Source organism: Macrobrachium rosenbergii, chromosome 34 (genome assembly GCF_040412425.1).
Source record: "Macrobrachium rosenbergii isolate ZJJX-2024 chromosome 34, ASM4041242v1, whole genome shotgun sequence".
NCBI lineage: Eukaryota > Metazoa > Arthropoda > Malacostraca > Decapoda > Palaemonidae > Macrobrachium > Macrobrachium rosenbergii.
In genome coordinates this window covers 5,399,008-5,471,096 of record NC_089774.1, presented here as the reverse complement: position 1 = coordinate 5,471,096, position 72,089 = coordinate 5,399,008, and the positions used below count along the sequence as shown (strand labels likewise).

Here is a 72,089-nt window from a genome sequence, read left to right as displayed (position 1 = left end):
CACATATATATATATATATATATATATATATATATATATATATATATATATATATATATATAGAGAGAGAGAGAGAGAGAGAGAGAGAGAGAGAGAGAGAGAGAGAGAGAGAGAGAGAGAGAGAGAGAGAGAGAGAGAGAGAGAGCAGAGAGCACTGCACAATTCTCTGTGAAAGATTCAAGATATCGAAACATGAAAAGAGAGAGAGAGAGAGAGAGAGAGAGAGAGAGAGAGAGAGAGAGAGAGAGAGAGACAGAGAGAGACAGAGAGAGAGAGAGACAGAGAGAGAGAGAGAGAGAGAGAGAGAGAGAGAGAGAGAGAGAGAGAGAGCACTGCACAATTCTCTGTGAAAGATTCAAGATATCGAAACATGAAGAGAGAGAGAGAGAGAGAGAGAGAGAGAGAGAGAGAGAGAGAGAGAGAGAGAGAGAGAGAGAACTATGCACTTCTTAGAGAAAGATTCAAGATACTAAAACATGCAGAGAGAGAGAGAGAGAGAGAGAGAGAGAGAGAGAGAGAGAGAGAGAGAGAGAGAAGCTCCTAACTTAAATGTCATGTTTTCGAGACACACAACCCGTTCCAGGTATTCCGCGTCACTCAAACACAGAATAAGCACTGCATAAACACAGCGGCTTAGCCTAATCGTTCAGAAAGCCCGGGGGGCTTACACGCCCAAATGCCCCGAAAGGGCACGCAAAAGGTCTGAAAGCCCCATTTGTTAAGAGGGGCTAAAGGAACAAGGCTTCTGGATTTCAATGTCACGCTAAAATGACCAATTACTCGTGAATTACTTATTAAATTCTGTGAATTAACTTGCAAATTCGTCCAAACATCTGTTCTGGATGCACAGTGCCTTGTTTAAAATTACTTAAACGTTACTGAAAATTACTGTCAGTCCTTCAAACTCCATTACATACCTAAATGCAGATCAAATTACTAATAAGTTGCTTCCGAAAGTGACTAAAATATTGATGGGGTCTCTTCAAGCGAATTTGCAGTAAACAGTGGGGTACTACAAGGTCGTTTCTTCACCCACACTGTTTCTTTCACATAGATTTTATAATGAAGAAAACTGCTTGAATATGGAAGAGTAATGATTTGATCTAATTAAGAATAGAAACTGAAAGACTTTTAGTATGCAGATGATGCTACTTAATCAGAAAAACACAAAAGATTTGAAAAGCTTGTAACAAAATGCATCATATATATATATATATATATATATATATATATATATATATATATATATATATATATAGATAGAGAGAGAGAGAGAGAGAGAGAGAGAGAGAGAGAGACTCAAATAAATCTGAGAAAAACAGACCAATAAATCTGAGGAAAACAGTAACAATAGATACAAAAGATACAAAATTAGATAGTATTAATGTAGTTGAATCTTTAGAATATTTAGGGAAAATTATATTCGGTACAGTTTCTCAAATCCAGGCAGACTGGACATGATTAGGAAATCAAATAGACTGACACTGTATAACGAATATCAGATTATACTCAAGTCTAGCGAGATCTTTATTACTATACGGATATGAATTCTAACGGAGATGGTTTGGACATGTCCTTCGCCCAACACCGGGGAGAATATAGTACTCGAGAGTATCAGATGGGCTCCTGCGGGCACCAGTGGACTCTGAAAGACCCAGACCTGGTTGGAGGGTGCAGATGAGTGGAGATTCTTGGAAGATAAGGCACAAGAACGACATGAGTGGAGGAATTTCACAGAGGTCCAACGTTTAGGTCAAATTATATAAATTTTTTCGAAGTTAAAGAATAACTTTCCATATTTTTTCTAAAGGAATGAAAAAAAGGCTATTGAAGTTCATTCGAACAATTCAGAAACCTAGAACATAAAAAAAAAAAAAAAAATACTAGTAAAAAAGAGCCGAAGTTTCTTCGGCGCAATCGAGTTTTCTGTACAGCCGCTACAGTGTATGATAATCAAGGCCACCCAAAATAGATCTATCTTTCGGTGGTCTCGGTATAATGCTGTATGAGCCGCGGCCCATGAAACCTTAACCACGGCCCGGTGGTGGCCTATCCTATATCGTTGCCAGAAGCACGATTATGGCTAACTTTAACCCTAAATAAAATAAAAACTACCGAGGCTAGAGGGCTGCAATTTGGTGTGTTTGATGATTGGAGGGTGGATGATCAAAATGCCAATTTGCAGCCCTCTAGCCTCAGTAGTTTTTAAGATCTGAGGGTGGACAGCAGAAGTGCGGACGGACAGACAAATAGCCATCTCAATAGTTTTCCTTTAACAGAAAACCAAAAATACGAAAGGTCATAAATAACTATGACACAATGACCCAGGTCATAATTCGCTGTGTCGATATGACCTTCTTTGGCTGTTAGGCTGAACAAATAACAAACGCTGCTCTCCATTATTTTCGGGAACAGGGTGGAGGTCCTTCATTAAACTCCAAGTTGCGTGTGAGAGCAATCTTTGTCATTTGGGCTGTGCTAGCATATGTCATCAAGTGCAATGGAATACCATAATCATTCTGATATATATCTCGACACCTCTGACCTACTTTCCAGGCAGTGACTGCATTTTACTGATCTCTGGAACTGGCTCGAATATGTTTCTAGGCCTAAGTGTGAGAGTAGTCCCGCTTTTTTTAAAAATAAGTATTAATATCCTGGAAACGGGAGAGTGCAGGGTTAGAGGTGAGTGGTGCAGTGTGTGTGGCGGGTTCAATATGCTACTGGTGATCCTTTTCGTATGAAGAGCTTTAATGTTTGGGTAGTTTTTTTGAAAGAGGCTTAAGTCATGATTCAGCAGCTGAAAGTATGAAAGTGGCCCAGTGTTTATATATATATATATATATATATATATATATATATATATATATATATATATATATATATATATATATATATATATAAACAGATACATATATAATACATATACTTACATACATTACATGCATATGTATATAAAAACAAATATATATATATACATACATATATAATATACATAAATCTCATTATACTTGGTACAGCAAAACTATAATCAATATATAATGACCCACAATCAGATGAGAAAATGTTTACAGCAAATACAAATATATATTTGAAAAAAATCAGTTGCCAGGAACATCAAAACGGCGCAGAGAGAGAGAGAGAGAGAGAGAGAGAGAGAGAGAGAGAGAGAGAGAGAGAGAGAGAGAGAGAGAGAATTATGCACAAGAAACCAAAACGCTAGACTAAATTCCAAACACAAACTCTCCCACAACAAAAAAAAAATAAAAAAATAAATCGGACATGCCTATTGCCTTTGCTGTCTAAATGAACAGGGCCTGACCCGTTATTGGGGGAAAAAAAATTTCAGGGAGAAATTGGACATTCTGCAAGAGTCAAAATCTAACTAAAATTGAAAATGGAATACTCTCCGTAAATAGATATAGGACCCGACGAACATGATTGCTTTGAGATTTTGGGTTGCAGGAATAATGAAAAAATTAGAATACTCTATAAATATATAAATGAGAACGACGTGGCATAAAATATAAATGAAAAAGTAAAGGAGTTTGTGTGTGCGTGTGTGTGTAGGCTTCAATGTAAGCGATCTCTCTCTCTCTCTCTCTCCACAAATCGTAATAGTAAGTCTACTAACAATATGATTAATAAAAAATGTTATTGTTTTTCCTAATAAAGGGTTCCATATCTCTCTCTCTCTCTCTCTCTCTCTCTCTCTCTCTCTCTCTCTCTCTCTCTCTCCAGGGCCGAACAGGTGATATATTACCAGGATCAACCAGCGTGACCCAAGATGCAACCACATTATGATGGTCACGTGACCTCCACTTCCTTACAAATGTCACTGTTTACTTATATACAGATTCACATTATACACGCAAATAACAACTAATAATTGATTCAGCACCCAACCCCTACCCCCTTTCCCAAAAAAGGGGAGGGTGATTAAGACCAATGTGATAAGAAATTAAGATAAAATGTGGATAGTGACAACCAAAATGATGTTCAGAAACAGACCTTTGTCAAATTAATTTCTGCCATCATATTTGAAATATATATATCTTTAATTATTATATATATAATGTTGAAACAGCTAATATATATATATATATATATATATATATATATATATATATATATATATATATATATATATATATATATATATATATATATATATAATCGATTCTAAACCTCCACTTAACAAGCATATGTACAACAGAATCGATATAATTTTACAGCTCTCTTGATAGCCGAGTGGTCAAAGTCACTGCTTATCAAAGTTTCTTAAACCCAGGCCACGATTCGAATCCACGCCGGTGCAGAAGCACTTATCAATTTAATTCCCCTTGTTTAAACTATTCCCAAGGTATAGTGAATTTGATAAAACCATATTTGTGATTTGATATTTATTTTAGTATAAAAAGTCACGCATGTATAAGGGACAAAAATCATATATATATATATATATATATATATATATATATATATATATATATATATATATATATATATATATATATATATATATATATATATATATATATATATAATTTTCTGACTCACATCAGGACCAGAACCCAGGTCTTTCAATTGAAAGGCAAGGGCGCTGCCCACTAGGCCACGCAAGTCATAAGAGAAGTTGGAACCTGGGTGCCACTGCACACACAAGGAATTACCTGGGCAAGCTAACTGCTTGCATACCAGCGTGTTTTCCCCAACTTCCCGACTCAGCAAGCAAGCAAGCAGTTAGCTTGCTCAGGTAATTCCTTGTGTGCAGTGGCACCCAGGTTCCAATTTCTTTTATGACTTGTATTGCCTAGTGGGCAGCGCCATTGCCTTTCAATTGAAAGACGTGGGTTCGATCCTGATGTGAGTCAGAAATGTATTTCTGTTCCACACGTGATTGTGTGTTGATTATTTCTATATATATATATATATATATATATATATATATATATATATATATATATATATATATATATATATATATATAATATACTCTCATACATATAAACCATAATTACTTAAAAATTCCCAAATCAATTCCAGCACCATACAAACGCATTCCACTGAATATTACCTAACAATCCCTTCGCCACAATCACTAATTACCCAAACGACACAATACCAAAACGACCAACTAAGAACTGAGAACTGTGAAAAGAGAGAGAAAAAAAAAAGGGTTCTCCCGAAGACAGCAAAAGGTCGTAGCTTCTTAAAACTGCTTCTGAAGGACCGCCGCTAAGCCTTATTGCACACAGAAGCCCCGAGATAAAAGCCCTGGATTTAAAATCCAGGGACAACACGGCGATACAGAAGGGGCTTAGTTAGGGCTCCCACGGAAAAGGGATTCATTTATGCTGGCGTCGTGCTGGACTGGACTTGGTGTCTTTGTCGCGAGGTCTGTGTGTGTGTGCGAGTGTATTTGTGTACGTGTATCAACACACACACATATATATATACATATATATATAATATAAATACAATTTTTCTTTTTTAAAACTACTCACAATACAAAACAACTGATCCACATACACACACACTCCTTGTCAAAAATCAATACCCTCATGAAGTATTCAATACCACCTAAAATATCCAGTACCTCTTTGCTAGATCCTTTCTAATTACACAAAGGGACTATTATTAATAATAAACCTTGCCACTTTATGAAAGCCGAGCTCAAATGCTGTTCAGTCGAATCAGAGCAAGAAATAAAAGGACGGTACTTGATTCTACCTACCAATACTAAGTCGAACACTAACTTTTACCCCAAACCAGTCACTCACTTTTACCCAAAGCGTGAAAAAGGTGCCTAATCAAGTAAGTGGCTTTCTGCCGTTTCACTCTGAGAATAGGATCCCCGGTCCTCGAAGAATCATTAACGAGAATCATTAACTAACTCCGGGGGATTCTTGTTATTATGTCAATAACGAGATTTTTTGCTCTCGAGCGGAAAAAATATGAATTTGAGTCGGTGGTTGATATTTGCCAACTGGGGCCAGAGGAAATTAAAACATTGGGTTGTTAAGAAAACGCTTCGGAGAGAGAGAGAGAGAGAGAGAGAGAGAGAGAGAGAGAGAGAGAGGCCTTTCAAAGAGAGAGAAGCAAGAAAGTTGAACTCTCGAAGTGAGAAAAACTCATTAATGGCCTTTCAAAGTCTCCCCTCCAAAGCAAGCAAGAGTGAAAGTTGAACTCTCGAAGTGACCAAGAAAAAACTTCTGTAGCGTCGAGGAGAAGATGCCCAGAGGGTGCTCCTTTCCCATAAACTTTCTTTTTCTGTAGCGAGGGGAAAGGGAGACGGAATCAGCTAGGAGAAAGTTTTTGGGCATCTTGAAATCAAATGTCTAAAAGTGTTAGTGTTTGGGGGAATTTCTGCTTCAGAAGTCATCTCCAACTCCTACGAAGAATGGTAGGGCAGATATCTCTCGGTATCTAAATTCCTGCCTCCTAATTCTTCGTCACTTCGCTCTACTCCCTGCTCACTTAACTGTCCGACTTCTCAAACTTTAAACCTTTCCTTTTCAATTCTAATTATGGAACGAATGCTTCCGTTTAGCCTTAATATTTTAACTTTCAAATAAGGTGGTTTTTGTAGATTTCTGGTTCAGGTACTTTTTCGAGTAAAGATATAAAAAAAGCTCGACAGTTCAGGGCTTTTTTTCAATAGGGCCTGTGGGCAAGTCTCAGGATTTGACGTGGTTTAATACAATGCCTCCATAGTTGTCCAACCATATATTCCCTAGTTCTGAGTGACCATCATGTATTCCCTAGTTCTAAGTAGTATCCATTTGCATGAACATTTTGCAGTTCCCTGTAATTTTAAGTAGTTGTTATAAATCGACAGTCATGAATTGCTGATAACTCGAGTTGACCTTTGCTGAAGCTCGACAGTTCATGGGCTGTGGGCACCTATTTCAAGTAATTTATTGAACGGTTCCTTAAACTCAAAAAAACCAGTTCATCTCTCCATTTGCTCTCGACAGTTCATGGGCTGTGGGCTCCATTTCTCTCTCTCTCTCTCCATTTGCTGAAACTCTTCTCCATTTGCTCTCTCTTCATGTGTGGGTATAAAACAGTCATCAAAAATATATAGCCTGACACTTTAGTGACATTCATGTGCTGTGGGCAATTTGCTGAGGGTTCAGTTTCAACTGCTGGGCTGAATTTGCCCATGGCAGTTCATGTGCTGTGGTTTTATATTCATGTGCTGTGGGCATCCATTTGCTGATATATATATATATATATATATTTGCTGATATATATATATAACACAGCTATATATATTTGCTGAACACAGCTCGACAGTTCATATATATATATATATATATATATATATATATATCCATTTATATACATATGCTGGCATATATTTGCTGAACATATATATTCATATTTATATATATATATTTATATATATATTTATATATTTGCTGAACACAGCTATTCATTTATATATTTGCTATATATATTTATATATATCCATTTGCTGATATATATATATATATATATAACCATTTGCTGAACACACAAACGTGAACACAGCTCGACATTACAAGCAATGTATTTTGCATTCATGTAAACACAACAGTCCATGAATTTTATGTTAGTAATATCTGCCCCATTTGCCAAATCACATTCCATTTGCTGAAGCAGGTCGATTTCTGGGATGAAGCTGTTGGCCCATTTGCTGACCTGGCAATATCAGGCATTTAGAAAGCTCGACAGTTCTTGTTAATGATGTCAACTGCTGTAGGATTTTATTTTTGAAAATCTGAAGTTATATTTTGAACACGAATCATTATCCTGAGCATATCTGAACATTATTATATTGAACACGGCTCGACACAGCACGGGTCGACAGTTCATCTGCCGACAGTTCATCTACTGTGGGCATCCATTTGCTGAACACATCTCGACAGTTCATGTGCTGTGGGCATCCACTGGCTGAACACAGCTCGACAGTTCATGCGCTGTGGGGATCCATTTGCTGAACACATCTCGACAGTTCATGTGCTGTGGGCATCCATTGGCTGAACACAGCTCGACAGTTCATCCATTTGCACAGCTCGACAGCTGTGGGGATCCATTTGCTGAACACATCTCGACAGTTCATGTGCTGTGGGCATCCATTGGCTGAACACAGCTCGACAGTTCATGCGCTGTGGGCATCCATTTGCTGAACACATCTCGACAGTTCATGCGCTGTGGGGATCCATTTGCTGAACACATCTCGACAGTTCATGCGCTGTGGGCATCCATTTGCTGAACACATCTCGACAGTTCATGCGCTGTGGGGATTCATTTGCTCCATTTGAACACATCTCGACAGTTCATGTGCTGTGGGCATCCATTTGCTGAACACATCTCGACAGTTCATGTGCTGTGGGGATCCATTTGCTGAACACATCTCGACAGTTCATGGGCTGTGGGCATCCATTTGCTGAACACAGCTCGACAGTTCATGTGCTGTGGGCTGCTGAACACAGCTCGACAGTTCATGGGGATCCATTTGCTGAACACATTCATGTACTCATCCATTTGCTGACAGTTCATGCGCATCCATTGCTGAACACAGCTCGGGGGCATCCATTTGCTGAACATTTGCAACACATCTCGACAGTTCATGCGCTGTGGGCCATCCATTTCATGTGCTGAAACACATCTCGACAGTTCATTTGCGAACTGTGTGGGCATCCATTTGCTGAACACATCTCGACATGTGCTGTTCATCGCTGTGGGCATCCATTTGCTGAACACATCTCGACAGTTCATGTGCTGTGGGCATCCATTTGCTGAACACAGCTCGACAGTTCATGTGCGCTGCTGGGCATCCATTTGCTGAACACAGCTCGACAGTTCATGCGCTGTGGGGGCATCCATTTGCTGAACACAGCTCGACAGTTCATGCGCTGTGGGCATCCATTTGCTGAACACAGCATGTGCCGACAGTTCATCGACAGTTCATGCTGTGGGCATCCATTTGCTGAACACAGCTCGACAGTTCATGTGCTGTGGGCATCCATTTGCTGAACACAGCTCGACAGTTCATGTGCTGTGGGCATCCATTTGCTGAACACAGCTCGACAGTTCATGTGCTGTGGGCATCCATTTGCTGAACACAGCTCGACAGTTCATGTGCTGTGGGCATCCATTTGCTGAATACATCTCGTCAGTTCATGTGCTGTGGGCATCCATTTGCTGAACACATCTCGACAGTTCATGTGCTGTGGGCATCCATTTGCTGAACACATCTCGACAGTTCATGTGCTGTGGGCATCCATTTGCTGAACACAGCTCGACAGTTCATGTGCTGTGGACATCCATTTGCTGAACACAGCACCACAGAAACCACAGGTCGTCATTTCATAAGCTGAACAGAACAATATTCCTATTCTGTCCAGTGGACGACTTCAATACCCCGAAGAAAGAATGACTTTCACAAAGATCGAGAATGGCTTGCAACACCGACAGGTTAATTTCCTGTTGCGACTTCCAGGCTGCAATGTGATTCAAGTTTTTGTTTTCCTTGCAATTTTCTTTGCAATTTTCTTTACAATTTTCTTTGCAATTTTCCTGACAGAGCATCGCTTGAAGTTCGAGTTATTGTAGAAGGGAATAGTCGAATTCCTTTGGATTCAAAGATCGAATATTATCTGATATTAATCTTTTTTTTTAGATCTTAGTAGATACAAGTACCCAACCTATGACATATGATACTGCAAAAGCGACTATTATTACGCATATTACAGCAGTGATACAATGACTGGTAGTGTTATCATTATATTTTGATGATCATCTAATTTGTTTTTCGAGCCACTAAAAGCAAAAATAGAATCCGTGACTGATGCTTTTTGCGTCTTGTCAGTTATGACTCTTAATATATTCTGGCAAAAATTAAAGAAATTTAAGCTCGCTGTGTTTCACACCATTCCTGTCACTAATGGACCTTATAAATGTGACGTTACAGAAGAAATTTACAAGAAATAGGTGAGGGGTTATAATATTAGTAACAGGTATAGCACTGCTTGTACATCTCTTTACCAACTATTTAGACTTGTATAACAGAATCCTCGCCCCCAGAAGACAGGATAATATAACGCAAAAACTCAAAATTCCACGCAAAACTTTATTGCGTAAACTTGCGAACAAAATATCACACAAATAATTAACACGAATACAAAATATAACCAATACTATATAAGAAGTCTTGCCAATATTATATAAGAAGTCTTCTAAACAATACCCGAGTTCTGGAAGCATTAGAATTACGAACTGCGAAAATAGATAACTTCATGCAATCTTATTCATGCGAGATAGAGCAATGCAAGATAGGCTAAACAAATAAGTTTTTAAGGTTCTGGATGAGTTCTAGAACTGTGTTAGACCTGGTAGTAGATTCTACATACTGCACTGTGTTGTTTTCTAGAATCTAGAATCAAGAACCATCACCCATTTCGCCAAGGAAAGTTATTACTACCTAGACATATATATCCTTTACTTTTCACCCCTCCAGAGTCCTGCCTACTTATGAGTTCATTTCAGTTTCCTATTTACTCCTATTTTCACTACATGTCCAGATCATCTGGTTATGTGATGTGAGCAGTCTTCAGACTTTCCCTTTTAAAGAGGTTGGTTTTACAATCTCATTTTCCTCCCCACTTAATTTTTTTTATACCCACTATAAATCCCCAAAGAGTATTTCGTATCACTAATCCCCTCATATAATCCTGCCTCTGATTTCCTAGTTCGCTTCTAGACCTCTGTGAACTACTCTCGAGTACTGTCAATAGTAAAGCAACTTCAATTACTCCCCTAACGAACCGTTTGCATCTCACTCTAAGAGAAAAGCAATTTTATTTTCCAGTGTCTAAACACGACTTCTCAATCTACCTCCTCATTTGCGATTGATGTCCCGCCCAAGTTCACCCAGCCATGAATCTCGACAATTTAAAAATGTTCCTTTGTTTCATTTCAAGATCTCGACGTCGAGTGAAACTTCCACGATGTCAGTAGAATCTGTTTCTAAACATTCACAAGGTTCGTGATTTTCTTCATTCTTTTAGGCAGTCTTTGCAATATATTGCATGATTAACGCCAGATTCTGTATCATAAATGATAGCGCAGCACCCGACAGTCCACACTCTTTTAGACCAACTTTGCAGAATGCAAGATTGTTCAGAACAAAAATATTCATCGTGTGGCGTATCTGTAAAGCAAAACCGACAATAAATCTCGATATATATCACAGCAGTTTAACTGATCTACGTGTCGATGGCGCGTATGTACTGAATTCTGCCAGAGATTGGCTATGTGCCAAGTAAGTCCCCCATATGCCATAGCTTACAGGTCCGGCACCAATGAGCAGCACCGCTTTAAAGCGTCATGCAATATTGCCCAGTTTTCCCGGCTTAAGCTGTTGCTTACGTTATGTATGTAATCTTTGTTCACTGGACTACATTACGTTTCATTGTTTTGCCATCAAATTACTTCAGATATAGGCATTCTTTCCTGTGGGAATCTGCTGGTAGTTCGTTCAAACCTTCTGCTGAAGTAGTTTCAGCGTTGGATGTCGTCACTTCTTGGTTGTTACTGTTATGTAATTTATAAAGCTCTTCCTTGTGGCTTCTGGAGCTACCATTGCTTCATTTCCTGAAGATTGTTGGGATTTATCATTACTTTCTTCAAGCTGCCAGACTTTATTACCACTTAGATTTATCATAACTTTCTTAAGGCTGATAGACTTTATCATAACTTTTAAGGTTACAGAAAATCAAGCAGCCTCTGTAAGGTACCAATACAATGCAGACAGAAATATTAACGTCAATAATCTAATTTAGCGTCTCCTCAAATCCTGGAGGCCACGAATCTAATAAGGTCACCCCTGCAAGTCAAAGGATCTAACATGACCTCCCCTGGGGGTCAGGCATATAGTGCAAAATTGGTCACGCCTCTAATAAGGGCTTCTCTGAAGGTCGAACTTCTAAAATGACTCACCCTGAGGTTCACAATCTTCTTCCAAGGTCAGGCATTTAATGTGACACCCCTTGAAGATCACTGACCTTGCATGACCCTCCTTGGAGGTCAGAAATTTAATATAGCTGTTCCGGAAAGTCCAAGACTTAGTATAGCTTTTCCTGGAGGTAGTGGATCTAGTATAGCTTTCCCATAAAAAGGTTATGGATCTAATTTAGCTTTAGCTTTCCATAAAGGCTATGGATCTAAAGTAGCTTTCCATAAAGGTTATGGATCTAATACAGCTTTTCCAAAAAAGTTATGGATCTAATATAGCTTTCCATAAAGGTTATGGATCAAATATAGCTTTCCAATCTAATATAGCTTTCAATAAAGGTTATGGATCTAATATAGCTTTCCATAAAGGTTATGGATCTAATATAGCTTTCCATAGAGGTTATGGATCTAATATAGCTTTCCATAGAGGTTATGGATCTAATATAGCTTTCCACAAAGGTTACGGATCTAATATAGCTTTCTATAAAGGTTATGGATCTAATATAGCTTTCCATAAAGGTTATGGATCTAATATAGCTTTCCATAAATGTTATGGATCTAATATAGCTTTCCATAAAGGTTATGGATCTAATTTAGCTTTCCATACAGGTTATGGATCTAATATAGCTTTCCATAAAGGTTATGGATCTAATACAGCTTTCCATAAAGGATATGGATCTATTATAGCTTTCCACAAAGGTTATGAGTCTGAAGGTTATGCACGTTCCTGACTATATTTCAAACTGAAAAATAATTACTTCTTGCCCAAGTATAGCTAAAATTTAATGACAATCCTTCCCTTTATTAACAATCACAGATCTTACAATCACTTTCCTCAAGAAGGACAACTAAGACATCAAATTATTAGAACTTTGAGTCGTGTCTTCCATATCTTGCGGGTTTGACATGAATCTATTTGACCTTTTTCAAAGAAAAAAAGATTAAGACAAAATTGATTGTCAATCGTATTTTGGAGGTTAAAAGGCAGGGCAAACTTAAGAAGCTCTCAATAATATCTTAGTTATTTATAAAGTACATTCTTTTGAATGCCCAAAATTCAGATATTTCCAATAAGCTAAAGATATCTGGACGCTGGGCTCTTTAAAAATCTATCTTGAACGTAATAGTCTGCTTAATAGTTTACTAAGATAGTTCATCTGTGTGTCATAAAAGTAACATGTACGTTTCTGTTTTAGGAAATGTATAAAAACCTAATTTTTATTCAGTCCTGTGTAGGCCTATCTAGATCTTACAACCCGGAACGGTTATAAAACATGTAAATTACCTATACGGTTAAGAACTAGGCCTATCCTTCATAAGTTATAAACTAGGGCTATCCAAGATATATTTATGTATCTTAAAGGGTTGTCAAAACCTGTTAAAACCATCCGTATTTTAACAAATGCTCTAACACCTTCCCTGTGACTTACAGGTTACAAGAATTGCCAAATTCTGTCAGAACAGGACCCAGAGGAACCCACACGATTACAAATTAGTCTCTCTCTCTCTCTCTCTCTCTCTCTCTCTCTCTCTCACACACATACACATACATAATTCAAAGAGCCATTAAGTCAATATCGAACTACAGTTATAATAACAACCACAAGTTTCACAACAATTCACAAAATCACAACAATTATCTAGAATGTTTGTTAATTATACACCAAACCTACAACCTATACTATAGACAGCTAAGCTATACAACAATAATTAATTTCCTTAAAATTAAATAATAGGCCATTGATCAATAGGCCTATACGCAACCTCCGGAAACAGGACACTCGTGAGAGAGAGAGAGAGAGAGAGAGAGAGAGAGAGAGAGAGAGAGAGAGTATACGTCAAACTTCTCACTTACCTTTAAATACTATAGTAGGAATGGCTAGTTGGAATCAGGAATGTAATTAATAACTCTGCCACGTCGACCGACTAATGAGTAATTTCATTAATTTTAAATTTTATTTTTCAATTTTTCTCCATCTTAAAAAAATCACTAAATACCGACATTTATTGATAGGCCTATATTTAAATAAGTCGATAATGATGGTTATCTAATGCCAATATATTTTTTTAATTATATTATTTAGAATATCACAGAAACCTAATAATAATCGCGATATTAAATATAAATACCGTTTAACACTTAAGACCGACGCTGCAATAACCGGCAGACATATTTACAAAAATAATAAAATTACGAGAACAAAAAATCAAATTAAACCAATTTCATTACAACAATCATAACAAATATGCAAAAATATAAAATTTAAATCCCTCATTAAACGTCTGACCAACATATCACTCTCACAACCATTTTTTAATTATAGTTTTCACACAAAAAACAAATTATTTCAATTCCGAAGACCAGCTTGCGGCGGGAGCCAACGCGCGGGACAACCGTACCCTACGGGAGCCCGTCGGCGAATGACACTCTCTCTCACGGTCCTCCACCCGGTCACCCCTCGACAAGCCCCTCCCCCTTACCCCACAGTCCCCTACACCCCCTATACTCCCTATATGAAGCCCCCACCGTACCTCTACCCCTACCCCTGTCCGCCCTTCCGCCCACGCAGCGACCCACCCCACCCAACCCACCGGCCTTTCCACCCACGCCCACACCTTTCCCGGAGGAGCTCGCTTGCTTGCGCCTTTCATTCCTTCGATCCTGGGAATTTGAGGCTCCGTAAAAATGCTTTCGTAAACATTTGTACGTGTAGTACTAATGTTACGTTGGGTTACGATACAAGGCCGTTTGAACGTAACGTAAAACCTTTGTCGTAACCGTTAACAACCCACGATATTAATGCTACGTTACGTTAGGTTACGATACTTTCCATGAAACGTAACGTCAGAGCTCTGTTACAACCGTTAGCAAACCACTATGGCACTAATGTTACGTTAGGCTACGATACGTGCCATTAGACGTTACGTCAGAGCTCTGTTGTAACCGTTAACAACCTATGGTACTAATGTTACGTTCGGTTACGATACAATGCCTTTAAACGTAACGTTAGAGCTTCGTTATAACCGTTAACAACCCACAATGGTACTAAGGTTACGTTACGATACTTGTCATTAAACGTAACGTTAGAGCTTCGTTATAACCGTTAACAACCCACAATGGTACTAAGGTTACGACGCAAGATTACTGAACGTATCGTAACGTACCGTGACAATAGTACCATCGTGGGTTGTAGCGGCTTATAACAAAGCTCTGACGTCACGTTTAAATGGCCTTGTAACGTAAACTAACGTTACATTAGTACAATTTTTTATAAAGCAAAAGTAAGGGACTCATAACTGACCCAAAATTACATTCCGATGTAATTACCAGCTTCCCTATTAGTACTAGTAACATGCTGACACTTATAATTAACCAATATAATTAACTAATATAATTAACCAACCACGATTAGCGCACTTTATAAGTTAATGATACGAACACGTAGTCTCATTAGGGTATATAAAATCATTAACGATCTTTGCTTACTAAATATAACGTGAAATAATTCCAGCTAATTAAGCCTTTTTTTCTGCATTGCATTTGAAAAATAGTTCCTTGCAATCAATACGTGCTTTGAATAATGCTTCTGTGCAATCAATGCAGGCTTTCAATGGAGCGATTACACTGAGCAATGCAATTCATCTATTGAATTGCAGACTTAGCGAGCTTAAAATAATTCAATCATGGCTTCGTCTACATTACAGTGTGTTTCTAATGCTTTTTGTTTTTGTTGTGTCTTTTCACTAAATCTCTCTCTCTCTCTCTCTCTCTCTCTCTCAGTATTGGCAAAACTTGGTATGCTAGGTCTATTGACTCTCTCTCCCATCTCTCTCTCTCTCTCTCTCTCATATGCAGTATTGCTTATTATGATAGGTTTATTGACAATATCTCTCTCTCTCTAAGCAGTATTGGCAAAACTTAGTATACTAGGTCTATTGACACTCCCTCTCTCTCTCTCTCTCTCTCTCTCTCTCTCTCTCTCTCTCTCTCTCTCATATGCAGTATTGCTTATTATGATAGGTTTATTGACAATCTCTCTCTATCTCTCTCTCTCTCTCTCTATGCAGTATTGCTCTCTCTCTCTCTCTCTCTCTCTCTCTCCAGTATACAGTACTGACAATCTTATTATGCTAGGCCTATTGACTCTCCCTCTCTCTCTAATAAGCTGTACTTACAATGCTTATTATGCTAAATCTCTCTCTCTCTCTCTCTCTCTCTCTCTCTCTCTCTCTCTCTCTCTCTCTCTCTCTCTCTCTCTCTCTCTCTCTCTCTCAACGAAAATGTACTTATTCAGGAAAAAATAAAACATGAGAAAAAATTCATTCCAAAAAGAACAAGCCAGAAATGACACGTTGCCAAGCAAGCTTCCACAGAACAGTAGGCCTATTTGAGATAATGGAAAATAACAAACAGTAAAGAGGTTCTGAGTCTGAATTTTTTAAAAATTGAAATTTTCATAAGGTTTTTTACCAAAACAATCATTTTCAGTCTTTGTAAATAATGAAGGATGAACAGTAATTAGTCCGGAAAGTAGAAGATAGGTCTAGTACCTGGAAAAAACAGCAAAAATATTAAAAAGGATCACGTCTACTCACCCAGAGAGAGAGAGAGAGAGAGAGAGAGAGAGAGAGTCCTCACCTAATTTACTAACACCTGCGTTATTTATTACTCCTCTCTACGGTGTAAAACATAAAAAAAAAAAAACGTTAAACTTTTCTGTCAATGTTTTAAACTCCACTGTTTATCGAGATAAAACTTTCCCCTTGACGTAAGAACGCTCACTGAGTCTTTCCAAAAGTGTGTGTGTGTGTGTGTGTGTGTGTGTGTGTGTGTGTGTGTGTGTGTGTGTGTGTGTGTGTGTGTGTGTGTGTAAACTCTCGGCACAAAAATATGGAAGTTCGAACGAAAAATATCGGCCTAGCCCTTAGCCGGCACATCCGGATTTACTGAGAGGAATAACGTGATCTACGAGGCAAAACATCATATACGATTACATTCACCTAAGTAACCCTAATGAACCATTCCTTAGGTAACAGGAACCTTTAACAAAAAAAATACCCCCTTAAAAATACATAGGAAAAAGTGTCTCACTTAAAATATGTCAGGAGAAAATCTTTTAAAAAAAAAAGGTGCACGGTCTTCACACGCCTTGAAATTCTCTCTCCAAGTGAGCTAGCTTTATTTTTCTCTGTCTTCATTTTTCTGGTGCTTCAAAACGTCCCAATAAAAATGAATTTTGTTTACTCAAGAGTTTTGACAAGGGTGGGTTTTGGCTGACTGATTGATTTCCCGTTTGAAATGCGTCTTGGCGTCGCAGTTATTCGGGGTACTGATGCTGAATTTACCAGTATCAAAGGGAATAAGGAAATTATGGGGAATATTGTTGATATATGTGAATATGTTGCAGAAGGTCCTATGCATTGAAATGAGAGGCTTGATTAGACTAAAAATGAATTTTGTCAACAAAAAATTATAATTTTGCTTTCAAATTAATCGTGACAAATAGTATCATTCAGTGAAAACTATAAAAATTGAGCACTAATTATACAATATACATAATACATGTATATAAAAGTATGAAATAATAAAATATGTGAATTAAATTTGTATAATATTCTGACTGCCTAATAGTACCTTTGTAGCTAAAATTAATTCATACCACTCTTCAAGTTTACATTGAAATATAAATTTCTAAGTTATTACAATAGTTTTATAAAGTTATTACAATGGCTTTACCTGCAAGTTCCCCTTTAGCTTAAATTTTCTAGTAAAAAAAACCAGAAAGTTACAAAACCCTAATAATAAGTAATTTTTTGGTCTGTGAGTTAGTTTAAACTAAGTTTTGACTACAGTAATCCATAGTAATTGACACTGTAAGCCATCATTACAGACTAATACAGTACTGTAGCCTCAGGCTCTGAATCTGTAAGCATTGTTCTTGAAATTAATGTCCCAGTGTGAACCAGTATAGACCATCCTTACAACCAGTCACAACATACAAGCCTCTGTCAGCAGAAGGCTTCCATAATCATTATATTCTGGGGGAAAACATATTTTGCAATTACTTTCATCAGTGCACCCCAACCCGTTAAATCTCTCGTCACTGCGGAAAGGCGAATCGCTTGAGAAAGTAGGCGAAAAGTTAACAATAACATATTTTTCTACAAAGCTGACATGTTTTCTTTCATGGGGCACTGAACCCTTCCTAGGTTCTCAGAAACCTGGGGTCTTATCCTTTGCTTATTTGGCATAACAAACTAAAATACATCATTAGTATACATACAAGTGTAGGCACATTATTAAAGTTTTAATAAGCAAAAATGGTTTATGAAGGATTTTTCCACAGCAATTCTTTCAGGTTTTTAATTATATCTTCATGTTGGTTCCTTTTAATACAAATGGTGTGACTGCATATAAAACACCACAATATAATTTACTTGAAAAAAGTAACAAATTAAACAAGAAATCAAATTTAATATCAGAAACCACTGCAAGATGATTGGGAAAACAAATAAATAACATCAAATAAAAAATATAAAAATAAAAATATAAATTATACTTGATATAATTTTTCACGACAAACTGAAGTACTTTAAAACTGACAGGTGACAGATACCATTAAAATAAAAGTTCAAAGGCATTCAATAAATGTAAAATCATAACAGGTCAAATGTTAATCAGCATTCCTTTATCGAAGGTCCAACGCAAGCCTCGTGAATTCAAAATGAACTTCACAAATTACTAATCCTAATTAAAACCAAGATTAATTACAAGCAAATAAACTATCTAGTATATTATTGATTACCTGATCCCAATAAATCCCTTTCAGCTATGGAAAAACAAGTTAATAGGCACTGTTATACCCATCCTTTATCGTGGATTTAGGGATTAACCCCAAAGGCAAAAATCCTCCATGACATATATAATACCATCCTTGTACATCACTCTACGATGACCACCATTCTAGGTCAGGTTAGGTTAGGGGTCCTGCGTTCCAAAGCCTTTTCCTGCATGGTAGGACCCGACACCCTAGGACTGGTCAATTAGGGAAGGTTGGGTTAAAGTTTATCCCTGTATCTGTAATTTGAATGCCTTAGGTCAAGTTAGGTCAAGGTTCCTTGCCCTTCAATCCTCATTAGTCAAGACCCTGCACCCTAAGTTAGGTTAGATTAGGTTGCATCAAGTTATTACTGGTGGGGGAGGGGGTTCCAGGGGAATGAACCCCCCAAAAAGTAAATTAGGACCTACTGCCTTAGCTAAAATTAATTAAGGTTGTATTTCGCTATACCATAGAGCTTTAAATTATATTTTTTATATGGTAACTTACTAATTATATATTTTCAATGGCTTCTCTCAGCATTTATCCATTTTTTCCAATTTATCTTTATGAAAGTCTCTCGTTATTTAGTTTAATCTTGCCCAATAACCACTGTTGCCCACTAGTGGTCCCCACAATTGTATGTAGGGTAAGCCTTGATGTTAGTTAAGAGAAAACCGATTATTTTCAAACGATAATCGTCAAAAATGCATGAAAATCATTATAAAACAAAGTCAAAATATAAGATTCATAGTTCTGTGATAAATTAATCAACATAATCCAGCATAAATTAGTCAAAAGACTCAAAATAAAGAACCATCGTAGGCTGGTGAATGGAGTATGGAAAATTGAGCCAATAATTTAAAACATTTGTGTTTCTTGACTCATAAGGGCCGAACCACACAAATGAATTCACCATGAATTTATTTTCCACTGATCGTCCAAGAAAGAACGTTAGACACATTATAAAAACACACAAAATATATTCGTTCACTTTCTTCACTGAACGTATTACTCGGGTAAACTTAAGGTACTGTTCAGTAAGGGTTGAACTGGCAATGATATTACTATTTGGCTTCTTTAGATCTTTTTTATATATATAAAGCGTTTGATTAAATTACTAATGCATGATAAAACAACTATGGTCAAATAAAATTCCTTCTTAATACCGTAATTAAGGTCATTTGAGAGAAACAACACTCAGATTGTAATCCCCGATTAAAAGTGAAATTATCAGCAGTCGGGGATTAACTGTAAAATAAAATTAATCCCACGGATTAACTAATACGAATTAAAAGAGGAAAAATAACCGGACCCACTAAAATAATGAATATATTCTTATAGTTTATGCATAAGTTTACCATTTCGTATATACCGAAGGTTGAGGCAAATAGGGGTGTTTGTTTTCCCAAGAATTGTAACCAAACTTGAAGATATTCACTAAGCATGTTGCTTAAAAAAGTTATATATAGAAATCAGATATTCAAGAACACTATAAACTAAGCTAGATAAAGGCTGTGTGCTGTCATCCTAACTACCTTTTCAATAACAAAAATCCTCTGAAATGCTAACTGAAGTCTTTGCACGTGTGAAGACATCTTCAAACACAATTGTCAACGTTATATCTGTTCTATAAGCATAAAAATCAGGACACTTTATAATTCAGTGACAAAATACACATCCCGTGGACGTGGAATCTACCATATACTTCCAAAGAGAATTTTCTTTATATATTCCCTATGTAAACATCAGTTTCTCACATAGAGAACGCGTCCACTATGGGCGTCAAATCATTGCATATTCTGCTAGACCTATGCTGTTTTTACTTACTGCCTCATGCAATTCAGAAATGCTGCAAGATTAAAAATAATGTTTCGATACTGAAAGATTATTCAATTAACATGAGACCTGGACAGACTAACTAATGATTTTTAATATCATGGCTCAAAATATGTAAGCCTAAAGATTCATGTGGAACGCGAATAAAAATGCCTTCAGTTTCACGGTAAGCTTCCACGAAATAGAATGCCCATACGTGAAAAACGTAAAATGCAATGAAAATGCAATTGAATCTGGGTTCAGTAAATCAAGTCCATTATGTAGCTCTGAGATAGTTGACCGTGGATAAACATCGCGTTTTATATAGTAGGATTATTTTTCATTTGTTTTTGACACTTTTCTCAGTTTCTTTGCCAAGTCTGATTCTGTTTTTGACTTACCTGCATTTATTTGCTCTTTTTTTGTCCATTTCTCTGTATTTTTTATGCATTATTGTTTTGTTCTGAGTTTGCATAACAAATTACATTTTTTAAGTTTTTTTCATATGAATGCTTACTCACTCTAAGAAATATCAATAACTAGTCTACTACCATTCTGCATTGAAACTGCATAATGCAGTTGCAACTCACTACAGTATAACTGTTGCAAGACATGACTACAAAAACTTTTTTATATAAAAATAGTAACAGAGCTTTGTAGGTGGCAGGGGACAAATGATTTGTAGAAATAACCTTTCCTATAAAAGCAGCTGTTTAGCCTGCAGAACTTGAATATTATAATATTATAAGTCCTGGAAAGGATTTTGAATACCAGGACTTCTAGCCATCACAGTTCCTGGAGATCTAAGGAAAAAATACTATAAACTTGGACTTGAAAATAATCTGTAACCTTTAAAAATATGTCAAGGTCAAAAATATCAAGGGTGAAATAATAAACTTTCAAATTGCAGGAGCTAATCTTCACCTGCCATCTTGACTGTAATTGCATCTAGCAAATACAATGCATGATTCCCTTAAGGCCCATAGTACATTGGGGCTTCCTGATTTAATGCGGTGCATTTAGGGGGAAGGGTATCGAGCCACTCTATCGATGCATCCACACGTGCCCTGAGCTCTCAGTTTTGTAGTCGTCTTGGGTGGTTCTCTAGCTTGCTCCTCGTGAACAACTGGTCTAGGTTCCCCTCGTCTTCCGGCCAATCTTCAATTTCCTCTTCTGTCAAAATTTCACCTTCTTTTTAGATGGTGGTATGGAAATCACTGTATTTGAAGCCACCAAAGTCCTGAACATCTTCGGATCGCCCAGAGCTTTTTAACGTTCAGCACAATCTTGACGGTATCCGAGCCTTCCGTGTCGCAGCCCAGTTGAAAATGGCAGACTGCTAGTTGTATTTATTAATATTCCCCAGCATCTTCCTTCCTCCGATATCTCTTCAACTTCAGAATCCTCATCTTCAGGGATCACCATCACTTCAGTCAAAAACATCATTCAGCACAGCCTCTTGGTGGTACAAATCATCCCCTGGTCCACAGACTGTTTCAAGGAAGTTGTTTGGGGTGAAAATGCACTTATCTACCCATCCCACCATTATCTCTTCCTCAGATGGGTGTGCAACACAGTTATTCATCAGGTTGATGGCCCTGACATGGTCCAGGTGGATCTAAATGCACTTTCCTCGTGGTGCCCTAATGTCCTTCAATGCTGAATGCATGGTTGAATAGATAGTGCATGATAATGAACCGGCGAAAAAAGTGCATCATGTCCTTTATGTGTCAGCAACACAGTTTGAGACGGTTCAAGCCATCACTATATTGTACACTTTGGCAAACGGTTTTAACACACGAGAAATAACCACACATACTTGACTAACAAAAACAAAAACACAATAGAAAACATTGACAACTGAGCCAAGATTCTTTGTGGGCAGACAACCAACATCAAATGACCAACTGAAGCATAAAAATAATGGGGCATGCTGGGTTACTTATCCTGGAAACAAATGACCCACTCTCACAACTCAAATAGGAGAGTGGCAATCACAAGTCTGCATGCAATCGTTCTCCACCCACCTTCACAAGCACAATCAGGAAAGCGTGTTGTGCGCATGCTTTCGTTCATTCACCATCCACCCTCACAAGCACAAAGAGAAAAGCATCATTCACGTGAATGCATGTTCGCTTTCCACCCTAGCACTAACAGGAAAGCAACAGTCACTGACATACATTTGTTCATCAGGCAATATCTCTAGTGAACTTAGATGGTAATTCTAAAAATAAAATAGGTCACCCACTTGGGTGCATTCAGTCTACTGTTGGTTACTTAGCAGATTTCTCTGACAAGTAGACAATATTTTATTTATCGAACTTGGGCATCTCACATCTTTTTCATTCATTGATGATTTCAAAGTTTTTCTACGTCACCCGGGCTCTATTTTTTTAAATATTTACTGTCACACTTAGTTACTATATGCTGGTTACTTACCATATTGTCAGTTTTATCAAACCTTCAGGATATTGTGGACTTCCACAGTTTGGAGTTTAAGTACCCTCATTTGATGATACACTCACAAACAACTTTCTTTACCTTATAATTATTTCATTTTTGCTTTTTCAGTTTTTGTTATTATTCATAAATTTTTGTTTTATTCAATTCCATTTACTTTACAAACACTTCCATTTCTACTCTTTTCTTCTTTGCTCTTATATTCTCTTAATGATATTCTTTTATGTGGACGCCCACTCCGAAACTTCATAACCTCCTGGTTTGTTCCAAAAGCATATATACTACTTATAAAAAATAATAATACAGTAATAAACATGATAATACTAGTCTCTATATACTTCCATTTTATCAACTTTCTCCTCAGTTTATCTTTTCCACGTGAAGACATTTCGTCAAACCTGCAAGTAGTTTCAATGTTCCCTCATTTATTGCATCGGTTGTGTTGTATCCATCATTTGCATACTGTATTAACAAAGGTAATCAATAACACTCTTTACATATAAACTTCTTTTTACTGACCATACAACGTTTGTGATTCACCAAAAAAAAAAAACCTGTTTGCGTTGTCACAAATTATTTTGTAATAATATCAAATCTAATAATACAAATCAATGAATAATTTTGGAATCTAAGAGAAGTATTACAACGACAAATAAAACACTAACTTTCAACTCATTTTGTGACAGTTTAAATAACTCTCTAAAAATATTGTGTCACTCTCTCAACTGTTCTCTCAGGCTACCGAATCGAATTCACGACACTAAAAGATCTCGAAATTAAAAGTGCAAGAAGGAGCCAACTTCCACCAACACGACATTACCTGAAACAATGTACAATAATGTTCTGCACTCGATAAAAATAGATTAAATTTCTAAAACTATCATACAGACACACTGTCATATGTACAAAACACAGTGTCACTGACTTCCACTCAATGACTAGCAAGCACCTGTATAAAATTGTAACCGAACTAACTAGCCTCTCTATTCATTCAACAGTGTAAGTTATAAGTACAGTAAAATTCTTTGTGCCTTGCTCGTCAGTTCTAACCAGCTGCACGCGCTCGGGATGAAGCTGAGTCGATTGGGGGTGTCGCCGTCCTCTTTGGCTTACGGTTTCAAACTAAGCTGCCACAAAATCTTGCTCTCATAAAATCAAGAACGTTCTGTAAAATCAATTTAAAAATCTGTCAATTCAGTGCTTGGCTGATTCCTCAACAACGAATGCACATTATAAACAATAATAGTGTAATAATAATTTTACTTATATAAATACAATTTGTAATCATGTACAGTATTTCCCGTCTATGCGTAACGTCGATGCAGAATGAGGGTGCCTTGGTCCAACTTCAGGGATAATTTGTAACATTCCTAGGGTCTGCATTTGCCATTGTCCAGCTGTGGACCGGCCTTCCAAGTCACTGGTCCCTATGGAAGAGGGCAGAATGAAGGTGCTCTGGTGAGAGCTTCAGGACAGTGTAATGTCCAAAAACTGGGACTTGCCACTGGCCAGCCTCTTTCACTGCTGGTGTCTCCAAAAGTACGCAAAATGCTGTTCCTTGGCCTAAGCTTCGGTAAAGTACGTAACACTTCTGGGGTGGGAACTTGGCTCCTTGAGCTTTTTGTAAAATGCTTTCATTTTTTAGGGTATGGGAACACTGGTAAAATTAACAACGTGCAATAACTACCACAACTAAGTTACCATTATTCTGTGGGTACATGAGCAACGAGTCTATTTGTACACTAATTACTGAAAGGCTTCTCAAGTGGACTAAAATGGCAAGCCACTCTTGCACAGGTCATAACTATGAATTTTCAAAAACTCTCCAAGGAATCATTCAAGGGACGAAAATAGGTCATCTCTGTTTCTGCCAAATAAGAAACTCATACCACAAAACTATACAGTCGACCACCAGTATTTGCGGGGGATGCGTACCACTAACCCCCCACGAATAGCTCAAATCTGCAAATACTTAAAATCCCTCTAAAAACGTTTATAACTGCCTATTTTGATAGTTCAAAACACTAAACAAAAAACTCTACAAATGCTTATACCTGAATAGTTTAATAGTTTTATCATAAAATGTGCATTTAGTCACAAAAAAAGATGAAAATACAGTAAATAATGAATATTTCTCAGAAAGCTGTAGCTTCTTGCTTTCTGCAAAACCTAACACTTTGACTGAAGAATATGTTCAAGATGGCCCTTCTTATCCATTTTGAAGATGGCTAAATGAAAGCCATTTCGAATCAAATGAATTTGCAGCATAATAAGCAAATAAAAACCAAAATAATTAAACTGGAAAATAAATTCCATCATTCCTTAGCTTTTGCCTAAACTACTAGTAGGGAAAGAATGATTTTGACAGAGCCTCAACCCTGGACACAGATAACGTGCCTTAGTACGACAAAGAGGAGTTGGGAGGATTGGAACCAGAACCTTCACACAGCCGATGAAAAAGATAAAAAAAAAAATTTCAAAATAGCAAAGTTGCTGAGAAAGATGGGACTGATGCCAAATGGGCAAAGTATATTAAGGAAAATCTTCTTAATGAAGAAAATGTACATAAAGTGGAGGAAACTGGCATAACAGAGACTCCACTAGAGAACATAATGACTGAAGGGTTAGCCCCTGGCAAGATGATAAATGGGAAACCCCCATGACCATGCACAATACCAAAGCAACTCAATATAAGCTGCAAGAGAGCAGTCATCAATGAGCTTGCTGGGACATACGAGACAAAAGGGGACATGACTAAAAATTGCAGTTTCCTGCATATTTTATTTATATAAAAACCTGAGGTCCTTAATTTCCATATACCCTCAGCATATGCTGGTCCAGTCACTGAAGCTTGTTAACAAGGTAGTTGACTTGTGAGGCAGTGAGTGCACTGAGTGGTATGTATTGTCTGAAGAACAATGCCAGCTTCCTGGTCACATGCACAAGCACAGGAAAAACAGCCCTGCAGCAAACTGTGTAGCCTGGTACATGAGACACCAGGGCAAAAAAGTTCCTGTGCCAGAGTTCACCTTTTTTTTTTTAGCCTTACTCTACAAAAGTTGGGAAGAACCAGTTTCCTGTTAGTGACCAAACCAAAAGATAATAATGCTCTAATAACTGCCATTCAATCCTACATCTGCAAGAAGACCAACAGAGAGAGAGAGAGAGAGAGAGAGAGAGAGAGAGAGAGAGAGAGAGAGAGAGAGAGAGAGAGAGAGAGAGAGAGAGGCCTGTCGTCCTTTATTCACCCAGCCTTATGTCTAACCATGAACCTATGCAAGATATGTTTCCTTTCCATAGTGCTTTGTAAGAATACTATCAAGCATCAACATTTTTATCACAATTACAAAGACAAAAATATCAGAGGAGAAAATCTACCATATCAACAAAAACAGTCAAGATACAGTTAAGACAACATACAGCAGTGAAGACAAAAAGAGTGACGCCAACAGATGAGTGGGTGATTGGGTGCCCAACCCGCTTGTTGCCACTTAACTAGTTTGTTTTCAAAATTCAATGTCCAGACCACCTTTTGACAAAGACTAGTTTTGGAGCCTCTTGCAAATCTCAGAGGATTAAAAACCTATTTTGCCTCTGCTGACCTAATCAGCAAATTGGGTAACTTGTTATTAAACAGCATGGGGCCTGCAACTTCACACAAAAGATTTGCTGAGAATTGGAACATTAACACATTCTAGTGCCAATTCTGTTCAGGGAAAAATAATATAAAGAAAAGCATCCATGCAGTGTACTCAAGCATCCGTTAGAGAGTCCACACTGATACCAAATTCATCTGATGAGTGAAGACTACAACTAGAAGCACGTGAAACTTATTTACCAACAACAAATGGTCGTGAAAACAGAGTCAACTCAAATACTGTAATGCCCGTTCATGGCTCCTGCCTACGAAAGTGTGATGACTCTCAAGAGTCAAGGTCATAAGGATGAAAAGTGTGTGCTCCCTAGTTTCCAGACATTGTACGCTCATCATCAACTAGCAACAGATGATTTCACCATTAAAACAAACATTTTCATTCTTTGGGAGCATGTTCAATGAACATCCATAAGTATATGCCAATGTACAACAAAGGTTTGAATTCCTGTATCTCATGTTCATACGTAATCAATGTCCTTCATAAATAATAAAAACGTCATACTATACCTTTGTCTTTTCGCCGCTGATGTGCTTAGAACTGCCTGTAATGAAAATAACCAAAACATATTTAATATCATGAAATCTAACATTTTAATGATTGTTTATGATTCTTAGAAAAACATCAACATCCTGACAAGATCTATTTTGCCAGCTGGAACAGACAGAGCAAAGTCCAGAGTCACTCATAAAGCTAGCAGTGTTAAAAATTTTGAGACTCTGGGAGGTTTCAAAATTCAGCTGTGGCAAATCCAACTCTGAGCAGTTTTTCTTTTAAGGACAACTATGAATTCATTTTTCACGATATAATTTGGTTATGTCGTCTTTTACAACTAAACTCAAAGGGTTCAGTAAGGGAGTGAGGGATTCTTGTCAATCAAACAGATGAACTCTGTCATTCATCAAACAGCGCTATTTCATTAACTCTCAGTCATCGCATGGTTCAGACACTAACTGCAACCAATCATGTTGCCAAACACTACTGGTTTGGTATTTATTAAAAATATTGTAAAAACAAAATCTTTTCACACAGGCCATTATTCATAAACTGCACACAACTGTGATCTGTGAATGTTCCAGAAACTATTCTTATTTAAAAGAACAGCACACTAGCTGCAAGTAATGGTTAGAAAGTCAGAAAATAAAATATACAGTACTGTATTTGCTGGCATATGAGGGGTGCCAACATATGAGATAGACCCAAATTTTATGTGACATACTCAGAAAAAGTATAAATACATAAATACCCTTCTTTTTCTCCTGATCTTTCCAGTCCTTCCCTCTACACATTATTCCAAAGATTATTGCCTCTGGTATTCAAATATTACTATAAAGGAGAGCACAGTAAAACTTGTATATTTTGGCATGGTGAGGACTGCATCTGCCACTCCAAAAATACAGATTTTTTTAATTATAGAAATGGCCTTTGCCTTACTAAGTATCTAGCATAGGCCTAGCCTACCATCCTCTACAATCACTGAACAATTTGCAAATCTAAATTGAATTCTTTATGATTAAAGAGCAAGACAGGATCAAGTAACCTGCAAACCTAAATGCATACTTTAAAGTACTGAAAATTGTTAAGCATGCATGAAACCGTACCAAAAGGTTCTCCTATAAGTCAGTACACTTCTACCCACTCAAAAAGGGGTACATGGACAGCAATACACAATATACTTATAACAAGCTCGTGTTACTAACGGATCGAACTGTTCTTTTCCTGATTTTTCATCTTCTGATGAAAAATATTAGTAATGACTATCTAGTTTAGTTAACATTCTTGATAAGAGAACCTGAATCTAAAGACAGTATTTTTTGTCTCAGGGAGCAGCTCTTCAACCAAATGACTAAGTGAAAACCATGCTCTTTCTAGAGCTGAATGTTACACGGGGTCGGTCACAGTTTTGGCCTTTTGTTCTGAGCAGATTTTACACGGACACAGGTAACTGATTTTAATACAATACTCAGATAATTCCTTCTCGGTCACAAGATTCATCACCCATTTCAAGACAAATGTTAGAAAGACCATGTTCCTAAGTTCAGTCGAGCTGTGAGTATCTGTACTAGGATGATATATACTTTAGATAAAAAGGGTCCTCAATGGACTTATCCAGTGGCAATTTCTTAATAGACTTCAGTATTATTATTAACCTTTGGTTCAAAAAATATAGTACATGACCTTATAGCAGTGTTCCTTTACATGAGAATATCCTAATTATACATTACAGGTCAAAAAGTTACTTCAATCTCTCTGACTTTTAGCAGTTTTGAATAAAACTTATTGTAATTTAAAAGCTACCTCTACAGACCCTATCCCTCTTGACAACTCATGCATTCTGAACCATAAATTAATATCTTTTCATTTGGCCCTGTTGGATCAAAAGGCTGGGGGTTAATGTATATATCATCCCCATCTATGTCCAAGTAAAACAGTACACCCAAAACCCTGCAAACAAGATTGCAGCCCAATTCTTGACCCTGTGTTTGTCCTCAAAACTTCAAGGTACCTTACAATATTTCTCCAAAAGCGCTTTGGCTCTACAAGGTCTTACCTCTATTTGTCTAGCCTATAGTGCAGTAGCCAAGGAAGCATTCCCACCTACACAGTTATGCAAGCAATTGTAGTGATGAGTTTGTTATGAAATCTAATTTTTTAAAAACAAAATTAAAATTTCATATACAAACCATTACTTTACAGGAATTGGTCCCCTCCAAACATCTGCACCACACAGCTTGTCCAGACAAAAAAACAGTGACTGTTTGCCACTAGATGGCTGATGGAGTCTGGACGAATGGACTGTCAACTAGAACAAAAGGTCCTCCCTTCTTTATAAGTTAAAATCCACACAGTCTTTGTGTGTTGGATGACTGTGACATTCATTAGGCTACTTCTGTATTTTGATAAACAATGTAAGTAAATGTAACATACGGTTATAATATACATTCAACGAGGGGGTTCCAGCTTATCACTCCCCCACCAGGCCAGGTAGGACTTAGTGCTCTAGGGCAGGGTAATTACATTAGTATAGGATGCATCCCCCTCAATTTCACTGCCATGAGAGAGAGAGAGAGAGAGAGAGAGAGAGAGAGAGAGAGAGAGAGAGAGAGAGAGAGAGAGAGAGAGAGATCAAACAGTTTTCCTGCTGCCATACTAAGTTTTCAAGTGATTTTTCAGCTATAACATAGTAAGACTTCTCAATAAAACTGAATAAAAAATACACTAAAATAAACTTGTTCCTGAATATTCCCTAACAAAGAGGCAGGAGGACCTTCAATGCCTTCAAATTTGACATCTTTACATAAATCAACTTTATCCTTTCCAAACTTCATATCCAGTCCCACGATTCACCCATTCAACAACTGACTAGAGACTCGATTTACAAAATGGACAACATACATATGAGTTACTTTTTATGGATGAAATTTTGTCATTCTCCGTAATGCTCCATGCAGCGGCAATGTAAAAAATGGTTTGGTGGTGAAGCTTTAGTGTTTTTCTTCATAATTCATCCTATCTTTATGCAAATATATCTTTTTCCAACTCCCTCTCTGTTTATGCTTTGTACTGTATATGCAAAATAAATGTTCACATTTATCCTTACTACTTTTCAACAGGTGATGGACTGTCAATGAACATGGGGAGTTTGCTTAGCCCAAAATGACAGAAACACTGCTTTCTGAAACGAAACACTGCATTCAGTAACTCCACAAAGTCTGGGAACTTCAAAAAAAGACATGCATCTAATTCCCTCATTTCTTTTGTCAAAAATGTATTAACTGCGCAACCTTGCAAAAATAAAAATGGTTTGACGCTTCAGAAAGTATGCAGCATAAGCGTGAATGCTGTTAGACAAGGCATCTTAAGAACACTTAATATGGCAAAGGTACTACGTCTTGAAGACGGCAAACAACAAATACATACCATTCGTTAGAGGATAGTGTCTGGTGTCGTTCTCGTCGTTTTCTTCGCCCAAGACTAAGTGACTTTCCTTCTCGTTCTTGACCACAACTACGCCGTCTAGATCTAAAGTGTCATCACTTTCACTGTTTTCCTGTAATTTTAAAAGCTTATTAATACAATAAAAATCTATGTAATAAAAACAAAGCAGGAAAAAATGCACCTGTATCATAAGACTTAATTCGTTCCATGATAATGGTCCAAGGTTATGCATTTTTCTCAGACATCTATTTCATACCTCTTAGCTGATATTAAAATCTAAAAAAGTTAAAACATTACTGACTTATGGAATGGGATGGTATGGAATGGAATGGAATATAAAATTTAGGCCAAAGGCCAAGCACTGGGACCTAAAAGGTCATTCCGAAAAAGTCAAAGTCGTAACAGGGAAAAACCTAAAAGGTCATTCCAAGTGAGGGTGAAAAGTCAGATCAAAGAAAGAGAATATGAATGGAGGTACAGTAAAAGGAATGAAAAGGGTGTAGCTAGGGGCTGAAGGGCAAAGAACTTTATCACAGTAATGCAAACAGTGTACCGTGTGAGGTGCCCTGATGGCACTACCCACCCTACTTGGATTACTGACGTGAAAAATGCAATTCTATATAATCAAAAACCAAACACACAAAATATGCAATTATAAATCATTCTTACCTGACTTTCACTGAAGTTATTCGGAGACAAATCCGACTGCAAGAAATCTGAAAATATAAAATATTGTTAAAGCATTTATAATTTCCACACATAAAAACATTAATTTATAGAAATCTTAACTGCCAATCTAAACAGGAACTAAAACTTGGTTTTAGCAGTTGTTACATATATTTAATTATCTTGAAACAATCTCTGCACAGATTTTTCAAAGGTTCTAATGTCTCTCTTCAAAATCTTTTCCTGAACTGAACATCTTAATCGTACCTCAGATTCTCAGGCACCAACATCAAGTCCTTTCTTCATTTAATTTTAACTGTTCCATTTCCAACCAATGAATATTTGTAAAATCACATTTTATTTTGTACCCACTCAGAATCAATGTCCAGCTGTTTCTAATTCTCTGTCTTTTCATATATGTTTTAAAACACATCTCACTGATTGCATGGCTCACTTCAGAATTATGAAATTGCATGCAATTTATGCATCACTTAACCATAGAGCTACAATTCCTTGTACCATAGTTCACAGCGCATTCTCTTTAGCAGCACATTTCTGGTCTATGTGACCACACCTTTGACAACAGAAACACATAACGGCATGCTATATGATTCTTACGTTATCCAGCTTTACCTTATCAAGATTCTTGTGAATTAAGTCTCTGAAAACTGGATCATACTTCATTATGTTATACATAGTCTTCCCAGCAGGTGGTTTACCGTAAACACCAGGAGACATTCTTCAAATATTCATTTTGGGTAATCAAGCTGCTCATGAAATCCTCCAATGATTGTTCACGACACATTTCAAAATTTTAGGTGAAAGCTCCTTCACATTTTCTAGTTATGTTGTCCACATTACCAGTCTTGAACACAGCATCGTCTATCTCGCCCTCAGTTTCAAAATTCATAACTGTTTCCTTCTCTGGAACCTGCTGTCAGCAACCTGAATTCCTCCCAAAGCCTCAACTATGTCTCTTTATCTGCAAACTCAACAATTACCACTCTTCTTCCTCTTCTTGACTGCCTCAGCATAAGAAGAATTTAATGCCTCAGCAATGACTACTTCTCTTATCTTACCAATGACCTCATCTTTCACTTAACCCATCTTTAAAGAAAAATAATCAGCTATCTGTCATGGTGTCAGCCCAAATTTATCTTTCAAAGTTTTGCTGATAATGCTGGAACACTAACGGGTATCTGGTTGATTTTTCATGGAAGGTAAAAATTGTAGTTGGATAAGAATGAAGAACTGACTTGGGTACAAATTTGACAGAAATATGAAGGGACACAATACAATGGCACAACCTGGGTGGACTTCCTGACTACTACTAAATAGAGTAACCTAATTACTAACGCCATTGTTTCTATTTGGGAGTCAGTATTTTGTCTCTGCTTAGACTGACAATAAAGAAATTTGTCATGAAAAGTTTATTTCCTATTGTCATGAAAAGTTCATTTCCTATAAGTACACATCTAGTACTAAGAAGACTTGAAAAAGCTCATGGTAAGCATGGCATCAATATTATGTTTAAAGTCAAAATAATGATATGCATAAACTTAAAATTTTCAGTCATACAATATTGACAATTTTTATATTTCTCTTATTGGCAGCAAATGCCTTACCAAAACTATATGAAAAGAATCACAAAAGCAACACTCTGTTAACTGGACATCAAGTGAAAAATCTATCAGGACAGTGACAAAACATCCTCATATAATCTGTAATGATGCAAGACTGATACCCTCTTCTTATTTCCCTGTCTTAACTGACATACCAATATCAATCTTACACTTACGAGGTTCCACGGATAAAGACGAGACCAAGCCATCTTGTTCGTTCAAGTCCGTAGAAAAAAGGGCTTCGGTGAGGCTACTATCAGTGAGCTGCTCAAGCTTACATAATCTGTTCTCGCATTCTGCATCAAGCAAGTGGCCATTCTGCCTGCTCCTTGCTGTGCTTTCATCTGCCTGCAAATCAAGGTGATGCATATAAATGCCGCTTTCTCATTACAGACATGGTATACAGTATTTGCCGAGTTTAAAACTTGAATTTGTTTGTTTCATGCTTACAAACCGTTGTTTCAAACATTTTGCACAAAAAACTGTTGGAGAAGGGATGGAAAACCTAAGAGATCATGTGTGTTATGAACCCCACTCCCTAGAGAGAGCACATAACCACCTAACTGATTAAAAAGTATTACTAAAATAAAAAAAAGGCAATAGATATGAGAGCCACAAGTACCTACTGCTGTTGGAATGCAAAGTCAAATAATCAATCTCACATTAACATTGGAACTATAAATATAAGAGATGGGAGATAGTAGCGTGACTTCAGGTTGTAGAACAACAAAACAGTCTGTCTCACTGATCACTTATGGGCTACCCAAAGGACTCAGAAAAGATGAAAGTGATGTCCCTGCAGTTGTCAATGGAAAATCTTTCTCAGTTAAAAGACTTTCTCAGCTAAAAGACTGCATTTCAATTACATGTTAAATAGTGTACCAGCAAAAGGAATAAGGTTGAGGCTGCTGAGATCAACTATTTGCAATGCAAAAGCAGTATGAGAAGAAATGAAACACTGAGCCATGTTGAGATATTTAGCAAGAGAAAGGTTAGCATAGGTGTAAAGAATGATCATATTGCTTTGAGACAGTCTGATCACACAGAAAGAATGACGAATGGCAGTTTGGTGAAAAGGATGTATGAGTATTATTCAGAAGTGATTCAAGGGAGGTGAAGTACACACTATCAAACATGAGAAGAGGTATATTGTAGAGGGATGCCTTCATATCCAGGAAATGCTAGGACACATGCAAGATAGAGGAGAAAGGCACAGTGTGTGATAGTGTTCAATGCACTGGTGATGAGCCTTCTGTGTAATTAAAGTAGGTAATTTTGTGGAAGTTTTATGAATAGAGGGTTCATCCACAATTCTACAGTTAACAGAATGAGTTGGGCAGTACCATCATTTGTTCTTTCTTTGGAGCCATTCCCCGATAAGAGGAAATGGTTTATGTTGAAAATCTTTATTCTATAAAAATAAAGGAATAGATACCCACATTACTACACAGTCATATACTCACACAAAACGAATTACTTTAAAAATACTGTACTGTAAAGATATTTAATAGCTAATACCATTTTAATAATAATGTAAAAAAGACATACAGCACATACTACATGATTCTATACTGACACAACAGTCATTTAATATAAAGTACAGCTATTTCCTTACCTGTTTGTTGCTGGAATCACCTTCAGGACATTCACATTTTATAACATCTGAAAAGCAAGAACATCCACAAGTTTAAGTAAGTTTTGTTCCATATTTAAATATCTCTTATTATCAAAGTCACCTAAAACCAAGTCATGGATGAACTAATTGCTGAGTAGCTGAGCAAACAAGCATGGTGGTGGTTAGAGATAGTTGGGATTTAAAAGGGAGTGACTCCCTCCCTACATGTGGACCAGAGATGTGTCTTAATACTACAATTCTAGGAGACTGAAGGCCCAAGAACCACAGAGCCTGAGAGCTTGTGCACAAATGAAAAGCTTGGCTAAGGACCCTGAACTGCTAAACTTCCCATGAAATATGGTAAAAATAAACTGCCATCAATTTGATATCTCAGTGTCAAAAGTATAGCTAAACTTCTACTTTTATGTACTGAAATGTTAATATGATCCGCCTCCATGATTAATCATGATGAGGCTTTACACGCAGGTCATAGTTCTCATCCAAGTAGGTCTAGGTCTTCCAACTCTTCTGGAGCACACAGGAACCCAGCTCACACTACTATTCTCCCAAGGGTTGTGAAAAGGACATGTCCAAATCTTCATCTCATCAACATATAGAACTGCCATAATTTCCCTTATGGTATCATTTCTAACCCTATCCTGCTGACTCATACTCTTCTTAAAGCTTCATTCTCAATTTGACAAAATCCTTTGGACACACTTCACTGTTATACCATTATTCATGCCCATAGAGCAATGCAGACTGTATTACTAGACTTATATGATCTTATTTTTACTGTGTGCAATTTCCAACTATTTCCAAATCTTGATATTCAGTCCGTCCTTTTTTTAATTTGCCTTTTTAGTCTTTCACTAAAATCCATCTCAAGAGAACCTATAATGGATAATGTTCTTAAATATTTGAAAAATTCAACCTCATTCACACTTTCTCCATCAAATATTATTGTATTTCATCCTTTTATGCATTCTGTCCTTCTGTTTTTCTTACATTTACTCTGAGTTCCATCTTGTGATATACGATGCATCCTATAGGGCAAACTTTGTCGACTGTGTGGCGATTTGCTGATTAAAACAGCATCATCTGCATCTGCTAAACCTGTCAAATATCTACTACTCTAATTTAAACTTCTCTTCTGTCTCTGACAACTCTTTTAATTATAAAACTTATCGGAAAGGCAAACAGCAAAGGGGAAATAACATCACCTTGCAGCACCCCACCATTTACAGCACAGCCACATGACAAGACATCACCAACATTAACCTGCATCTACTTCAATCACAGAGTTTCAATCAGCGTTACATATTTGACAGGAATGCCACATTGGTACAAGACCTCACGTCATACTGGATGTGGAAGTCGTCAAATGCCTTCTCTTAATCAACGAAAACCATCGCATTTTTTAATTCTCTACACTGAAGAGCAATACGTCTTAAACATGAAAATTTGATCCGTGCAATTCCTTCCTTTTTTAAAACCACCTTATTTATCTCTAGGTATTTTATCAATGTCTTTCTTTTTCTTTATATGTGTATAATCTATTTAATTTATTGAAAACTACTCTAATCTATCTGCGAATGAAACAATTGTTGCTTCATTCATCTAAAAACAAGAAAAAACCAAACAATGTAAAGAGAGAGAGAGAGAGAGAGAGAGAAGAGAGAGAGAGAGAGAGAGAGAGAGAGAGAGAGAGAGAGAGAGAGAGAGTTAAACATTAAAACAAAAAGGAAAGCACACACAAAAAGAGCTCAAAATAAAACAAATAACAACAATTCAACAATACACTAAAACATCATAAGATATGACTGAAAGCTCTGATCTCTCAACAACACCTCCCATCTACAAGATAAGCACAAGGACAGACAGACAGACACCCTTGCATTCATTTGCTCTTGCAATAAAAAACAGAAAAGGGAGGGAGACTGTTTCACTCTCTTCTAAACACAAACTGCAATATTCCCACCCCCAAGTACTATCTTAACTGTAATAATGAAAGTTGTACCATTTTGTCCTTAGTTTGACGAACTGGCGTAAGCTAATTTTTCCCCATTCTGAGAAAATAGGCTTCAAAGATTTTGATATTATTCAGAGCTTCTCATTAGCTCATATTCTGAGGAAATTTACCTGGAAAATGTGACAATGTGACAATGAAGACCCACTGAAACTTTGATATGTTATAGAGTACAGTATCAAAAACTGGAACGATTTGATTAACTTTTCCCACAGTTCCTGTGTCTGTCGCCTGTCTAATCGCCCACCTGTCCACTCGAATCAGCGATAAAATCATCAGGATTTAGAGCCTCTGGGGATTTTACAGTCACACCCAACTAACAGAGAACTTAGTCATCTTTTATGGACTTTTTGACCTACTGTAATGTTAAAACCAGCAGTAAATACATACCAAATGACAACTAAAATTTAAAATGGCTCATAGTCAAAATATACATAAAAACACTCAGAGATCAAAATACTGATTTAAAAAAAAACAATCCTTTCCTTAAGGATACTAGTACTGTGCTTCCTTTCTGGTCACAGTGGGGACCTCAAAAAAAAAAAAGGTTCAGTGAAACTCTTCCCATTAAGAATATAAAAATTTTAACTTGAACAGTCAAAGAAAGCAATTCAATATTTCATATCCAGTTTCTAATTTACACGGCTCTGTGTCCGATAATACTTGCCAGGGTTTAAACCCAAATATGCTGAGAGACACCTCAATTCACTTTGCTCCACGGAGTTATGGCATAAGTGGCCTTCCTGGAGGGTGGTCTTGTCTGCTTTTTCATCATTTACACAGCAGGAATTGTCAGTCCCACAGTTTTTATCTTGCGAACCATTCTCATTAGTCTCATGTACAACCTCACCTTCTGTCTCTGACGCATTCTTGTCATTTCTCTGCAAGTAAATATAACCTACAACAATATTTGCAAGATGTATTATTGGAAAATAATTAGTAACAAAACTCTCCAGCTACAGATCATATGATTATTATAATAAAGCATTTTAAAATCCATTGCGTAATATTTTTAGACTAATAGGACTAGCTCTAAGGTATTTTTTCTAGAGTGACACATTAAAGTAGGAGCACAGTGAAGGTAAAGATGTTCTCTGTTATATGGATACATTAAAGCTTTCAAGAATCGCTTACCCTCATTTCCAAACCGGGTAAAACTGCAACATCATCAAAAGCCTGCGAAACGTCTGAGGAAACAGACGTGAACACCTGGTCGTATGACGTGGCACGAGTCATTCTTCTCCTCCAATTGCGCCCTTTTTTCTTCTTGTAACGACTGGCCTTCTTAATTCTCTTGCGCACATCGCGTGCAATTTTCACCGGTACTTCTGATGCATTAAACAAGCTCTTCATTGTACTGAGAATGTTCTGGAAAAAGAGGTTGTGTCACAAATATTTCAAGTAGTTACAATTCAAATAACACATATCTACAATATAATAAATACAAGTTAATCCTACTAAACTTGTTGCAGAGAATCTGAAAGTTTGATTAGCCAGGACAAAAATATAGGATGCAGATTGAGACAGAGAGAGAGAGAGAGAGAGAGAGAGAGAGAGAGATACTGTCTGCTCAAGATCGCCACATTTCCAACTTTTCATTTTTCTTGATGCCTTAGCTGTAACCCCCCATGTCAGCTAATAACCTGGTACACAATTTCTTGCTTGGTATACATGGTTGACTTAGTTTTTTAAGGGAGCATGCTAATAGCATTCCTTTCCAAGCCTGGTCCAGGAAAAGAACACTAGCTACTCCCTTGTGAATACTATGACATCAAAGAGAGTGAATTTATCTGTCAAACATGAATACAAAGTATATTTTTAAAAGAATTTCTAATCTTTTAAAATATGTCTGGTCACAACTGGAACACTGAAATGTTTAAGTGCTGTGTTTAATTATCAGTGTCCCTAGATTTGCATCAACTGGAAATGAGAGAGGAGGCCAATGCGTATTGTATAAGTTGAAAAGCTAGTAGCAATCAGACATATATATCATTTTAAAATCGTTGATCTGTTCACACAAATTACAAACCTACTTGGCAAACGGTGGTTGTGAGCCATAGTTATCGCGCTTCCCTACAGGAACACGAAGGGAAATTGCCACTAATAACATCAAGTAGACAAAAATAAGAGAAAACCAAATAGAGCACTAGGAATGAAAGTGGACACCACCGACACAGGCTCAACCAGAAACTACTGAATCCCCGACACCAGGAACTGAAGCATCTGGGACTCTATCTTGATGCAAAAAACAGGCTAATTATAGGTTATGGGTTTGTTGTCGTACAAACAAAAAACTACGTACAGTGCTAACACAAGAGGACAAAACACTCTCTAATCTTTACGTCATAATATACAAGTTTCTGTTTATGTTATCAGGTAAGAAACTAACCTCTTTCTCACTGCAGTCTTGGGTTTTTTCTGAATGAGATATCTTCGCGGTGGCGTAGTAGTTATTCTTCCAAAGCAACTAGAAAACAAAAAGGATAAGTGAATTAATATAAATATAAAATATTAGAATACACTGACAATTTCTTAAAAACATAGAAAATAATCATAATAATGCTTTAAAGACCAACAAATACAAATGAACTGGTGTAAAAACTATTCAAAACCATGTGATCAAATTACCATAAAAAGATCATTTTCAGCATTGTAGCAGTGCCTACTGTAAAAATTATCTTTTGAGGGAAAGGAGTATTTGGCTCATTTAAATTTACTAATTTTAAAAGTTTATCTTTAATGATTGTTATAAATATATTGATATACTGTTAATAATAATAATAATAATTTAATAAGTTACTGCCATCTTTAGCTCTATGAGATTATTATTATATTAATTTTTTAATAATATTATGTCCTGCAACAAGATAAAGAAGTCTGGGGAAAAAGTCCAGCTGGGAAAATGCCCATATGGATAATGAAAAAGAGGTGTTGGGAGTGAACCAGTACTGTGCATCACACGTACCAGATGATGCCAGAAAAGATGATAAGGGTCATAAAATATAAATGGAGTAACAGATTTTTGATAGCCAAAATGTACACAAACAAATGGGGAAAACGAGACTGTAACCCATGTTGTTTCGGAGGGGAAAGTTTTCGAAGACGTAAAACATTTCTGTTGTTTTGGGGACACACTAGACTGTGAAGTCATGATTGAGAAGCTAGTAAGAAAAAGTAAAAACAGCATGAATATAGTGGAAAGAGATTGCTTGACTACTGGTGCATGAAAGTACTCTATTTGTAAACAGGGCAAAAATCATGATGCATGGATCATGCCTGTATGACTCTATGCAGCACAGATATAGTCACTGATGCAAAAAATGGAGGAGATTTTGACAGATTTCTTAAATTTACGACCACAGTGTGGTGGATCAAATTACAAATGAGGAAATTACAAAGACGTGGTGTCCAGTGACTCAAAAATACATCTCAAAGAATGAAACTGTTTGGTCTTATCATAAGAAGGGATGAGGATCAGCCATGAGTGCAGGACAAAGTCCTGTAGGAAAGCAAAAGAAATCAAAAAAAAAAGGACATAGATGAAGATCTAGACTGGATGAAAATTTACACAGAATGTGCACAAGACAGGAGAGATTGGAAAGAAAATTGGATGAAAAACTTGTTAGTTAATAATGAAAAAACGACTGATTCTCTAAGTACAGCAACCAAAATAAACAAGACAAAAACAATCTGCATTACATATCTGGCAGAGGAAAGGTTTTGGTATAACAATACAGGAGAACAAAGCTAAGGGGGACATCATAAAAGCAAAACCAATAGACTGAAAAAAGGTAAACATTACCTGTACATTCTTAGTCTTGGCCTTCATAACATCATTCAGAACGACCGAGCACTGACGTAACTTGTACACAGGTGAAACTGAAGGCTTAAGACTCTTACTCCTTGGCAACTTTGGAGTCTGAGGGCTCAATATCTTAGCAGTCTTACTGGCTTGTACCATAGGAGTCTGAGAATCTTGTGATGTAACACTCTGAGTCTCTGGCAACTTAACAGCTGGAGGGCTAAAGTTGTTACATATCTCAAGAGTCTGAGAGCTTTGTAATGTGGGAGTCTCTGAATCTTGTAACCTTGGACTTTCAGATCCCTGCCATTTGAGAGTCTGTGAGGCCTGTGGCATAAGAGTCTCGGAACTCAGTATATTTGGGGCCTCAGAACCTTGAAACCTATGCATCTGACAGTGGCACAGTGTCGGAGTCTGAGAGCTCAATGACGGAAACATCGGAGAGTCTTGCAACATAAAACTCTGATGAGAGTCTTCCAGTTTGGGAGTCAGCAATTCCTGTGACCTTGGAATTGGAGCCGACTGAGAACTGAACATCTCACACTCAAAACTGGAAAAATAAGACGATTAAGGACAATCAACAAAATAATCTTTTAAGTGTATGGTCATCCTTTCCAAAATCAAAAGTAAACTAACAACAGAGCTGTGCTTCTTAACTGCAAAGTCAATCAATACTGCAACATACAGAGAACACTGAAAGGGTTCAAGTGTTACATTATGCAGGGTTTAAAAATGGCATTCTAACAGTTCAGGTGAAATATGAAAGCATAACAACAAGTGTTCTTTTTGTCCCTGAATTCTCATAATCTCAGCCCAATCCTGATGTGGAACCCAATGAATTCTATTTTCATTCTAAAACTTTGTTAGGTTTTCCCCTATACTTCATTCCTTGCTGGTCCAATGTATTTCAAAATTACATTTCCAAGATACTTTCCACATAAGATACTTCAAATTTCCAAACAATGGTTCCCACTGAAAATTCTAACTTCTAGTGCTCCCTGAGGTAGCGTCTTTTTATCGTAAGTACTTCTTACCTTTTTGGCATCACGGGCACTTGTCTTTCAGGTACATTCGGTTGTGAGCAGCAACCCCCAGAGAGCATGATGGAACTCTGATGGACGGGAAGTAAGTTCACATGGATGAAGATGTCAAAAAGCATAATACCGACGCCACCCTACTTACAAACGAGTTACGTTCCGGACAGGCATTTGTATGCTGGATTGTTTGTAAGTTGTACTGTATATTTTTAATCCTAAAACACAATACACTGTACATACAGTACTGTACTGTATTGTACAGAATAGGCATGCAAAACAAAATTTAAACTAACACAAGGGGGAGCCTGATTTACAATTCTGTTTATGATCCCTTGTATCTCTGAATGTTTGTAAGTATGGTGGTGTCTATAATAATCTTAAAATAGGTTTCATGTCTCAAATGTAAAACTCAGTGTTTTGCAAATGTTTCATATAGTTAAAAAACCATATGAGTGATAAACCAACTAATATGAGAGAACTTTCTTAACTGGGCTACCATGACTGAATTATTTCAGTACACGAGCCTAAAGAAAAAATTCTGGTACTGATGTGGCATACTGAAACAGGGAATGAAAGCATTTATTAATAGGTTATGCTTCATATATTACATTACAGACAGTCGGTTAACCAAACTACTCAATTTAAATTCTCATTTGACCCGAAGTATTCAGTGCCAAAATTTCAAAATGTAATTAAAAGATTAATCAGCAAAATATATATTTCTAAAACTCAAAAACTCGTACATACAATCTAGCAGAGGAAAAAATATGTACTTTTCCAGCAAAAACAGCACCTCAATTTAAAAAATACTCTTGAAAGTCTGTTATTTACTCATACATACTGCCAATTAACCTTTATATTTACTGATTTTAGTGAAGCTGCTTTCAACTTCATGTAAACCTCAAATGCTACCTACCATGACATTATACACATCTGAATGATTGGGAATGGTGGAAAACACTGATCTATTTAGCCTTAGCATTGAAAAAAGTCTTGCGTAATTTCTCGGAGAACTAGAGAATATATCTTCCATAATCACGGAGCAGTCTCTAAGCTTCAACCTGAAATGTAAACACATCAATCAATCAGCGTCAAACAAAATCTCCAAATAAGTCTACTGGGAGAGATTCAGTTACTGCAAATATTCTTTCTGCTTTGAAATAAAAACAATATGACACAATAGCACAATTCTTAGAGAGGGTAGGAAGGCAGTTGGAAGAAAGAGAATATGAACAGAGGTAAAGTAAAAGGAATGAAAGAGGTTGCAGCTACGGGCCGAAGCGACACTGCAAAGACCCCTAAATAATGCCTACAGTGCACCACGAGAGGTGCCCTGATGGCACTGCCCCCTAACGAGAACAATAGCTTTAAGAATACAATGAAGCCTTCATTAACAGTCAACAAGTGTCTGAAAAATTCTGTATTACTGCCAAAAGTTAAAGGCACTTTACACTTATGAAAAATCTCTCTAGAAAAACAAAAGAAATACTGTTGAGCTTAATAAGAGTTTCTATTTATTAACATCCAACTAGTTCTAACTCTGTACTACATTCTAACACCTGTTATACCCTCATCAAATGCAGTGATTGTTTCCCTCTATTTTAGGGGATTGCATTTACTAGCAGGTCAACAAAACCTGACTTCTTGTTTCAAAAAATTATTTTATTAGGAAGAAGAAATAATACTTCAGTACTGACTTCTGCCATAAAAGGTGTATGTCCAAATCAGCCAAGGAATAACAAAATAAAACAATCACAGAACGCTTTTAACTCAACGGAACTAAATACTCCCTCACTCAATATAAAACTGTACATTATTCTTTTACATTGGCAAGAATGACTTAATTTTATATTCACTTCTTTTCAGCATTCACAAATGATATAAAGATCTCAATGAAAGGCTACAAGCATCACACACACAAGTACATACATTTCTTTCCAGTTTTATCAATATAATAATACATTTATCCCAAAATATAAGATTCTAGGATAGCCAGAATCACGATTCTTCTTCTTCTTCTTCTTATCTCTGCAGGTAAGAAGAAGAAGAAGAAGAATCGTGATAAAATAAAGTGCACAGGCATGAATGGATATTTTAAATGAATGAGCAGAAGGATAAACAAAAATTCATTAACCACAACTAATAAACATATCCACAAAGGGACAACATCTCACCGTTTGCATTTTTTCTTGCTCACGTCTCCCAGCACATATGACGTGTTTTGAGCTTTGGTACTGCAAGATAAAATGACCGACGTTAAAAACCCGGGCGCAACTATGCTTTCCCGAACAGTGTACCACTGTAGTATAATTATCACGGCATATACTAAGTAATACATTACCATTCCTCATTCAAAAATACAGTGAATACTTATTTTCATACCAATTTAATTCTTTCTTGCATATATCTTTCAGTACGACAGAGCATTCTCTAATCTTGAAACTGAAAAAAACATACAAAAATTTATAAAACAAAGCCGGTTGTAAATCGAAGCACAGTATCTTTGATAATTGCATGCGTCAGTTTCATCCGGCAGGATATAATTCACACATTTTTCAATTTGAAACTGCAATACACTTTACCCTGATGGGGCCTGATGGCCTGGAATAACTTTGACCTCAACATCAAGACTGGCCTTGCTGGTTTCTTGAAGAACTGGATGACCACAACTTAACGTCATTACCATGTAAGAGGCAGACTCACTAACAAAAGTAGGCCTTTCTAAACATTCTTCTAAGTTACCCTGAAAAATAAAGGTCTGCTGTTATTTAAATTATACATACAAAAGGACATAATGAATGAAAGTAGCACCATTAATCCAAAACGAATACTTATCTAAAATTTTATCAGTTTAAAAGCAAAAAATAGACAGTTACTGGTTCTTGGCTAAAATAATTAAAGCCAAAAATCATTAATCATTTTACAAAAAGTAAACTAGAGTACCAAAATCTTACAGCTAAAACTTATAATTACTATCATACAGTTATAACAATTCCTACTCTTGACAAAAATATGAAACTAGCGGTGTAACAACGTCCATCAATCAATCAAGTCCTGTGACAGTCAGAAGGATGCATGGGGCCTTGATGAACTCTTGGCATAAATGTCTGTTGTGTGCCAGTGTCCCCGGGTCATCCAAACTTTCCTCTCCGGCTTCTCTCTCCGTTGTTCTACACCTTGTCCCTACGTGTCTATCTTACGACACTTTCCTACAGCAGTTCACCCAATTATACTTCCCTAAACCCAGTTTTCCAATTCTCATCTAACTTCGCCCTATCCACTTCTATCTGGACAATCATACATTGTCTTATTCTCTTCTTTCAATGCTAACAATTTCCCACCTCTCACTACTCAGCTGTACCATGATTTGTGTTCAAATATACAATAATGGACTATCCAGACTTAGACCTATACCTACACACACATATACACACACTTTTTAACAACTTTTACTCCTCCATCTAAAATAACACATTATTTTGGACAGTGAATACTTAACAAGCACTACTTTACCACTCTCTCCACCAACCATCGTAAAATCAGCTGTCTCTTACCTCGTACGAGCTTAAAATCCAAACCAAAAATGTGTAAACCCCTTTAATAATATCATGGTGTTTTTATTTACTTATTTTTTCTAGTTATTTATTAATCTAATTTATATTTTCTTTATCTAATAAGTGATCTCTTCTTTCTGTATTTCCAAATACTGTACCTTCTGCTACTTCTTTCTAGAGAACACCATATTCTTTGGAAACTTGAATTTCAAGTCAATGGCCCATTTTGGGGCGTGTTCCATATGAATGGGGTTCATCTTCTAAATACTAATAATAATAATAATAATAATAATAATAATAATAATAATAATAATAATAATAATAATAATAATAATAATAATAATAATAATAATAATAATAATAATAATAACAACATTCTGCAATAAAACTTCATCGTTTGTTCACCACAAAGCTCAGTCTTCCCTGGTCCATGCAAGTCAAGGAATGACGTCCCCTGCAACGAAGAAAATCTAACTCCAAATACTCACGTGGTTTGTTATATAGTCTTCAACATCACACATCGCAGCCACGTGTTTCTTTTCGTCTCTGCCTCTGAACTTCAGCAACTGCGTCATGGAGTTCACTCTCTTGAAAAGAGTTTTGTACTTCAAATAAGGCATGATATTGTTCTTTGCCACCCAAAGACTGCAAAGAGAAATCACAAGATTAAATCTATGCAGGAAATTTTCGTTTAGAACTATACACACACTTTGAGCATTGGGGAGGACAATGGAAATTATAAATAGTCGACCCCCTTTTATTCGCAGTTCAGCATTTGTGAATTTTTCTGTGGAACAAACATCCACATTATTCACAAAATATTCGCATATTCGCGGATTTTTCTTCAAAGCAATTAGTGTACTGTATTTTCATATTATTTTCGCGACTAAATGTTTTAGGACGATAGTACTGCATAAGGTATATTTTGTATCTGAACTATTAAAATAGGTGTTTTAAAGTTTCAGTATATTTTTGGTAGTGTTTTGGAGAGGTCTTTGGCATCCCCTGCGTCTGGAGGGGGACTATTAAAATTTCATAAAATATAAACCACAACCTTTTAGAGGGTCCAGCTTTACAGTGATTGAACTAAAAGACAGAATATTAAAATGGACCTCTGAGGTCATTCACAAAGGTGTTTTGAAAGATGCAACAGGGGTAAAACCTCCCAGTTGCACTGAATTTGAACTGATGGAAAATGGAAGACAGAAAATATGAGCGGAGTGTTTTAAAGGGAAAGGGGATGCAGCTAGGGGCTGAAGTGTTTGAACTATTAAAATAGGTGCACCGATAAGTGTTTTAGACAGGGGTCTTTGGTGTTTGAAAAACTTCACGGTATTAAAATTATAGTTAGAAGCTGAACAAAGGGACTAAAGAAACAAAGAGGGAATGGGAATATAAAGCATTTTTAAAGGTGAATGTCCACAGCAGGTACAATGTATTCTTCACAATCTGATTTTGACATAATATTCAGATTTTACTGGGCATATCATGAGGTAAGTTATACATAAGTTTATAGTGATGGAAGAGAATGCATCCATGTAAAAATTAAAATTTCATCCTCTAAAATTTCAAATGAAAACCATTTCACTGGGGGCTCCTGCAATTAGTATTTTACAAAATCAAACATCAAAAAATAAAACTGAAATATTGTACAAGCATTCTCTTTTATAAGAGACCAGATATGTCAAATTTTCCCAAAAATAGCAGTGCTTTACAAAAACCTGAAAGGTACTCACGATTTCCTCTTTCCAAAAACATACACAAGCTGCTGATCACATCCATTCTTAAATATGTAGGCACCATACTTTATCTGGACAAAGAAGAGAATGTATAAATAACACATCAACAAAATGTCCTTGGGTACAAGATGATGAACTACACGGCATACAATTTAAATATTTTTCCTACAAAAAATAAAACCTTGATGTCATCAGTTTAATAAACTAGTTACCCGTTGATAGCTAACAATTTACTGGTCCAACACTATGGGGCATCAGTGCCCGTCAGTTTTTGCAATGAATTTATGAGTAGGAGAGAGGAGCAAGGAAAAGACAAATTGAAACAGCTACACTGTCAAGTCTTAACGTTCTTGTGATAGACACTTCCTTACGCTTTACTGCAGGCAGACCTTGAACGACAATGCTGAATTCCTACTAATAAAAATAAGTAATTATCCAATGCTGAATTCCTACTAATAACAAGAAGAAGCAGTAATTATCCAATACAATATGAAACCTCATGCTACTAGGGTGGACCCATTACCTCACCTGATGCCCTTGCTAACTAGCATCAAGCGTATAAAACAAAGGGAATTCCAAATTACCTGTATTTCATTTGACCCTATCTATTCCAGTTTACTCCCAAGACATATATGTACTTGCATAAATCAAGTTTTCTTTTTAAACATTATTCTAATTTCCAAAATACAGAAATCTCAATGTTGAAACAAGAACATCATCCTTTATGGAGAACAAAGTCCAGTTTTATGAACATGATGTCATTAGTTGTAATTTAATCCATTATACATGAGCATGATTACAGAACTTAACAATAACGAAGATTTCTTACCTTTCCCGGCCAATACAATTCATCATCTAGCTTTGCCCTGAAAAGAAAAACAATAGTGATAAAATATAAAAAATTATTATAATAACAACAGAAAAAAGTCCAATTTAATCTAAATAAACCATTTAAGTACAGCACAGGTTAGATGTTTTTCAACAAGCATGACATGTTAAGGGATGATCAGCACATGCTTATGTGGTGAATTTTCTCATTTTCATTATCTCTAAACGCTGAGGTTTCTATTCGCAAATATTTTGATGTGTTTACTGATCCTTGAATTTTTACTTAATATGGAGAAGGGGTAGCGAAGGCTAGGCCACATATTCAATGGGAAACTTGAGATTCAATTTAACATAAGGACATACTCTGGAAAGAGGTTAGCAATGACTGTCATACTGGTCTTACACAAAATAGTGACAACCAAACCATACATTTTGGAATATTCCGTTCTGTTTTATAGCCAAAAGCAATCCCGGCGCTAAGTCCTGCACAGGTTCCTTTTAAATGTATTCTCAAATACCATTAACTTTCTCAGTTTTTCGAATAGGTTAGCTTAGACCTAGCCTTGCCTATATACTAACTGATAAAATTTTACTTTAACACCAAAACCACTCTCCTGAGAGCCATGTATCATACCAGCCCCATGGGAATGAATGATAAAACATAAAAAAAAGATGGCAAATGTCTCGACAAAAGTAAATTCGCAATAGATTTTAGTATGATTTTTGTATTAACTGTATTAAAGAGAGTTATGAGCACAGCATAAAAACTCTAATATCAAGTTGGGTAATTCTATAGAAGAGCTCCATACAGAGATATCGTTTACCAATTAAATTTTTTGACTGACCAACATCGAAAAAAGGTGTATATGGGGCAGCATAGATGAGATAATTTGACCAATTCACCACAATGATATGAGAAATTTACTGTCTTTTAAGCTTTTAAATTCATCCCAAAGGGGCTTGTACTAAACATGGCGTCCCGATGAGCTTTTCCATGTAAAAACCTAAAAAGAAGACAGCATATTTCTCAAATTATCTCACCTGTACTGACTTACACCCTTTTCTATATATTCAGTCCAGAAATCTTATTAATAAATGATGTCTGCGTGTGGAGTTCTGTAAAATTACCAAAGAGGCTTACAAGCACAGATAAAAATTCCATCAAGTTACCATATCCAAGTTAAATTAGACTGCCTAGCCTACCATATGCTATACCTGCCCTAACAGCATCTTAACCTGCCAAAGTCCATAGCTGCCCTAGTCTATGGGATAACAGCCTAATAGGCAAGTCAAAAGCAAGTTAAAAAGCTAATGCTATTTTGTAAATAAGGGTCAAATTCCACCCATGGAGAAGATGCAGAGTAGGGAGACAAGTAGGCGTGAGAAATCTGATCATGAAAAAAGGCTAAACCTAACCTTCCCTAAAATGCCATGTCTTGGCTTAAAACCAGACATCACCTAACCTGACTTTGGGCACCAAGGCCCCTGACCCCCAAAGTAACACTGAATATCCCTGTCTCCCTAATCTGCATGCTACCCCGACCTAGCCCGTGGGATAATAGCCTAGTAGCCCCGTCTACAATAGGTTAACAAGTTAACATTTTTATTTCGTAAATAAGTCAAATTCCACTGAAGGAGCTGAAAAAGTATAGAGACACAAAGGTAGGCTTGAGAAATCTGACCATGAAAACTGGCCAAAGCTAACCTTTCCTAAAATGCCATATCCTGACCTACCAGATCTTATTTTCCTGACCTGACTTACGACACCTTGCACTGACCTGCTGGGGGACAACTCTCCCCCCTCCCCTACTGGTAGGGCTAAATTTCCTTTTGGACAATTAGTCTGGCACTAACTATGATCTTACCAGAACAACCTTAGCCTAACCTTCTCTAGAGTGTCCTACTCTGATCTAACCTGACTTAGGGCACTATCTTCCTAGACAACACTTTAGGAGAGGTTAGGTTTGGCCCGTTTTTCATGGTCGGATTTCTCACAACTATCCATTTCCCTAATTTGTATCTGCTCCTTTTGCGGAAATTTGACCCTTATTTACGAAATAACAATGTTAACTTATCAGACTATTGTTGGCTCAGATACTAGGCAATAATGCCACAGGCTAGGGCACGGGGAGTACGCAGAGTAGGGAAACAGGGATATTCACTGCTACTTTGGGGGGTCCAGGGAATGCAGCGCCCTAAGTCAGGTTAGGTTAGGAAGGTAAGGTCTGCTTAGGTGTGGGCATGATATATTAGGAAATGTTTGGTTTGGCACATTTTTGTCAGGTTTCTCATACCAACCTGCCTCCCTACTCTTCTTCTGAGTATGCCCAGTAAGGGGTCACAAATTCCTTGGGGGTCCCAGAGGGGGCAAAGTCCCCCAGCTAGGTTAATAGGCCGATATAGTAGTTGTCCTACAAACTGCCTGGGATCGCCATCCGAGGTCAGCTTGGTATAGGTAAGTCTGGTTAGTTTAAACATCAGTAAAACTACGCACCAGCTCTGCATTGACTATTACCTTGGAAACTGAGTTTTCCTATATATACTTTGAGTGTTGCCGATGAAGGAGGTGGTGTTTTTTATTGTCGGTCAATTATTATTAACTCATATCTACCCAACATGGTTGGGAACCCTTTTTGGGCAGGGGAAAGACCAGACTGCCATGTTGTTATGGAATGGTTCTGCGCATTTGCAAGTCATTAGGGGCCATATGTTCAAGAATGGATTGGCTAAGGAAACCTATTATAAAAGGAACTATACTAACCTAACATACCCTAACCTAACCTAACCTAGCAGGCCGTGTTACTTAGCCGGGGGGGAGCCGCCCGGACCACCCGTGGAAGGAACTCCATTTTTTACCAAAAGCTCCCCCTATAACAGTGCGCATGCGCGATAGCATTCCAGGATGGCCAGCATACACATAACAACAGTTCTGAGGTTAATTACAGGTTAATTACAGTCGAGCGACGAAAAATAACGGTAAATTCTTGATAAGCAACAAAAATACTATAGGAAAAACCAATTTCCTAAGTAATACCCCCATGGGGAGCTGTGACCTAATTCTACCTGAATTCCTTCCGAAATGCCTACTATGGCCCTCCAGTAGCCATGCCCCCCCTAACCTGCCTTCGCTCCACCTGCCCTACCAGCAGGTTAGCCTGCCACAGGCTATCCTACCCTAACCTATGGGATAATAGCCTAGTACCCAGTCAACGACAGTCTAACAATTTAACGAGGCTATTTCGTAAATGAGGGTCAAAATCCCGACAAAATGGCCAGAGCGGGATATAAGACTTCCGGTCCTGTCAAATACAGGTATCAATTCGGGAATCAACGGGGCACTATACCCAGAGCGGATCAGTCTGCCCCCAGACTGCCGCAAGTACCCAGCCGCTCCAGACTGACATTACACGAGAGAAAAGCCATAACCCTCACCACACGACGCAATCCACGATTCTCTTCGTCAGGCCGCATGTCCGAGAGGCATTGGCTTTTTCCGAGGCCATAGTTTAAAATGTTGACACTTTTGCGCTGCGTTTGTTTACATCGTAGAGGTCTCGGCGCCCGGTGCCGGCGGACAGTCAATGGTGAACGCTGCGCCAGCATACAATCGGATTAATTCGTCGCGCGGGCGATTTTCGCTTATTTATAGCCGTTTAACGACTTAAAAGACATATTTTTAATATACTAATACGTATTATAATTATTTTAACGTCCTCCAAACTTAAATATCTTCGGTATTCGTCGCCCTCTTCACGTGGATTTGAAATTACCGCGGTAGCAGGTGTTTTTCGCGTACAGGTTACGTGACTGCTTACAACTGACGTTCCACTGACGTTTATTAGGGAGTTCCCTTCATTTAATTTGGTTATGAGTTGATATACTCTAGAGAGGAAAATACCGGTATTTCGAGACGTTTTTCTTGTAGATAAAATGCAATAAGTACATTAAAGACTTATTCTCGGGTGGTTACGTTTCCGCGGGGAACTACCAGCGCCGAACGTGTTAAAAAAACTAATAGGAAAAAAATTGCCGACGGTAAGGTCGATAACGAAAAAATTATAGATTAAACTTAGTAGGAAATTAACAGTAAAGAAAAAAAGAGAAAATTTAGTATGAAAAATGCAATAGCAACAGCGAGTTATTATCATGTACGGTACGAACGAGTTTAAGATAAAACTGTTAAAAATGTAAAGTTTGCCATGGGTGGTACCATACGGATCGTCATGAATGCATAGGAATGTGTTGCCCGTTGCTGCAGAAAATATGATCAGGCTGCATCACCAAGAATGATGACTAAAATCACAACAGTCGAGAAATCATAAGTATACTAATCTGAATGGAAGCCGTGAGTTCACAAACGGTGAAATGTAACTTCAAAACCAGAGGGAATAAACTAAGAAGTATAATAAAACAAAAAAGAATACTTTACTTTCAAAACCAGTTGACCATGCAACGTAAGCGGCGGGTAAAAGAAAATGGCAAGTCAGCGATTCAGGAAATTTAAACAGAATGTACAAAGTAGGCAAAAGATTAGCCTCGGCGCCCGCATGCATATGCAACCTCCAAAGAATAAGATTATGAGGAAAAAATCGAGAAATGAACATTACAACTCACAGAGTGGAAAATGCACCAAAAATTTACCCACAATTGACAAGGATGAAGGTTACTTAAAAATGTTGGAATGTTCGCCAGATAGGAAGGAACACAGAAATGTAGATTGATAAGTTAGACTTCTATGAAGCGTTGCAGTAACTTTAACATACACCATGAGATAGAAATATTAAAATACCGGATATTCGGGCATAACCAGGACACGGGTATAGAGTAACAGGAATGTCAAAAGCGTGGGAAAATCTAACGGTTACGAGGTTGTCATTCAAACGAGACAAAACGTACCCTTAGCCCAGGTCCACAGATTGCAGGGCACACATCATACGAGAAATAGGAAGAAGTACAATTCAAAATTATAACTGACCAGGAAGAGCTATAAGCCGAAGTTCAGTCTTTTGACCGTTCGGTCAGTGAGAAACGTAACTGAAATTTGAAAAATGACCGATTCACAGTGTAATCTGATCTGAGAGCAGCACTTGATTGATCAAATTAAAAGTTAAAATAGGCCACAATATACATGTAACGAAACATCTCTATTCAAATATACTTGGTGACGAAATAAGCAAAACTTGCGCAGTATGTGGAGATTAACGATGACAGCGAAGAAAAAAAGAGTAAAGAAGTTTTATTTTGTCTTGAAAGTCAATTTGATCAACTACGTCAAGAAACCAACATCAAGACATAAAATTTCTCACTAAACAAGTGACTCAAATATTTCCCCTACCCTTCATCTAGCAATTATGGGGGCACAGTCGGGAACCAAAGGTCTTTTGCCTACCTTATATCTAACAATTGTGGGGATACGTGGGAAAACATGGTTTTGGGTAGGAGAAAATTAAACAGGCGCGGGTTGCACTCGAAAGGTAAAATATACAAACTTGCCAAGAGACGCGGTTGGAAAATACGTTTCATGTGCGTAATAAACTACATAAAAAATGCGCGCGCGCGCACACACACACGTGGGAATGGGGCAATATTGACGAGGTTGCTATTTTACCCAAGAGGCTGGTCTTACCTGACTTCAGCTGATGCCGCAAGAGTAAACATGGCCACTTACTGGCGATTCCTAACTCGATAACATTAGCTGACGCAGCATCCTCTACAATACGAACAATGCTCACAGAGGTGATAAGGACTCTTAATCTCCTGAGCTTTCAGATAAGGCGACCACTCTGCTCCTGAAAAATGACATGGAGTTCTGAGTCCGTTGATGTTTACTTGTTCACTCTGGTCGACGGTTGCAATGTCCCAGATTCGAGCTGACATTTATGGGGTCAAGTTGTTCCTTCAGGGCTGCCGAGAAGCAGGAAGCCATGTCAGCACAAGTCATTCTTAATCTAGATAGAACAAAGTTGAATATTGATGAATGATGCAAGACCAATTTTGTGGACACCCGGAACCCCATTTTTTTTTTCATAGTACTGAGTCTGACTTAGGTATACTGTACTGTCTGTGCATCATCTGAAGTCTATTTTAGTCCAGATTCAATTCTCTTACTTAGAGCATTAAAGTTTGGTGTCTTATGGAAGGAATTTTGAATTATGCTTCATCAAATGATCCATCCTTGTCTGGTAACACTGAAATGTCCATCATAATTCACTGTCATGTCTATTCATTTTAAGAACGACGTTTTCAATTTAACTTACAATTTTTAAACTGATTTCTTGCGCTTGTTTCAGTTTTTCAGTCATTTAATCTAAATGATTTAACTTTTATAAGGGCATTTTGATGTTACAATTTTCAGTGCTAATTACCAATTTTTTGTTTCTACTGTTACATCTAGGCCTCTTGATTTTAAGAAAATTTGGCTACAAAGCAAACCACAAGACACTTTCTGCCAATCAGCGCTCAAGACAGAAAGCTGTACGAATGGACTGATAGAGGTAAAGTGAAATACTGGAAAATGGACGCAGTTAGGGTCTGAAGGAACGGTGCAAACGACCCTTGAGTAATGGCTACAGTGAACCTTGTGAGGTGCATTGACAGGTTAAACCACATACGGGGATTCAGGCCTCTTTTAATTTTCATTACCATTAGATTAATTAAATTAGAAAGCAAGAAATTCATCTTCCACTGGTTTCTTAATTTTCCCTGCTACTGAGATTGCTTTAGACTTGATACCAAACAAGGGACAGCAGAATTATTCAGACCAGTACATTGCCAGTCAACATTTGAGGCTCCATACTTACTTGTAGGATGAGTATGACCAATACCGAAATTGGTATTGTATCTTGTCTACCAATCTACCACGAAAGTAACAGATAAGAGGGACTGCCTAGGTCTTGCACCTGGGTAAACGTATTGCTCTAACACCTGGTGGGTTGTCAGTCCAAGACCTGACTTAGGACTACGAACAGAGTACACTTCAAACTGTTTCAGCTTCACTGGAGACTTAAGCCCACTGTCCTGTCTCACACTACTGCATATTCTGATATCTATATAACTCATCCTGCAAAGTAACAAAAACTCAATCCAAGGGTTTCTCAGCAAAGACAGAAAAAGAATCACGACCCATTTCATTAGCAGTACTGAGTACCTCCTGTGATATGTCACAATTTCATACACAGCACTGGCAGTCACCAGTGAACCTTGCCCACAGCATCCATTTGGTGCCATTCCCACAGTGGAATTTCTCCTGGCCACCTCACTCTCAAGTTTTGCTTACAATGATTTTCAATTATCCATCCCATAAACAAAAAATACTATAAATTCTAAAAACCACTTTAGTTGATTCTGTTAGTAATATAGTTATGTACATATGACATTCTAGGGGTTCTTTCCTATTATTGTTAATATTTATCCCAACACACACCTGTCTCTTGTCATTCTAGACCTTACTAAATTGTAGCGCCATTTTTCTGGAACCCTGTACATCTGTGTTAACTATTTAATTGTATGCCTTGGTGTGGTGTCAAACGCCTTCTTGGTGACCTCTATTACAAAACAAATCGGCAGATATCTCTTATAAAATCAATCAGCAACCAAGTGTTATTTTCAGTGGAAATGAGTTCTGAAATAAATTCAACTGATATTGTACTTGAAATCAACCCTGCCTTGAAACTCAGGTTTCTGTGGAAATATTGGTGAAGGGAACATTTTCTCTATAGAAAAAAACCAGCATTTTTATTTCCAAATGGAATTTCTGCCTCAATTTATATTTTCCACGCTTCTTCCCCTTGAACTTTCAATGCACAAGATGAAAAGTAGGCTCCTCTTTTCCAAGATTCCCATCTCCAGGTTAGTTGTAATCTTTACTCACAAACCAATTCTCTCAAGAATTAGATCTATTATTGGAGCTTATATTCACTCAGGAAGGTAAAAAAGCCAAATTAAGAGTCTGTCAATTACAATTAAAGTAATAAACATTAAGTACAGGAAAATGGCTGCTGCAAACCATCTTTAGTGGATTGCTGAGAAAGTTTTGTAACAGTAAAGTGGGCTTTTCACAATTTGGGATGGTTAGGAAATGTTTTATTAGTCCTCAGCATTTCAGGTGCTGGAAGTTACTGGAAAGGTAGGACTATATCAAATATTTTCTAAAGAATAAACTTTTGAATAACTATTACCAGGAAGTCACACCACTGAGAAAGCACTATTGGAGAAAACAAAAAGTCCTACAAAATAAAGAGAAACTGAAAAAAAAAACCTTGAACTTCATCCAAATAACAGCTTACTGATAATGGTACAAATAAAATTAATTGCACAATATTAATACTGTTCAGGTCAAAACCTTCAAAGGCAGTAACCTTAACATTCCTTAAGATCCCAAAAATTTAAATAAAAACCCTATATACATGAAATTATAGGTAGAAAACTTGTTTGGTAGCAAGTGTACCAACTACCAGAAAAATTATCTGCACAACTCCAAAACATACAATTGCTTTCCTCAAAATATTTTTGACAGTCAAAACCTAAACCAACAAACATTTCTCCTACTATCAGGGGTTACCTATCATTCATAAATTTTTGCATACAAAAATTTAGCATAAAAAGGCAGTCGTGAATTGGGATTTTCATAATGGGGTCTAACCAGCCATCTCGTCAAATTCATCAGATTCTTGGTTCTCAATCTGACAACATATCAGCAATATTTATCATTGGAAGGTTAATCCAGGAGAGTTTCAAGAGACTCCTCTGAAGACTATAAATGATAAGACTTTGGAAGCTGAATATCTTTTATTACATCAACAGCAACTCAACACTGCCGTGAAATCTGCCACAGAGTTGAATGCGTTAAGATGAAAACCACTCTCTCACTCGATGCTTCATACACACACACACACACACAAAATCATTTTATGAGCTTTTATCCTAACAAAAAAAAAACCCTCTAATATATTTATCGTCTTGTCTAATAATAGAAGGCATAAGTATGTAGTACTTTCAATAAATACACTGTGCACGTGTTCATAAATATACATCTTGCGCATCGTCCAAGGGAGAGAGATACTTCAGTTGACGTGGCTACATTGTAACCAGTAACGAAATGATGCAAGAATTCCCCCGGTAAGAGGATAAAACAAGCACACAAGCAAGTAATAGAAAACATGAATAATAAAGTTCTTATTTATTGGATAATACATCAATAATCAACACGTTACATAACTTACAGACACGGTTTTTACTGAGATAACATAACACCTGCAGAAATTATTGTCCAAAACAATGAGGCCTTTTAGGTAACAAGGCTTCATTGCAATGCACAATTCACTCGCTGACTTAACAAGTGGGGCATACATTATTCGAGAACCGGTATAAATGTACACAAATAAAAATGAGATACCCGGGGCTTCACTAAGTCTCGCTTGTTGAACGAATTCAAACCAAGGAAAAACGAAAGGAACAAAAGTTTAGATTCCCAGTACAAGCCCAGCATATCTGTATACAAATTAAAAACTTCTCAAGGTTTATAATAAACAAATGAAGGCAGATTTCTTTTCAGTAATTTACACTCAAAACGACTGCAAAAACTTTCTGAATATTCCAGTATCTACAGTTTACACTTATAACCCATTATAGTTGCTAATTACTTTTTTCATTTTTTACTATGTTAATTTATGCAAAACTAACCTATTTAGTCACATGCTCTGACTGAAGCCCAGCTTTCCCTTCAGGACAAAAAATTAACACTTGGGATAATATCTAGCTGGTCTGACATTGCAAATGTTGCCGCTGGTCGTGCTCGTCGTCGTCGTCATCGTACATGGAATGATTGTGGCGTCTGTTTCTCTGCGACCTTTCAATTTCTACTAGGTTACACTCTTCACTGTCATCGGGGATGATTATTTCTGGCCTGTATTAAAGCAAAAATTATAATCAAAACTTTGTAAAACTACCTCACAGATGAGTTTAGTTACATACATTTAACATCCAGACTTTTGACCCAGAACCTAGGACTTCAAAGTACTTTTGAAACATTCATAATGTTGCAAATTACACAGACCAGTGGAGTACAAACCTGGATATTTTGATTAAAGTGAAAAAACATAGAATACAATGGGTCAATATTAAAATATATATCACAACTTAAGTAATTAAACACCGAACTAGATGGGAAGTAATGCATGACCAAGTGATACATGCACCTAATTGATATTATTCATCTTCTAAGTAGCAATTTATGACCCAGCAAAAACCAATCAACCTGAAATGTGCCTTGGATTACAGAGTTGAGGCCAATGGCCAAGCGCTGGGACCTATGAGGTCATTCAGCACTGAAAGGGTAATTGACAGTAAGGTTTGAAACGTGTAACAGGAGGAAAACGTGGCAGTTGCACTGTGAAACAATTGTTAGAGAGGGTGGTAAGTCAGGTGGAAGAAAGAGAATATGAATGGAGGTACAACAAAAGGAATGAAAGAGATTGCAGCTAGGGGCCAAAGGGACGCTGCAAAGAACATAAAGTAAGGCTACAGTGAACCAAGTGAGGTGCACTGACAATGCTAACCACCTACAGAGCGAAGTGTGCATTGCGATTTGTACATGACACAAAGAAGTCTTCTAGTTGACATAAATGAACAGTAGTTTGATAAAGTTGTTCATGCAAATTTCTAGAACCATATAGTTGGCCTGAAATATTTGGTCCTATTACACCTCATAAGACCAAATATTTCAGGCCAACTATATGTTTCTAGAAATTTGAATGAACAACTTTATTAAACTACTGTTCATTTACGTCAACTAGCAGACTTCGTGTCATGTACAAATCACAAGGGCATCAATGTTTTTCCAAAATTTAGTGTAATCAGTAACTGTTTTACTCAGTTATTTTACATACAACAAAATAAAGTTTTGTTGTTTATCACAGAATCGTTTAGATTCTTCAATCTCAGGTTAATTTGCACCTGCATATTCATCTGGCTCTTCCAAATTCATAGCCAATTACCAATAACTTCTAGAATACTATTTGTATGCAATACACTAATTCCATATTCCTTTACAAAAGATGGGCAGTAAAATGAACTAAGGAATTCTTTTGTTTTTATGATAGGTAAAGTGAAGTTATGTTTGTAGTGGTGGATAACTATATGAGAAGAGACAAAAATAAAGGATCTGAAAACAGAAATAGTATTTAGAAGCCTAAACTAGTCATGATTAGAACATTCTTATCCTTATATACTGTGAGAGCAAGAAAAAATCTGTCCCAGAGTAGCTGTATTAAGGTTAAACAACTTTGGAAGAAATTCCATAGCTGATACGTAAAATACAACAAAAAAATGACCGATCACATACACCTACCTTACAGGAAGGATCTTCTCCAACTTAGCTATACGTTCACTATTAATATGTGCAGGGAAGTCTACCATAAACTGAATTAAGAGACGTCCCTTCTCGAAAGGATTTTTGTAGGTTGGCATGCCTTCTCCCATTACACATTTCACATCAGAGTTCTTGATAACTTCGCCTGTTAACATGAAATTCAATTAAATATTTAAAAACAAATCACTAGAAATTTACACCTCAGCAAATGGAATGAAAGCCACAAGGTAAAATTTACATTACTGCAAACTATTTTCATAAAGACTTCATGAAAGTAAACGACCACAAAAGATTACTCTGTAGTCACACGAAAGCTGAAATTACAGACTGGAACATTCCAACTGTTCAAATACAGTATGTTTTACCTGGAATAGCACTGATCACAATAGTTCTGTCGTCTAAGGTCTTGATCGGTTTCTGGAATCCACATAATGCCTCTACTAGTGTAATGTGCATCTGCATGGTTAGATCACTATTTACTCGCCTGTTTAGGAAGGAAAAAAAATTTCATTGAATCAGGTGACACACTTGTTAATCAAGCACTAAAATCAATATTCAGAAAAAAATAGGAAAGCAAACAATCCCACAAAATTGTGTGTGAATTCTTGAATTTTCTGCAGTTCTAATTATAATCTGAACTCACTTTCACCTTCCCATAGTCCCATGCATTTTACCTGAGCTATGTCCTCAAGAGGTTCCTGTTTTTGGAGTTTCCTCTACCCTCAGTCATGTTCATAGTTGATGGTACAGTCTCACAGATCCTGTCTGATCACTCCTTTTTACAATTCACTTCCAAAACATGGATTTTCAAGTCCTTGTCTCTATCTTACAACTCATGCAACCTAGAGTTTTTATTCAAAGGCTGGTTTGTCATACCTTGAAATGATTTGGAGTGAAGAAACTTTTCAGAACCACAGTGAATCTAAAACTTTCTGTTTTAGATGTACATCAAACATTTCTTCTTTACATGTACATGAAACATTTTTTCTTTACATGTACATCAAACAATAAATCTAAGAATTCCCTCCTTGTTAGACCATTTTCAGTGCAACAATTCTAAACATTTACCACTGGAACCTTACCCATCAACTTAATTTTTTTTTAGTCAACAATTAATCCTTAATGGACAGGTTAAAATATACATCAAGAACACCCCTCTAGACAGAACAAACTTTGAGGTTGGCCACTTAAAAAAAAAAAAAAAAAATAATCAATGGAAAGAGGAAGATGGTATAAGAAAAAAAATATTTCCAATCGTATACAGGGCCTTTTTTCCCAAGACACTTGTAAAAATATGCTAACTTTACCAAGTTATACATGTTATTTCTGAAAAATTTTTATTTGATTATGTAAAATTACAATTACAGCCCGAGAAGAACCCTAAAAGAGTTCAGAGGTCTGGTTAAACAAATCATTTATAACTAACTAACAATTACAGCTCACATATAATATCATAATAGACAAAATCTAGCAGAGGTTCCTGAGCACAGCCAACCCACGCTTCTTTGCGTTTCAGCTTTCGCAGCTTCAATTATTTGCGGATTTTTCTGTGGAACATATATCCACATTATTCGCGGAAAATTCACCTATTTGCAGATTTTTTCATTTTTGTATTTTCCTACTTTCATGACTAAATGTTTTAGGAGGATAGTTTTAGGTATATTTGGTGTTTGAACTATTAAAATATTTGCCTAGAAGTGTTTTTAGAGGGGGTCTGGTATTCACAGATTTTCGATATTTGCGGGTGGGTGTGGTACTTACAAGATGTACTGGGATGGGGAGATACAGCAACTTTTAGTGATTTATACATGTTTCTTCTAATATTCCTTTGTACTTCAGTTTGGAAAATTCAAATTATAGCTGACATACTATTAAAAAAGATAAGAACTAAAACCAACAGCAATCCCTCAGTATATTTAAGGGCAAAAACATACAAGCTGTCCTGGGAGGGGAAGATGCAGTACATTCCCCCATGAAATCTCAAGTCACACTAATCTCACTCCTATCCTGGACTGAGGTGTTAGTGTTGCTCAAAGTTTCCATGAGCCAATTATGGCCCACATAAGTGATAGGAATGTTTTCGCACAATATTCATTCACATATTATGGCACAAAGTAACATTATTTGTACGATCCTAATCGGGACTTTTGATATGCAATTGGGGATCCAAAGATCCTATCCGTCCAGTAAAGTTAATAAAGCAAGACAAGACACTGAACACCTTACCTAAAGGTTTCATGTTCTTTTTCATCAAGAACAATAATGATGTCACCAGGGTCCAGTCCAGGCTCCTGGTCTCCCTCACCAGAGAAAACGATCTTCTGTCCATCTTCCATACCTTTATCGACGTGGACTTCTAAAATCTTACGGTCTTTAACAACCTGTAACAGATAGAATAGTTTTTGAAAATGGTAAGGAATCTGAAATGGGGAAGAGAACACACATATTTGGCTATAACCCAGGAATGTCTGCGTTGCTTCTTGACATAAAATTTGTTTTAAACAAGTCTCACGAAATTTAGGTTATAAGACGGCGATGGAAAGCTGGCGTGGTTAGACTCTAATGTTAAATAATCCATCAAAACAATAAGAAATAAAAGGATTTAAGGGTGCAACTGAGAGAATGCCCACAGATGGATTGTACATTAACAGTTGAGAGAGATTGGGCACCAGGTAGTAAGAAAGGAAACACACCCTTCAGTCAAAATGCCCTAATGAACTATAATAAATACTTGAGCACTTTATAGCAATTATGTAGTTTTCGTGTATATGTAATTTATGTGCTTCATCTTCTTGTGCACTTTTGGTATTAGCACCATTGCAGGATGATCAATTCATCAGAATAAAACAAATATCACCAAAATACACACTAGTGAGCTATCTATACAGTACTTGGCATCATTCTTGATACTTACTTTTCTACCTTCACAAGTCTTACATCTATCCTTTGGGTTAATGCGTTCTCCCTGACCACGACAATCTGAGCACATGCTCTGCATTTGCGAGACCATTCCTGGTCCCAACTGTTGTATGCGAACCTAGAAAGAAAGAGGTTGATCTCATATACGAACACAAGGAAAAATGATGATTGAAAGCAAGTGTTGCAACTCTACTGAAGAAATGGAAAATTTTACTTTAACAAAAACAGGAAAAATGGAAATTTTTATCACCAGACTATTACAAACAGGAAACATTAGTCTCAAAGAATACCAAATAAACAGCACCACACATACACGACCAAAATCAAACGAGTGCACTAACTGATACAGCTAAAAACACCACCAAAAATCTACAAAACCAAAACTAATTTTTCTTAAATTTTTCATAACCCTTTAAAAATAAAATGGCCTCCCCTACCTGCATACCGGTACCACGACACGTAGGGCATTTTTCTGGGGGCTTCTTTCCACCCTGCCCCTCACACTTGCTGCAAATGACGTGCTTCTGAAGAGCTAGCTTCCGTACGGCTCCGTTGTACAATTCTTCAAGGGTGACGGACATCTGGTGGATAACGTCCTTCACCCTGAAATTGAATGTTTGCATAATGAACTGAAATTTAACACTTGGGCAAAGGCCAAGCGATGGGACCTTTGTGGTCATTCAGCGCTGAAAATAATAATGCTGAAACAATCATTAGGAGAAAGTGGAAAGTAAGGTGGAGAAAGTGGAAAGTAAGGTGGAAGAAAATGTTGGGGACCCCCACCTATTCATGGATTTTTCTGTGGAACATACATACGCATCATTCGCAGAAAATTTGCCCATTCGTGGTATTTTTCATAAAGAATTATTCACTAATCATTGTATTTTCATATTTTTGTGACTCATTGCATTTTTGGTGATAAAACTATTAAAATACTCAGGTATAAGCATTCTTAGAGTTTTTTTTGGTATTTGAACTATCAAAATAGGCAGTTATAAACATTTTTAGAGGTGTCAACTGTCAAGTATTCGCAGATGTTAGCTATTCGTGGAGGGTTGGGGTATGCATTCCCTACGAATACCGGGGTCCACTTTATAGTAAAAGGAATGAAAGGGGTCGCAGTTAGGGGCCAAAGGGACACTGCAAAGAACCTTAAGTAATGCCTACAGTGCACAATGTGAGGTGCACTGACAACAATAAATCCCTAAAGGTGAGGCTCACATTATTGCCCTGAACCTTTTAATACTGCAATGATTTCAAAACGAAGAACTACAACCAAATTAGGCAGGATATACAAAATCCATGTCTTTATCCTCCCTGGGATTGGGGATGGGGAAAGAGTTGCCACCTATAGTTTGCTTGTGATGTGTATTGCAGACAATATTAAGCTGCTAAGCATTTTCATTTAAATAAAATCACTCTCAAAAGCAAGGAGTATCACAAATTATTTCTCTTCACATAGCAGATGGCATCCCTTTCCAAGAAAAATATGAATTTTCATAATAAAATTATTTGAATACTTACCTACTGTTAAAGATAGCTTGTATCTCTAGATAGGCGCAGAATTATAAGCTATCTTTAACAGTAGGTAGGATTCCTCCCAAAAAATAGAAACTTTTCATAAAATTTATCATTTGGATACTTACCTACTGTTAAGGACAGCTTATATCTCCGAACAGGCGCAGTTATAAGCTATCTTTAACAGTAAGAAAGATTCCTCCCAAAATAAAGAAAATAAGACACTTGCTTCTTCTCTCGTTCCCGCCGTCTGCCTCCGCCGAAGAACATGTCGAAGATGTCCATGGGCGATGTGAAACCTCCTCCGGTGCTTCCACCTTCCTTGATGGCCTGCTCACCACCCTGATCATATATTCGTCTCTTCTCTTCATTGCTGAGAACTTCGTATGCTTGCGATATCAGCTTAAACTGTAGAAAAACAAGAATTTCTATAGTGACAGGTAATGATTTGGTAGGAATTAATCTACTGTATTAAACTTGAGATATGATGGAAAAGTTTGACAGAAATACCATGGACAACCTTTCAGCTTGAGTTTCAGAATTTAAACACACACAAAAAACCACATGTGTAATGTTTTTGGATTAACACCATATGTAGCCTATATATCCTAATACAATTTTGATACAACAGATTAATTTTAGATTGGAACAGTCAGGAATGCTAAAAATGTCTTCAGGAATGTTTTCCATGGGTAACTAGAGTACTGTACCAGAGCCTCTACTTGAACCTGAGCCATCCTGTAACCTATAATTAATTCTCTCTCAAGAAGGTGGCCATATGTTCTTAAACACTGGGCTGAGCCAAAGGCACCGTACCATGGCATTCCACAGTTTTGGGTGTGAGTTTCTCTCTCTTTCTTGATGAGACACAGAGGTACTCCAAGTTGTTTTTTGGTTCATGTCCTTCCTTCCTTAGATGTGTTTGGGTAATTAATACACCACTGGTTAACCTACTTAATTCAGCTCTAAATGATGTTCTTCAAAAGACACAACCAACTTACCTTGTCTCCTTCATTGGGGTTCTTATCTGGGTGGTATTTTAACGCGAGTTTCCGGTATGCCTTTTTGAGTTCGTCATTGGTCGCCGTGGGTTTCACTCCTAGCACGTCATAATACCCCGTTTCTTTCACCATGATTTATCCTGCTGAGAGAAAAGTGGATGAAACTTCATTTCATAAGAGTAAATCTGACTTAATGTCTTATCAAATAATGTATCTGTCATAAAGTACTCGAAGTATTTTAAATGATGATGCAAGACACCAGCCTACTTACGAACACTCACCTTACAAACATTCCGATACAAAGAAACGGGATAGCAAATTAAAACTACGTTCAACGCACTCCCCTTTGACACCTGTAAATTCGAAACTTGCTTCGCATGCCTATTATGCATATACAGTACTGTATGTCCACTGTATTCTATTTGAGGATGAAAAAATGTACAGTACTGTACTGATTTCATAACATGGTGTACAAAAATAAGCATGATGAGTACAGTACCCAACTGACAAACAATTCAACATACAAACAAATGCTGTCCAGAATGTAACAGTTGTAAGTAGGGTGGTGTCCGAACTTTGTCTATATCAGAGTACAGTAACACATTTACCTGTATGACTACACTTCAAAAGTACAATTACTTTTCTCAACACCTCTAGTTTGCTTTCAGCATCATAACTCCACCTAAGGTATACATCAATGAAATGGCGTACAGATGCTAACCACTCTGCTTTATATGTTGATAAAACAATTACTCTAACACAATGCCTTAAAAACGTGTCTTTCAAACCAGCCTGTTAATCATGAACGACGTTATTCAATGCCAATAGCTCTCAGTAGCAAACACTTCATACATATTAACAGATAGAGATGACATTAAAAAACTTATATATTTTTACAAAAGTAAAACAAAGGATAAGTGTTTGAGATGATAATGTAAGACATTGAGACAGGCTTTTGAGTCATGAAAATCCCTTGAAAAAGTAACCTGACCAAGGCACATACACCCAGGTCAATAGCTGCTCATTTCCATCCCAACCTTCTCGAGCTTGCCGGAAGTTACAAACACGCATAGCCAACGCTGGATGGGTTTCTGTTCGAACACCTGGCTGGTATTAACTTTAAACCATTATTACATTTTGGACTTGAAAATATAATTTTCCTATGTTTTAACTTGTCCTTTAAATGTTTCTGACTTTTGTTTCATTAGCAAATACTATGCACTTTTAGGGATAGCGGACACCACTCTTATACTATAATTTGAGGAACCAGACTGAGACAGTGGGTTTATTTGGTAGGGAAACATGAAACAAGTGAAATAAAAGGACATTAATCCCACTGACAGTTTGCATTTAGACCAAGGTAGTTAGCAGAATGTTTTCTGACTAATATTATGCACTAAGGGTAAGGACCTGTTACCTTAGGTTAGGTGTGGTTGGTCAGGTCATTTGCTTATGAAATGACTGTCAGGATTGTTAAAGGACACGTGAAAACATACAAAAAATGACATTTTGAAGTCCAAAATACAATAATGATTTATAGTAAAATTTAACTACACCCTTGCCCAACCTTAAACTGGGACATCATGCCATGACTTGCAAAGTCAGCCTACAAACCCCAAAATTAACACGGCGAGACAACTGCAGTAGACCAACTGGTAGAAGTTTTCATTCTACCATGTGAACAGGCCTAGGGTACAAATAACAGCATTAGGCCAAAATCCTGATTTGTTGACAAGCTTACAAATCAAAACAAACGCAGTCCCTATCGTATTCAGAGTAACTGGTCAAAAATTGTGTGTCAAAACCCCTAACCTAACGATTGTTTCACCTACAGAGATTCCCTAATAAACCTGGCTGGTATGGGAATTTAGGGTTAATTTCATTGCAATCTAGTACTGACCTTGACAATATTTTCCAGTTGTAATGTGTACTGTGAATGTCTGACACTCATTCAGTTGGCAAATGAGTACTTTTAAGAGATCCTGGACCCAACCCTCATTTACTACAATTCAGGGGACCACTGCAGGAAAGTGGGGTTGTTTGGTGAGAGAAAACAAAATGAGCAAACTACAGGGCGTTAACCCCACTGATAGTTCTCATTCACATTACGGTATGTTTATAATGTTTTCAAACTAATATCATGCACAAGATTGAGGACCTGGTACCCTTGCTAGATTACGTTAGGCTACGGGTGGTTGGTTACGTCATTTGCCAAAGAAACAAACGTAAGAAAAGTTCTGAGTACACATTCAAGTACAAAGTGCATCCTTAGCTAACATTAAACATGGATGTCATGCCATGACCTAGAGTTGCTTGTCAACAGTTTTGGGTCAAAATCCCTAACCTAATGATTCATCCCTTACAGAAAAGCTTAGGTTAGCACTTTCCTTTGTTAGCACGCATTCCAGGCCCAAAACTTCCTGGTGCATGAATTTAGGGTTACTTCAACTTTAATATATTATTGCATTCTGAATTTGACAACACTATTTTCCTATGCTTTAGTAAGTGCTTTGAATGTTTCTACCATTCGTTTTGTTAGCAAATGAGAACTTTTCGTGATGGTGGACTAAACCCTTATATATTGTACTATAATTCAGGGGACCACGGTGGGCAAGCAAGCTTTTTTGGTGGGGAAAAACAAAAAATGAGTGGAATACAAGGACGACCAAACCCTTATATACTGTACTACAATTCAAGAGACCAAGGTGGGAAAGTTGGGTTTTTCTGTGGGGGGAAAACACAAAAGTGAAATACAAGGACGACCAAACCCTTATAAACTGTGCTACAATTCAAGGGACCAAGGTGGGAAAGCAGGCTTTTTTGGCGAGGGAAAACACAAAACGAGCGAAATACAAGAACCTTAACCCCACTGATATTTCTCAATCAGATTAAGGTAAGAATATGGAATGTTGTCAAACTACTACCAAGCAATCTGGTTAGAACCTGGCACCCTAGGTTAGCTTACCTAAAGCGGGGTTGATTAACTCATTTGCTCTTGCAACAAATGTCAGAAACATTCAGAGGACATATTAAAACTAAAAATGAAATTTTCAAGTCCACAATGCAATAATGGTTCAAAGTACAATTGGTAATTCTAAGGAAGAGCTCTGCACTGATATGAATTAAATTATTTGATGAAAATTACAGAAAATTGTGTTTATGATGTAGTATGGGTGAGAACAATTGAAAATGTAATGGAGTGTGAGAAAATTACCATCATTCATATTTTTACATTGAAAAGCTCCGCGGGACACATTTCATACCAGCCCACTCGAGGACCAACAAAAATATTCCTCAGATCCGACGTAAAATTCTACTGAAATCAGGGAGTTCCTCAAGACTGCCACTGCGGACATTCAAACGGAAGAAAGTTGGTTTCCCTACAATGCCAAATTATATCGCAATCACAAATATGGTGAAATACAAAGAGAGAGAGAAAGAACAAGTGCCTTTAAATCAAAGTTCGACCAAACCAATATCACTGTGACCGCTTCGATTCGAGAGTATCCCATATGCTTGAGCGGGACCTGATCTGACCTGGGCAAGCAATTGGCCAGGTTTAAAAATCCAACGAAAATTGGTAAAAGGCGGTCTGGTTGCGACTTGCGTCAGATCAGGACTGACGAAAACCTACTGACCACAGAAAATTAGAGCGATCCCTGAATTAGTAATATTTGGACGAGGTCATTCACATACTGTTCGGATGCGGGGGTGAGCTCGGAACGGCGGGAATTACTTCCCCAGGCGAAGAAGAACCCTAACCCTTCCTAACCACGTCCTGACCTAACCAGACCTAACCTTCATAACCTCAGTGTGGACACTGTGCCCTGACCTGGCCAGGGGTTTGCCCCCCGACCCCCAAAAAGTCACACTAACGTTGAAGACAATGGACTGAGCTTCCACTCCGAGGTCATCCCGTCGTTCCGCAAGCCACCCTGGACGCGACATCACTGAAACCCAAAAAAATTCTCCCTAATTCTGAGACCTCTGTAACTGGAAGGGAGTTACAGAGTTATAGGCCTAGTTAGGTGGCACAACTTAGCAGTCGGCGAAGGTCTCAAATGGTCGAATGAAGCGCACGACCTGCCTCAGGGCGGACTAGCCTATAGGGGCTAAATAAGGAGAACTCCAAACTGTCAAGTTCGACAGCATAGGCCTACCTAGCCTAGCCTGACCTCTAGCGAGGGAGGCGTCGCTTAACGGCGTTAAACGACACCTTTCTGCAGCTTCCGTTAATAAATGAAATTAAAGAGGGTAAAAAGAGTCTAACTCTGCATGGAAATAGGCCTAGGCCTACAGAATAGGCCTAACCTAATAAAATTAAATAGGCCTATGGGAAAATATTTATAAAGGCATATATATATATATATATAGCCGAGATAAACAGTTAAATTACCGATGTTAGAGAAATTAACCTCCTTTTTCATTATAACGTCGAATTCACCGCCGAAACCAGGTCGAGACAATGAAGCCTAGGCCTACGGCGACCGACCATAGGCCTACCTCGGTAATACTTGGAAAACGGTACATATTGGAAGATAATTTTAATAAATGGGATTAAATGTCGTTTTTGGCGATGATATTAATGAGTCATATGGCGGAAATATAAGAAATGGGAAATAATAAATGTCTTCGGCCGATGGTCGACCCGACACGAGACCCACGAAAATGTTCGCAGATATTCGCGTCATTTGGCGCCAATTTGACCCCCAGGGGTGAAACGCCGCCATGAAAGACACCAGAGATGACAGGGGGGATAAGCAGAAACGATTAAAGGTGGAAATAAAAGAGAGAAATAGGAATAAAGAAGGAAAACCAACCACGAAGCAGAAGCAGCAGCAGCAACGTTGCGGAGACCCGATCGACCAACCTCCTGACGGGGAGGGGGGGAAAAAAAGATGGCTATTTCGACCCATTTCACCCGTTAAATCGACCTCCACCTCACCCACCAGGTGCCATAAACCTCCCTCGATACTCACCCTAAGCTGTCGTGGTCCTCGGCGATGCGAATGTGCAGGAGGGTCTTTGTTCTCGGCCCCTGTGATTTCGGGGGGGAACCTTCCAGACGATGCTAGCAAAAGTTGGGCCCAGTGTTGCCAGAACCCGGATGGTGTCTTCGGGCCCTTAAATTAGCCCTGGGTTCTCCTATCCCCTGGGTTGGTCAGGGTACCTCAGGGTTCTAGAATTATGGAGATTTATGGATGCTATTTTAGTTCTTCGATTGTTTATAAGGCTAATATAAGGCTTGATACATCGCCTCAATATGGCGGTCATAAGCGATGACAAAGCGTATTCTAGCTCCTTTTTTTTAGGTTTCCCCTGGGGTTCCCCCTGTGTTCCTCGTGGTTTATAGAATTATGGAGAATATAGCTCATATTTCTATGCTTTATATTCGTCTTTAAGACTTTGACAAGACTTATATAGACATCTCAGACGTCGTGACTTATTGTTAGCCGTGTCCCCCAAAACATGGCGTTTATCCGCGATGACATAGCGTATTATAGCTGATTTTTTTCCCTGTACGCCTTATTTACGACTGAGAAAAAGACCTAAAAGTCTTATTATAGACATCGCAGACATTATGGCTTATCGTAAGACATGTCCTCAGAACAAAAGAATTATCGAAATTAGCAATTAATTGTAGTATATATCTAAACTCATTTACGAGGAAAACTAGATTCATAAACAGACATATTCTGGCTATGGCTTATCGTAGAATTAAGCCATAAATCAATTACCCTTAATGACAAGCAAAAATACTAATTAATTATTCATGATTTATATTACACAGTGTGATTTCACATAACTTATTGATCGAGTTTGCTACGCTTCCATCTAGTGACTAATTATGACGTCACCACGTTTCTGGTATTGGCCGTGCAGATACCAAGGCTGGAAATTTAATTTTTATTATTTTAATTTGTTTTAATTTGTTTTTATTTTGTTTTCTTGGCCTAAATTTGATTTAATAGCTGTGTACCCTTGAGATAGGCTACTGTTCTAATATACAAATTGCTTTGTGATCCATATTTTTGTGTAATTGCAATAGTCTATGGGTAATGAACGCAAGAGTTTAATACCTACAGTATAAGCTAATGTGTCTAACCCTCTAAATACAATGTCATTCAACTCTTTCCAGATCATAGTTTTTTTAGCAACCTAACATCCCATTCTCTTCACTTGACCAAACCTTCTGAGCTATTTCTTCCCTATTTAAACCTGTCGATAGGTTAAGGTATTGAAATGAATTGTGTAGTGATTTAAATGGGGTTTGACACACTGCTAATGAACCTACTGTGTATGTGCTCGGAAAAGCTGATTTTGTTGAATTTTACTGCAAATGGGGTTCTTCTACAATATAATATATATATATTTGGGTCCTTTTATCTTCAGAGTATTCTGTTGATTACAATATATATATATATATATATATATATATATATATATATATATATATATATATATATATATATACCTTGTTTCATCTACCTATATATTAGACTTATCAACACTGGTTCCAGTAAGATCTTGGACAGCTGACCACAATACAAGATAAACACAGAGCTTAAATCACTGGAATACCCACATTGCAGGGTGTAGGCCTGGTAACCTCATCCCAAAAGGACTTGTTGTAAACCAGATAGATAATGCATTCTGATACTTCCTCTCAGATGGAAATAAGCCACAAAGGAATATAATAAAAGCATAAGTAATGAAGATGGAGTATCCTCATGCAATAACATCAGATGGAGAAAGGATCAGTCAGGTTGAATCTTTCTAATATTTTAGGAACTAAATTCTTCAGTTGGAATTTAGTGACAGACTGAAAAATGATTGATTGATTTATGGTTAATAAAACCGGCGTTACAGCATCTGCAGGCTGGATGAGATTTGGAAATCCAATAGACTGAAATTGCCCAAGAAAGTAAGATTATAAGTCCAGTAAAATCAGTGTTCCCTATTTGGACGTGAATCTTTTTATGACAATGAAACTATATCTTAAAGACTTTGTCGATTTGTGAATAAAACTTTAAGAAGGAAATTATATATATATATATATATATATATATATATATATATATATATATATATATATATATATATATATATATATATATATATATATATATATATAAAATATAATTTTGTCGTCCCCGAAACGACGTGAAACCCAAAAATATTAATAAAAACTTCAAGTGCTTTCATACGAAAAACGTCAGCTTTGAACTGTAGTCTACTTAACCTTAAATAGAATTTAATCATCTTAATTAATAATATAATTCAAAATAATTATTCTCTTTCATTTCAGAATTAATAAACAGTTCATGAAAACGCAGTTTATTGTAATTCAGTGTCGTCGCTACGTCAAGACGACTTAGCCAAAATAGCAGCAAACGTCAGTTCTGGCAACACTGTTAGCAGAACATTCTGTTTTGTGGTAGCACAAAGATCCCCCGGTTTCCACTGACCTCTGGCGGCACGATACACGAACTAATGTTTTCGGTCTGTGTGTCGAATGGTGTGATTTAAGTTGTTATTTTCAGAAATTATTTATTTTTCAATATTAAAATTTGAAGTATTGCTGGCGATAATACGTTTTGTCTTTGTTTACTTAATGTATTTTTTTCGGGACGACGTTGTCCGAAACCCTTCGTTGTTTACGCAAAGCAATGGCACTATTGTTCGCGGTAGTATGA

The 72,089-nt window shown here is 37.2% G+C and overlaps 2 protein-coding genes across 14 annotated transcripts; both read right to left on the bottom strand.

Annotated features, from left to right (window-relative positions):
- Window positions 1-23,600: 23,600 nt before the first annotated feature.
- LOC136856103 (uncharacterized) lies at window positions 23,601-53,281 on the bottom strand. Of its 10 annotated transcripts, XR_010858236.1 has the most exons (20): window positions 51,019-51,174; window positions 47,588-47,624; window positions 46,756-46,829; window positions 45,508-45,664; window positions 44,048-44,208; window positions 43,848-43,907; window positions 43,640-43,699; window positions 42,382-42,526; window positions 41,463-41,539; window positions 40,429-40,978; window positions 39,016-39,093; window positions 37,761-37,994; window positions 37,294-37,507; window positions 34,598-34,644; window positions 33,159-33,330; window positions 31,364-31,410; window positions 30,677-30,806; window positions 30,357-30,431; window positions 27,265-27,299; window positions 23,601-24,267 (listed from the first exon to the last, which is right to left on the bottom strand). XR_010858236.1 is itself a non-coding variant. In XM_067133742.1 (19 exons), the coding sequence occupies exons 1-19, from the start codon at window positions 53,242-53,244 to the stop codon at window positions 24,220-24,222; spliced, it is 2,358 nt and encodes a 785-aa protein (XP_066989843.1). In that variant the 5' UTR covers window positions 53,245-53,281; the 3' UTR covers window positions 23,601-24,219. The 10 variants fall into 10 exon arrangements, 8 of the variants coding, with proteins under 8 accessions (XP_066989843.1, XP_066989842.1, XP_066989848.1 ...); XR_010858237.1 differs by lacking the exon at window positions 43,848-43,907; XM_067133742.1 differs by lacking the exons at window positions 30,357-30,431; window positions 51,019-51,174 and adding an exon at window positions 53,213-53,281.
- Window positions 53,282-56,749: 3,468 nt separating this feature from the next.
- Droj2 (DnaJ heat shock protein family (Hsp40) member A4-like) lies at window positions 56,750-69,863 on the bottom strand. Of its 4 annotated transcripts, none has more exons than XM_067133751.1 (9): window positions 69,372-69,863; window positions 64,393-64,532; window positions 63,621-63,799; window positions 62,311-62,476; window positions 61,869-61,991; window positions 61,181-61,335; window positions 59,320-59,438; window positions 58,934-59,099; window positions 56,750-57,490 (listed from the first exon to the last, which is right to left on the bottom strand). In XM_067133751.1, exons 2-9 carry the CDS (start codon window positions 64,522-64,524, stop codon window positions 57,340-57,342), a joined length of 1,191 nt encoding a protein of 396 aa, XP_066989852.1. In that variant the 5' UTR covers window positions 64,525-64,532; window positions 69,372-69,863; the 3' UTR covers window positions 56,750-57,339. The 4 variants fall into 4 exon arrangements, with proteins under 4 accessions (XP_066989852.1, XP_066989853.1, XP_066989855.1 ...); XM_067133752.1 differs by having other exon boundaries at window positions 64,393-64,535; window positions 69,372-69,501; XM_067133754.1 differs by having other exon boundaries at window positions 64,393-64,535; window positions 69,213-69,382.
- Between the last annotated feature and the right edge of the window lie 2,226 nt (window positions 69,864-72,089).

Bases quoted from the DNA above. Each gene is read 5' to 3' on its own strand.
- Droj2 (XM_067133751.1), bottom strand. From the start codon at position 64,524: ATGGTGAAAGAAACGGGGTATTATGACGTGCTAGGAGTGAAACCCACG. The intron at 61,992-62,310 runs GTAGGGGAGGCC...CTTTCTTTCTAG, and splicing joins GTCGTGGTACCGGTATGCAG to GTTCGCATACAACAGTTGGG. The intron at 59,439-61,180 runs GTAAGGTGTTCA...CTTCCTAAACAG, and splicing joins AAAGAACATGAAACCTTTAG to GCGAGTAAATAGTGATCTAA.
- LOC136856103 (XM_067133741.1), bottom strand. From the start codon at position 51,089: ATGGCCTCGGAAAAAGCCAATGCCTCTCGGACATGCGGCCTGACGAAG. The intron at 45,665-46,755 runs GTGAGTACCTTT...TTCTCTTTGCAG, and splicing joins GTTTTTGGAAAGAGGAAATC to TCTTTGGGTGGCAAAGAACA. The intron at 34,645-37,293 runs GCAAGTATTATC...CTTGCTTTTCAG, and splicing joins ATATTTGGGTTTAAACCCTG to ATGTTATAAAATGTGAATGT.